This window comes from Linepithema humile, chromosome 2, assembly GCF_040581485.1.
Source record: "Linepithema humile isolate Giens D197 chromosome 2, Lhum_UNIL_v1.0, whole genome shotgun sequence".
Classification (NCBI taxonomy): Eukaryota; Metazoa; Arthropoda; class Insecta; order Hymenoptera; family Formicidae; genus Linepithema; species Linepithema humile.
In genome coordinates this window covers 15265702-15326649 of record NC_090129.1, presented here as the reverse complement: position 1 = coordinate 15326649, position 60948 = coordinate 15265702, and the positions used below count along the sequence as shown (strand labels likewise).

At 30.0% G+C, this 60948-nt stretch overlaps 5 protein-coding genes and 2 long non-coding RNA genes across 13 annotated transcripts; all 7 read right to left on the bottom strand.

Moving 5' to 3' along the window:
- Positions 1–956: 956 nt before the first annotated feature.
- On the bottom strand, positions 957–2499 carry LOC136998187 (uncharacterized). Its single transcript, XR_010888827.1, has 2 exons — positions 2168–2499; positions 957–1022 (listed from the first exon to the last, which is right to left on the bottom strand). It is a non-coding gene; the product is annotated as an uncharacterized lncRNA (long non-coding RNA).
- Positions 2500–3276: 777 nt separating this feature from the next.
- LOC136998188 (uncharacterized) lies at positions 3277–7998 on the bottom strand. The gene is made up of 2 exons (XR_010888828.1): positions 5226–7998; positions 3277–4988 (listed from the first exon to the last, which is right to left on the bottom strand). It is a non-coding gene; the product is annotated as an uncharacterized lncRNA (long non-coding RNA).
- Positions 7999–13836: 5838 nt separating this feature from the next.
- LOC136998186 (uncharacterized) lies at positions 13837–17467 on the bottom strand. 2 transcript variants are annotated; one of them, XM_067350627.1, is made up of 7 exons: positions 17341–17467; positions 16889–17217; positions 16152–16449; positions 15270–15326; positions 14660–14798; positions 14300–14462; positions 13837–14121 (listed from the first exon to the last, which is right to left on the bottom strand). In XM_067350627.1, exons 1-7 carry the CDS (start codon positions 17445–17447, stop codon positions 13886–13888), a joined length of 1329 nt encoding a protein of 442 aa, XP_067206728.1. In that variant the 5' UTR covers positions 17448–17467; the 3' UTR covers positions 13837–13885. The 2 variants fall into 2 exon arrangements, with proteins under 2 accessions (XP_067206728.1, XP_067206729.1); XM_067350628.1 differs by having other exon boundaries at positions 13837–14009.
- A 6-nt stretch (positions 17468–17473) lies between these two features.
- LOC136998185 (uncharacterized) lies at positions 17474–21680 on the bottom strand. 3 transcript variants are annotated; one of them, XR_010888825.1, is made up of 2 exons: positions 20424–21680; positions 17474–17645 (listed from the first exon to the last, which is right to left on the bottom strand). XR_010888825.1 is itself a non-coding variant. In XM_067350626.1 (2 exons), exon 2 carries the CDS (start codon positions 20119–20121, stop codon positions 18016–18018), a length of 2106 nt encoding a protein of 701 aa, XP_067206727.1. In that variant the 5' UTR covers positions 20122–20153; positions 20424–21204; the 3' UTR covers positions 17843–18015. The 3 variants fall into 3 exon arrangements, 1 of the variants encoding a protein (XP_067206727.1); XR_010888826.1 differs by having other exon boundaries at positions 17474–17592; XM_067350626.1 differs by lacking the exon at positions 17474–17645 and adding an exon at positions 17843–20153 and having other exon boundaries at positions 20424–21204.
- An 8426-nt stretch (positions 21681–30106) lies between these two features.
- On the bottom strand, positions 30107–35085 carry LOC136997659 (uncharacterized). 4 transcript variants are annotated; one of them, XM_067348682.1, is made up of 7 exons: positions 34837–35085; positions 34493–34749; positions 33682–34413; positions 32757–33443; positions 31830–32504; positions 31248–31621; positions 30107–31188 (listed from the first exon to the last, which is right to left on the bottom strand). In XM_067348682.1, exons 3-7 carry the CDS (start codon positions 34140–34142, stop codon positions 31091–31093), a joined length of 2295 nt encoding a protein of 764 aa, XP_067204783.1. In that variant the 5' UTR covers positions 34143–34413; positions 34493–34749; positions 34837–35085; the 3' UTR covers positions 30107–31090. The 4 variants fall into 4 exon arrangements, with proteins under 4 accessions (XP_067204783.1, XP_067204782.1, XP_067204781.1 ...); XM_067348681.1 differs by having other exon boundaries at positions 33682–34416; positions 34537–34749; XM_067348680.1 differs by having other exon boundaries at positions 34537–34749.
- Positions 35086–35613: 528 nt separating this feature from the next.
- On the bottom strand, positions 35614–38827 carry LOC136997660 (A disintegrin and metalloproteinase with thrombospondin motifs 19-like). Its single transcript, XM_067348684.1, has 5 exons — positions 38688–38827; positions 38381–38592; positions 37528–38255; positions 36947–37320; positions 35614–36888 (listed from the first exon to the last, which is right to left on the bottom strand). Exons 2-5 carry the CDS (start codon positions 38504–38506, stop codon positions 36278–36280), a joined length of 1839 nt encoding a protein of 612 aa, XP_067204785.1. The 5' UTR covers positions 38507–38592; positions 38688–38827; the 3' UTR covers positions 35614–36277.
- Positions 38828–52793: 13966 nt separating this feature from the next.
- LOC136997673 (uncharacterized) lies at positions 52794–55140 on the bottom strand. Its single transcript, XM_067348700.1, has one exon. The coding sequence runs from the start codon at positions 55135–55137 to the stop codon at positions 53182–53184; it is 1956 nt and encodes a 651-aa protein (XP_067204801.1). The 5' UTR covers positions 55138–55140; the 3' UTR covers positions 52794–53181.
- Between the last annotated feature and the right edge of the window lie 5808 nt (positions 55141–60948).

Sequence of the window (60948 nt, the reverse complement as noted above, 5' to 3'; positions counted from 1 at the left end):
CTGCTTATTTCTTCTTTATATTTCTTTTTTTTTGTTGTTCCACTTTTATTTTGTTCCTCACTCTCTCTCTCTCTTTCTTTCTCTCTCTTTCTCTCTCTCTCTCTCTCTCTCTCTCTTGTCGTTTTTTTATCCTTCAATAAAATTTAATGATTTTATGCTTTGACTTATGTATAATATTTTTTTTTACATTGCCTGGATAGCTTAATATTGAGCTAATAATTATAATTTGATACTCTATTTACTATTTTAATGCTGAAACCGTTTTAATATTAAGCTATCCAGCCAATGTAAAAGAAAAATATTATACATAAATCAAAGCACAAAATGGTTAATGCTGAAATTATTTGCTATCTTCTTGTTATTATTTATACGTACATTATTTAAAATGTTTAGAGAAATTAATTTTAACACATATCATCGAGCAATTGCGAATATCTTTCAAAGTCGATCTCTCAAATAAAGATTCTTATTTGTATGAAATTAAAGTACATTGATGATTTAATTTCATACAAACAACAATCTCCATTTTAGAGATCGACTTTGAGTGATATTTGCAATTGCTGGATGATATTTGTTAAAATTCATTTCTTTAAAATTTTTAAATAATGTAATTAAGTACTTGAAATTTTAATCGACTTTGAAAGATATTTACAATTGCTGGATAATATTCGTTAAACTTCATTTCTTTAAAATTTTTAAATAATGTAATTAAGTACTTAAAATTTTAAAAAATTATTTATAATAATTATTTAAAAATTTAATAATTATTTATAAAAATTATTTATAATAATTATTTAAAATTATTTATAATTTTAAATAATTATTTTTTACATTTTTTACATTTATTTATTTATTTATATACATACTTTTTCTAAACGTCTTTTCCTTTTTCTGCTTATTTCTTCTTTATATTTCTTTTTTTTTGTTGTTCCACTTTTATTTTGTTCCTCACTCTCTCTCTCTCTCTCTCTCTCTCTCTCTCTCTCTCTCTCTCTCTCTCTCTCTCTTGTCGTTTTTTTATCCTTCAATAAAATTTAAAAAATTAATATATATTAATATAGAAGCGCGAAATTTATTTGAAAATATCTTTTGCTTAAAGGTACACTTATATAGAAACATGTTTATGCAATAGAAATGTTTGGATTTTTTAAAAATTTATATGAACATTAAACAAATATTCATTCTGACATTAATTTCTTGCTACATAGTGTAAGAAAACAAATGTTACGTTAAAAAAATTGTTTATCTACATTTATTTCCTTTTACATATAACTTAAAAATTTTTAAATCGTCCTTTGAAAAATTTGCTATTAAGATATCATAATTCATTGAGTTAAAAAGGCTGGCTCTATCTGTTTTACATGCATTTATTTCACAAAAATATATTAAATAATAAATTCTATTATTTCACCATTTTTAATTTTTGTTATTACATAAATTGTAATAATACATGGGGAAATAATAAATATTATTGTTATTGAATAAATTTAGGAATCATGTAAATCCAGTTATGGTATGTAATTACCACAAGTTATATATGAAATGTCCAATTTATGTAATAACAAAAATTAGAAATGGTGAAATAACAGAATTTATTATTTAATATATTTTTGTGAAATAAATGCATGTAAAACAGATAGAGCCAGCCTTTTTAACTCAATGAATTATGATATCTTAACAGCAAATTTTTCAAAGGACGATTTAAAAATTTTAAAGTTATATGTAAAAGGAAATAAATGTAGATAAACAATTTTTTTAACGTAACATTTGTTTTCTTACACTATGTAGCAAGAAATTAATGTCAGAATGAATATTTGTTTAATGTTCGTATAAATTTTTAAAAAATCCAAACATTTCTATTGCATAAACATGTTTCTATAATAAATTTCGCGCTTCTATATTTCTGCAGGATAATTGTAAGATTTCTGACCCTATGGAGGCAAGTTACGCCGAAAAGTTATTGAATAAATTTAGGAATCATGTAAATCCAGTTATGGTATGTAACTCAATGAATTATGATATCTTAATAGCAAATTTTTCAAAGGACGACAAATATAAAATTTACTATACTAAGCCATACATGCGCGCTTTTTTTTCTGTTCTTTTGTATCCATTTAATTGTATCTGTTTAATATCACTTATAATATTATATAATATAATTACTTACCTTTTTCCCTTTTATCCCTTCCTTCTCCTTTTTTCACTTCTTCGCTCTTTTTTTCACTCTTTTTACAAAAATACTTTTTTGAAACACGGAATACGTCTATACTGTTTGACAGCTTGAGGAAATGTAAACAACTGTCATAGAAACATTAATAAACTAATCAATAAATTGCTAATCAATATTGCCTTGACAACTATCAAAATATATTTTTTTAAACTGTCAAAATAAGTGCAATAACAGTTACGCAGATACGTGAAATCAGTATAAAAAGAGAGCCAATCGGCATCGCGGAAAAGAGGCAACAATACTTTCGAGATATGCGAGAATCGATGTCATGCACTTTTAAATAATTATTTTATTATATTATAAAGAATTTAATAAAATGACGAAATGTGTGTGTGTGTGTGTGTGCAATACTCTTTCTGCAAGAAATGTCGATGTTGATGAAATTAATAAAAGAGTTGTTGAATTATTAGATACGTTTGAAGAACGAATTTATACAAGTATAGATAATACTGAAAATTGTGATAATGGCGATTTTAGTGAAATTTTATTACCAGAATATTTAAATACTTTATCTCTATCGATATATTCGAGTTAGAGAAATCATACTTTTTTAATAAATATAATTTCATTATTTTGTTTATTCACTATTATTTAGTAATATTTTTAAAATTTAAATATAAAATTATAAAAATTAATAAAATATAATTAAATAATTAATAATATTAGATTAAATAAACACTGAATTGGAGTTTATTTATATAAACTTGAAGAAAAAAAAACTTTATTAGAAAGAACAGAAATATATTAATATCAATATTAAATCAATTAATGAGAAAAAATAACTTCAATATTATTAAAAAATATAAAGTTAATTTAAATTTATTATTTGTTTATTAATAATTATCATTTATTTATTATTTATTTTTATTTAATAAAATAAATAAGTTTGACTTTTAAAATTATTTGTAACTGTAAATAGATATAATTTTATTATTTTATTAACTCATAATTTATTAATTTTGTAATATTTCCTAAACACAAATTTAAAATTATAAAAATTAATAACATAACATATTAAATTAATTAATAATATAAGATTGAATAAACACTGAATTAAGCCCGTATTAGACTATACATATATTAAAGATTGAAGATTAAAGATTAAAGATTAAAATTTGACCAATGGAAACAAAGGAAACTAAAAGTTCTTTATTCTGATAGGTAAATTTCAATTTTCAATCTCAATTTTTAATGCGTTGTCTGATACGGATTTTAGAGTCTATTTACACAAATTTGCCTAAACACATAAATAAATACATGCGATATTTGATTAATTCATTTTGTTATGCCTCCATATTTACTATTATAATTTAAAGAACTGCCATTTCAGCTCTACCATCTTACTATCACCTGCTACAAATAAAACTTCTACTAAATAAAAACACACAAGTAAATGAAAAATGCAATGTCCAAACTTATCAACACTTACCTTGAAAATCGTAAAAATTATAGAAAATTTATGAAAATTTTTGAAAATTAGTTTCAAAATTGGTTTCCTAGATCCAGTGACAAATATTTATATAAGTATTTTTTTAAAAGTATTTATAATTATTAATTATTATATACACATATATTATTATATTTATATTTATATTTAATAATAATATTAATAATAATATTATTATCATTGAGAGAACTAATAAGAATTATTAATAAATATAAAGTCAATTTAATTTATTATTAATTTATTAATAATCATTATTTATTTATTATTTCTTTTTTCTTAAATTTTTAAAATATGATTATGATATTATTTGATTTAAAAGTAATAAATATATTTATCTAACAAATATATGTAGACACACACATTTTATATATATGTATATGATTGAGCAAGAATTAAATTTTTATTGTACAAAAAACATAATTTTGTATTTTATATATTATTTTTTTTAAATTTTATTTATAAAAGTTTTTTTTATATAATCTCATATCATTATCTCAATAACTATTATATATAATAAATATTAATAATAAGAAAATGTGCAAGTATTTTTATTTTAATTTAATAAACATATTTTACATTAATAATTATAAAATGATAACAATATTATTAACACCAAAACAATTAATATATGAAAATAATGGAACAAAAGTAACTAATATATGATAATAATAATAAAATGATAATATATTTAATGAATAATTTTCTTATTTTGCAACTCTTATGTTTCTGTAATAAAATATTATATATTATTAATATTATTTATTAGAACAATTATTAATATTGTTTATAAAAACAATTATTAAAAATTTAAGAAAATATAAAAATCTTTAAATTATATTATAATTATAAAGCATTTATAATTATAAATCAATATTATGTTTAAAGTAAAAAAGTTTTATTTTTGTAATATATTTTTACAATTATATAAAGTAAAAAAATTATTGAAAAGAATTAAATATATAAGGATAAAAAATATAAAATATAATTAAATTAAAAAGTAATTTTGTTGCTAAAATATAAAAATATAATATAATTAATTTTTCCTGTAAATTATATTAAAAAAATATTTTGTATAAAAAATTCTAAAATATAATTTTTATATCTTATATTATTATCTTATATAATTTTTATATTATTTTTAATTATATGTTTATTCTTAATTTAAAATTATATAAGTTTATTATATGTATATACCTTCCAATTTTCTTTTTTGTGGTGTATTCACACCTTTTAATAAAAGTGGTATAGACATTCGTCCTTCCATTTTAATAATATCATCAATATTATTGACGAGTAAATATGGTGGATCAGCTACAAAATATTAATGTTATATATAAAAATGAATGTAAACGTACATATATATATATAATAAATAAAAATAAATAAATACTTTATAAAAATAACTAATTATTAAAAATATATTATTATTACTATTACTATTATTATTATTATTATTATTATTATTATTATTATTATTATTATTATTATTATGGATATTACAATATTTTTTATTAAAATTGATAATTTAAAAAATATACATATTATTACCGTTAATTTGCATAGTTCCTGTTATACAGATTTTATCGCCTTTGTGTAAATCTAGCTTGTCATAATAACTGTCATCAGAAAAATTTAGAACATGTACTTGCAGTTTGTAAGAACCGTCTGTAATAGATCCGCACCCAATAATTTTATTCAATTTGTTATTGAATACTTCAGAGAAATTTGTTTTTATATATCCATCTAAAACTACATATATAAATTTATTATTATTATTGTTAATGTTGTTGTTGTTGATTTTTTATTTATAATTATTTATTTATTTATATATATATTGTAGTATTATTATTAGATTAATAATAATAAAATATATATATTTTAATATATTAGATATAAATACTTTAGCATTTTTTTAAATTTATATATCTAATACAATTTGAATTTTATATATATTTATATATAATTTAAAAAATATAAAATTTATAAAATATTAAAAATTTGAAAATATTAAATTATAAAACAAATATGTGAAATATTTTATAATATTAAAGTATTTTAAAAGTATTTTAAAATTATAAAATATTAATAAATAAAAATATAACAACATAAAATAAAACGTTTTAAATTTTTCGGACTTTTAAAATACTATACACAACTTAAAACTTTGCTTATAACTTACCGGCACTACGTGGCAAAAATTTCATATAAAAAATTACTATGTACAGTAGTAACTATGGATCATGAAGAAATTATAAAACCATTATGGTCCGCAATTACTGCTGTACAAAGTAATTTTTAATATAAAATTTTCTCCGTGAATATATAACTTACTAATTTGTCCAGAGGTATTTAATATATCGTTTAATGTTGTTTGTTTTGGTTTAATGTTTGAGGTTTTTATCGGTTCAAAATATCCCAAATTTGAAACAATAGTATTGCTTTTTATCAATAGCTCATACTGCAAATTTCCATTATTAAATTGATTATTCTTTGGCTTTCTTGCCTGAGCACCATCTATATGTATTATCTATTATACATAAAAATTATTAATTATGTTATTATATATATTATACATGTTTTATATATATATATGTATAATAGATAATGCATATAGATGGTGCCCAGGCAAGAAAACCAAAGAATAATCAATTCAATAATAGAAATGTGTAGTATAAGCTATTGATAAAAAATAATACGATAGTTTCAAATGTGAAATATTTCGAACCAAAAAAAATTCAAACAATAAATCAAAAAAGTAAAATTGAGCAATATATTAAATACTTTTTGACAAATTAGTAAGTTATATATGCACGGAGAAAATTTTATATTATTTTTTAATTTTCTTATCTGAACACCATCTATATATATTATCTAATATACATAAAAATTATTATTTATTCATTATACAGGATGTTTCAGACCTACCGTCAAACCTTTTCAGGGTAGATTCCTGATGTTATTCTGAGATGAAAGTTTTTTTGGCAAAATGTCATAATTTTGGCGTTATAAAGAGTTAAAGTAAAAATAACGTAAGTAAGTATAGGTCTGGGACACCTTGTATATATTATATATAAAATATTATTAAAAGGTTATTATTATTAATATTATTACTACTACTATTACTACTATTACTATTATTAATACTGTTGTTATTACTATTATTATTTAAATTAATTATTTAATTATTTAAAAATTATTTTTTTGAATGCTTACATGATTCGACATAACATGATGCTCGACATCTTTAATATCGTCGTTCCAAGCTACGACTTGAATACGTCTGCCCTTATTATTATTTAAGTAAAATTTGTAAAATTTATATTGCTGGTTATTACCAACCAGTCGAGGAGATTCTATACCATCCACATATCCTATTATTTCACTATGAAGAATAATAAAATAAACGTAAAAAAATGTAAGACATATATTTAATTAAATTATTAAATTAAATTAAATATTAAAAATAAATAAACTTATAAAAAATAAAAATTGATTTCAATATTTTAATAATAAAAGAGAAAATTTATTTCGGTGGGTTTTACACAAAATCACAAAAATGTAATAAATTAACTGTAATGATTAAAAACGTATTTTTAACCATTTGTAAGCGCCTGTAAAGAAATAACAAAAGTAAAAAAAAAATTTTTTAATGTCGAATAGTATAAATGTATAATATATACTTACACTGTTGAATCATACATTTTTATGTTGTCCAAAACATCGTTTGGCGTTAATAAATCCTCAACATTTAAATTATCCTTTTTTAAATCTGCTTCTATTTGCTGCATTTTATCTATTTCAGTAAAATTAATAAAATAAATTAATAATAATGAATTTTATTTTCTTAGCTTTGCTTTTTATGTTTTGATATTTTTTTGTTCATTTTATAACATAATATAATTATATAACACACATACACACATACACATACAGGATGTCTCACCTAAGATTGATTATCTGAATAACATCCACCATTTTGAAAATAGAAAGAAATGCTTCAAATAAAAGTTGTTTGGTTTAAAGAGAAGAAAAAGGAATATTAGTTTAACTTTAAGTAGAGGCGCTTCAGAGATTTGAAGATCATCAGTAAGAAGGTAATTTTCTTAAATGAAACTACCCTAATTATTTTACATAAATTGATTAATTGCAATATTGGGTATAAAGTTATTTAGGATTGCCAAAAATCGAATACTTTATGAAATATTTTATATTTTAATTTTACATAATTTTATATGAACTGAAATATCTCGTTAAATATTAATTTTTTAATTAATCTTACACTTTTATACACTTTTATACACAAAAATATTACAAAGAATCTTTATTAAACTCTACTTAAAAAAAATACATGTATTATGTAATAACTTTATCAAAATTTTACAATTTTTATTTAAAACACTTCTTTTTATTATTAAAAATAAGAGTTATTCAGATATCTTGTTTTAGATGTTTAACATTGTTTTGTATATATAAGATACATATATCATCCAATATAGTTCATTATGCACTAATTATAATTTATTTATTTATTTATATACATACTTTTTCTAAACGTCTTTTCTTTTTTCTTCTTATTTTTTCTTTATCACTCTCTCTCTCTCTCTCTCTCTCTCTCTCTCTCTCTCTCTCTCTCTCTCTCTCTCTCTCTCTCTCTCTCGTCTTTTTTTTATCCTTCAATAAAATTTAAGAAATTAATATATATTTATAGTGTAAGTATAAGCTGTATTATAATGAATATTTAATTATATATATATATAAATATTCCGGTGAAGCATCCGAGAAAAAAAGTCAGTTTATATACAGGGTGTCCGACAATTGCTGAATCACCTCTCGGGTGTAGGTAGAGCGAGTTAAATCGAGTAGAAAAGTCCTCTACCGTTTTGCGATTTTCGCAATAATTAATGGGGAATTAATTAAAGAAGATCGGCCAATTTCCGCGAGTCTAAGCGCGCAGCAAGAAGAGACAGCCCACTGTTACGTAGTCGCTAGGACACAAAAATCTAGCGTTCAGCACCGCTCGTATGTTGCCATTGTCAATTGTAGAGCGCTCCTCCCAGCGCTTCATCGCGTGCCTAGTAACCAAATAACAGTGGACTGTACCGCCACGGGTCTCTTCTCGCTGCGCACTTAAACTCGCGCGAATTGGCCGATTTTCTTTAATTAATTTCTCATTAGTTATTGCGAAAATCGCAAAACAGTAGAGGACTTTTCTACTCGATTTAACCCGCTCTACCTACACCCGAGAGGTGATTCAGCAATTGTCGGACACCCTGTATATATATACATATATATATATATATATATATATAAATTAATTTAATTAAATTAATTTCTCAAAAATTTAATAATAATTTTAACAAATATCAGCGAGCAATTGCAAATATCTCTCAAAGTCGATCTCTCAAATGAAGATTGTTAATAATAATTTATGTATTATTACAAATGAAGATTGTTAATAATAATTTATGTATTATTACATAAATTGTAATAATACATGGGGAAATAATAAATATTATTGTTATTGAATAAATTTAGGAATCATGTAAATCCAGTTATGGTATGTAATTACCACAAGTACTATATGAAATGTCCAATTTATGTAATAACAAAAATTAAAAATGGTGAAATAACAGAATTTATTATTTAATATATTTTTGTGAAATAAATGCATGTAAAACAGATAGAGTCAGCCTTTTTAACTCAATGAATTATGATATCTTAATAGCAAATTTTTCAAAGGACGACAAATATAAAATTTACTATACTAAGCCATACATGTGCGCTTTTTTTTCTGTTCTTTTGTATCCATTTAATTGTATCTGTTTAATATCACTTATAATATTATATAATATAATTACTTACCTTTTTCCCTTTTATCCCTTCCTTCTCCTTTTTTCACTTCTTCGCTCTTTTTTTCACTCTTTTTACAAAAATACTTTTTTGAAACACGGAATACGTCTATACTGTTTGACAGCTTGAGGAAATGTAAACAACTGTCATAGAAACATTAATAAACTAATCAATAAATTGCTAATCAATATTGCCTTGACAACTATCAAAATATATTTTTTTAAACTGTCAAAATAAGTGCAATAACAGTTACGCAGATACGTGAAATCAGTATAAAAAGAGAGCCAATCGGCATCGCGGAAAAGAGGCAACAATACTTTCGAGATATGCGAGAATCGATGTCATGCACTTTTTCAGATAGGATCTCTTTTTTTTTTATAGTTTATCTCTCCATATTAGATCTGGAACAGACTTAAACTAATATAATGGTTATAAATTGAGTCCCTCTTATACAATAGATTGATTATAAATATATATCCATATAAAATTATAGTAAACTTATCACAAACATATAAAGTTAACAAAATAGAATAAAATGATTACAAATATAAGAAACCATTAAAATTATAATTAACCGATCACAAACACTGAATAAAATTACAGTGACAAAACACCTTAATTGCACAAAATCACAAAAGTAAAAAAGTAATAACAATTGTAAATTTTATGTCTTTTTAGGTAACTTCTTAATTTATTATATAATATAATTTTCAATTTCAATAGAGAACTCTAATGAATAACTTTGATGATTCTTTATAATTATCCAATTTACGTAATCTTTAAATTCTCTTATAAAATTCTCGGACAATACCTGATATCTTGAGATAAAGTCCCAATTAACTTTATCTGAAAATTCTCTTATTGTATCTTCTGACATACGTTGATATTTTGACGTAATCTCCCAATTTATAAAATCTTTATACTCTAATAGAAAATTTTTTGATAAATTTTGGTATTTTAGTATAACGTTTAAATTTAAATTTAATAAATGTTTCCTTATAAAATTTTCAGATAATATTTGATTAATTTGTATACATTGCCAACATATAAGATTCGAGAAATTTTGTTGAAATTTTTTTATTTAATTAATAAATAATATGTAACTAAAGTAAAAAATTTTATATTATAACTGAAAATATATAAGCGTACTAAAAAATGGATACCATTAGAATTTTTTCAAATCACATAATATATTTCAATATATTTAATTCTCTCGATCTTGAAGATCTTAATAACTTATATAAAACAGGATGTAGTGTTATAACAAAATCAATACTACATTATATAGAATATAAGATAGTTGTACTTAATTATATTGATGGTATTCACGAGGATATGTTGAAAATATTTGTCGAAAATGACAGAGGATTAATCTTACTCTTAAATATGATCTATCAGAAAATTTTCTAAATTTCTATGTCGACAAACAAAAAGATAAAATCAGACATGTACAATGGTTGTGCATATCTCAAAAACAAAAACTATATCATGAATTTATTTCAAACAATATATCTAATGTAATTTGGTAAGATATTTCAAAAAGGAATTTAGATATTAATTTCTTAAAAAAATTCAAGAACTACATAAAATGGGATGTATATTTTAACAATAATAAAATGCCAATACAACATATCATGGAATTTATGGACTTGGAAAACTTTCCATATAGAACTATATCCACAACTCAAACATTACCAGATCATTTTATAAAAAAAATTTTACAAAACTAGATTTAAGATCAATAATAGAAAATCAAAAACTATCAAAAAGTTTTGTTGAAGAAATAATTGATAAAATTCCTCAAGATTTGATTATTTATATAGTTAAGAGTCAAGTTTTAAACAACGATATTTCTTTTATAAGAAAAATACTAAACAAATTTGATTCTAATTGTTGGAAGTATATTTCTCTTCATTACAACAGATTACCAGAATCATTTATAAGCGCGTACAAAAACAAAGTTATTTGGAAATTTATCTCTTCCAACCAAGATCTGTCACTTGATTTTATAAAAAAGTTTGAAGACTATATTGATTTTGATTTTCCATTGAATGGTGATTTAAATAATGAAGTTTTTGCTTATTGCGTAAGTAAATTTAACTGTCAATACATTATACATGTTAGTTCTAACTTAAAACAAGAACATATAAAATATTTAATTGGAAAATGTGACGAGGAATCTTTAGATCAGTTGTGTACCGACTTTAAAATTCCAGACGATATAATAATAGAATACAAAGATAAAGTTGATTGGCATCTTATTTGTAAATTCCAAAGTTTATCTGAAGAAATAATAGATAAATTCTCGAATCTTATATGTTGGCAATGTATACAAATTAACCAAATATTATCTGAAAATTTTATAAGGAAACATTTATTAAATTTAAATTTAAACGTTATACTAAAATACCAAAATTTATCAAAAAATTTTCTATTAGAGTATAAAGATTTTATAAATTGGGAGATTACGTCAAAATATCAACGTATGTCAGAAGATACAATAAGAGAATTTTCAGATAAAGTTAATTGGGACTTTATCTCAAGATATCAGGTATTGTCCGAGAATTTTATAAGAGAATTTAAAGATTACGTAAATTGGATAATTATAAAGAATCATCAAAGTTATTCATTAGAGTTCTCTATTGAAATTGAAAATTATATTATATAATAAATTAAGAAGTTACCTAAAAAGACATAAAATTTACAATTGTTATTACTTTTTTACTTTTGTGATTTTGTGCAATTAAGGTGTTTTGTCACTGTAATTTTATTCAGTGTTTGTGATCGGTTAATTATAATTTTAATGGTTTCTTATATTTGTAATCATTTTATTCTATTTTGTTAACTTTATATGTTTGTGATAAGTTTACTATAATTTTATATGGATATATATTTATAATCAATCTATTGTATAAGAGGGACTCAATTTATAACCATTATATTAGTTTAAGTCTGTTCCAGATCTAATATGGAGAGATAAACTATAAAAAAAAAAGAGATCCTTTAAAATATACATATTTAAATCTAAGATAATATTATCATACTTAATAAGTATAATTTAAATCTTTAAGATAATATTATTATACTTAATAAGTATAATTTAAAGGTTTTATTTGTTTATAAGCTTCTTCCAAATATTGCTTCATTTCTTTATCTAATTCGTCTATAGTACTATTACAATAAACATTTATTGCAACAAATAAAATAGCTAACATTTTAATGCACAATTTATACATTTATAAATGAGAAAATTTTTTATTTTCAATTTTCTATACTTACTGAGTTTAACATGTGGACTTCCACAATATTCAATAGTCACAAACAGTATTTATTGCACATCAGTAGGTAGAAATCTGATACTTCTTGGAGGGAATATCATAGATGCATCTATAGGAGTAATGTTGTGCGAGGGACTAGTTTCCCCACAAGATTCTGGAATAGGCGGTGGATTTACAGGTATTGTAAAAATGAATAGAGGAGTTTTTATGGTAGACGCAAAAGAAGTATCTCCAAAAAAATTAACTAAACTTTCTGATATAAAAAATAACTTTTATGAAATTGGTGTACCAGGTGCATTAAGAGGATATCAAGCTATACATAGAAGATGGGGAAAGATGAACTTACGTAAAATAATAGAACCCTGATAGCCACCTGTCTGTGTTGTTGCTGCCACGTTGCCGAAAACAAAGGGCATTAGTTTTCAGCAAATTTAGAACAAGGTGTGTGAGTCATTTGCCTCTGGTATGATATCACATGAATTCAGCATGTGTTGCTGTCAAGTTGCTATGTGTTTGCTGCAATGGTTTATCGCTGTACATAAAGAGCAAAATGACAGCAAGTTGCCAACAACACATGCCGAGTCATAAATTACAGCAAAAATTCAACAGCGTGTCGAAAACGGTTAAATATATTTTTTGCACCCTTACTCTTTTCAAACATATAAAATAATAAGTAAATAAATCCTCCTTTTTGTTATCACCAGAAAGAAAAATTTCCTTATTTATTATTTGACATATATATTATATATATATATAATAGATATGTAAAATAATAAATAAGTAAATTCTTCTTTCTAGTGATAACAAAAAGAAGGATTTATTTACTTATTATTTTATATGTTTGAAAAGAGTAAGGGTTTCAAACGGATACACACACACACACAGCAAAAATATCGAAAATATAATCCGATCGGCAAATATAAACTTGTATTACTAAAATAATTATAAAAAATTTTTTAACTTTTAAGTGAAATTAATCGGGATAAGAAATGATAGGATAAATAAATTGTTGCAATTGAAAATTATGCATATATATTGAAAAATATTTTATTTCTGGTCATTACTATCTAATCATCATCATCATCCTTCTTCTTCTTCTTCTTCTCTATTGCTTATTTCTTCTTCCTCTTCTCTGTTTCTTGTGCCAAATATGGCATCTGCTTCCTCGCGCCGCCTTGTTCGGCGACCTTTCTCTCCTGGTTGTCTACGAACAGAATTTCGCAGTCGTTGTTTAGCGAATCTTATGGATTCTTTCACAGCATCATAAAATTTTTGTTGGTCAGGTACCGCAAAATAAGGGCTGTTTGCTACCGCTTCTAAATTTATGAACAGAATAATAACAAAAAAACGTTAAGAAGGAATATATTCCAGTGATTATAAATATTTCATAAATTGAAAACAAGTTGAATATTGTAATAAGTGATACAAGATTTGTTTTTCAATTTTTATTCTTTTAATGCCATTTTAATAACATTATAAATAAAAATATATTACCATATACTGCATATAATAACTGAGTATTATAAAGTTCGAGATTCCGGTCCTTTTCGCCCCATAAGGAATATTTATTTAATGCTTCGTCCGTTATTATTTGTTTCATGCAAAATTTTACACTTTCGTCCAAAGTTTGTCCTCCCAAGTATTTGAGATATGTCACCTAAAATACATTGTATAGGATAATGTAAATATGATAATGTATTTAATTTCTACACAATGACAAGGAAAAAAAATTATATATGAAACAAAATAGAATTCTGTGTTCTGGGAAACACTAGAATATCTATAAAGATTCTTTATATATTCATGTCATTACTATAATATGATTACTGTAATATATTATGCTTTAAGACCTACCACTTCGTTGTACTGTTCTTCGTCAATATTGTCGAAGTTCTGCACTTCTTTGACGGATTTTAATGGAATACAGTGTGGTTTCATTGGCATTTTATTGCTTTGCTTTTTTAACAGTTTATCAAGTTTTTGGGTGATGGTTCTGAAACAGAGTATAATAGCCTAGAGAGTATTAATAATAGTAACATCCTCATCTTAAAAATTAAAACGGTTAACATTTTTTCTAGCCATTTATAGTATTTTTATAACATTAATATCTATGTATTCGATCACAAATGCATAAATAAAAAGAAAAAGGGCATTTCTATACATGATTTAAATAAAGTTTGATCTATGAAGGCTTCCTAGTTTCATCTTTTAGTCATTATCGTGCAATAATGTTACGTTGCAAAATACTGTTTAATCGGCAAGTTTAGGACACAATAGTGTCGAAAAGAATACTCTGATTACAGTAACAATAAAAATTTATATTATATTATACAGGATGTATAAAAAGTATCGGATTAATTTTGACTATGACCGCATGTACCGTATATAAGACATTTTCATTATTCATACACATATACATATATACTTTAATATTATTATCAAAATACATATGCAGAAAGCTTACATGAAATCTTCTTTCGTCGGCATATTTTCTAGCTGCTTTCTCATGTTATTGAATTCCCTAAAACGTATAACATATTTATTTTTATTTCTTAGAAATAATATTATTTCTAAGAATTTATTTTTATCTACTATTTATCCAAAAATATCTATACATTCGCTGCATGTACATATATACAAAATGTGTAGTATTTATGTAACTTGTAGAATTATTTACGACTAAATTTGTGATTTTTTTTGGTTTTGGAACAAATACATGTCGAATTCTTCAATGTACTACAAGTATAAAACTAATCCCGTCATCACATTACTCAAAATGACTCAGATATCGATCATGTAACTTGAATTTTCCAGCTAATAGAAAACTGAAAGTGTCAAATAGTCAATATTATATTAACTTAAAGATATCTATATCTCTTAAGTTATGTGCGCAGACCACACAGAAAAACTATAAATGGCACATAACTGTTAAAACACGTAATAATTGAATTTTCCAGCTAATAGAAAACTGAAAGTGTCAAATAGTCAATATTATATTAACTTAAAGATATCTATATCTCTTAAGTTATGTGCGCAGACCACACAGAAAAACTATTAATAGCTCATAAATGTTAAAACACGTAATAATTGAAACTTTAACCTTTTTTTCGTTTCTACCCTAATTGTTTTATGAACACTAATAACATTTTTAAATGTTTATTTCGTTTACCAGATCAGCTAATTTCAGTTAATTCGATCAAAAAATTATTGTATACAAAGAATAAAAGTCGTAACTAATGTACTAAAGGATATAACTATTAAACTGCGTTTATATATTTAAATCTATAGTCTTATATTTCAAAAGAAATTCAACATTTTATAAATAAATAGAAAAATTATCACTTGCCCTATTATAGCATTCCAATAATGCTGATGATCATGTTGTGTTGCATGCTCATGTTGTGTTGTTTCATGATAATTATCTCTTGAAGGATACGGATAGTCATATCCGTCATATCTATCATGCCGTTGATAGCGATAATTTCCCATAATAGTTTCAGAGTATCCTCCAGTGCATCCGCTTGTTTGCGGCATTTGTTGCAGACTTTGCAAATGTAACAGTGGATTTAGTGCTCCGGAATCATTAGGACGCACGCTTTGATCTTCGGTAAAAGTGGATGCTCTATTAGTGCTTTCGAGTTGCCCTGTAATAAGAATGAACTCATTATTAAAGATTTTTATAATTATAATATAAAACTATTTCAGAGACGTTACATTTGTTGACTGCAAAGATTTCACCTAAAAAATATTTCTTTTTTCTCAAACGTAAACAGTAAAATCAAAATTTTAAAATTAATTTTAAGACATCTCAACATTCCATTACATTAACATCCACGTAAATTACTTCTGTTTTCAAGGAATTGATTTCAATTGCATTTCAAATTTCAAGTGCATTATTTTTCAGTCAAATAATTAGTTTATAAACACATTTCTTTTACAAAGCTTTTCATATGGAAGGTCAAGACTTATGAAAAATAATGTACAGAAGATTCTGTTTCATTTGATCTCCTAAACAAATTAAGATATTTTTATAAATCATTACAGACATATTACATCTCACATGTCGAATATTAAGTGACATACCACCAACACGTGTAATGGAAGTTGAAGTTCCTGACATCAGTTGCGTGTAACTGCGGTCAACCGCAACTTTTTCATTCGTAACTGCTACGTCGTCTCTAATCGGTAAGGACCAAGATGACATGTTGCTTCTTTCTGACTCCTGACTTGGAAGAATCGTTGTAGAAGCGTCGTTTGGTGCATTGCGAATTTCATCGACATCTTTATCGAGATTAATTGGTTTCTCTGTTTCTGGTTTTTTTTTCTTTTTTAACGACGGTGCTTCGTCCTGACTTGAAGTTGTCACATACCTCTTTGGTTTTGTAATATTCCTCGTAGGACGTTGAATGTTTCTGCAATTCAATATTTTATTCTATTACTAGAAATTTTTTTAAATTACTATTTTTTCCAATATCTGCAATAAATTTTCGTAATATCAATAAAAGATAGTTCATAATATCAACTACAGTACTTACTGACTTAAACGAAATTGTTTCAACTTCTGAACCTTATAGTTAGCAACTCCAGCCTTAGAAAAGAATGCTTGTTTACGACGTATATGAGTTTTGCGTTGGTTATTCATCTTTCAATAAGTCTCACTACCTTTAAATGTATATAAAAAAAAAAAGAATTTAAAAAAGTTAAACTCTATGCACAAAATTCCATTTAAATGCCGCAGTAAATACTTTTATCACCTTTTTAATGGCGATTTCTACTGTTCTTATCAGCTATCAAACATTTTGTTGCGTACAAATATTACAGATTTTTAAATGGATTATCTCTGCATTGATAAGAGAAATCAATATCATCATATTTTGACAATGTAATTTATACGCTTGACCAATGCATTAATAGACGTATCTTGTTTAATTTTATTTACACAAAATTAGTAATATAATTTATACACTAATAAAATATAATACAGTAAGGAACTTGTAAGAGTGGAATATGTACAGTGTTACGAATAATATTACTATGTTAGAATACTATACAAGTTTTATATATAATTTGAGTTATTTCGAGGAAACATTCATTCATTACTTTTATTTAATAATATTGGATTGTGTATATACTCATGTTTTTGCTCTTTTATTTTTCATTATCTCCTTTAGTGTTTCTTTGTTACTGTAGGTTCCTATAAAAGTAAGTTCCTATAAAAGAACTGATATAACATATTCACCAGGAACCGGCTTATCGGTTTCGGAATCACTGCTGGAATCAGAACTCTCGTCATCAATAGTTTTCCAATATAACATCATGTAACATTTTGCCCGCACATCAGTAATAGGTATTACATAAAAATCGCTTGATAACGCAGAGCATTTATAAATATCTAATGATGATGATGAAATACCCACATCATAAAAATCTTCCATAATTTCGAATTTCTTTACCACAAAATGGTACGTTTCATTCATTTCTAATATGTTTTCGATGACACATACTGAAGAATCCTTTAAAATACAACATTTGTTGCCAAGTGAAGTAACATTAAAATACATACTTCCGGTTTGTATCTTTGTGTACTGTTGACAATGTGTAGGAGAAAATCCTAATGGAAGAGGACCTTCGCCATGCCGGTCGAACATTTGTATAACTGTTGCATTACTGTGTGCGGAATGTTCTTTCCGCTCATGATTATTTATTTCCGCCTGTCTGAGGGCAAATTGCTGTAAAGCCTGATGAGGTTTTCTATACGAGCGTTTGAATAATTGCATATTATTTTCATACTTAAAAGCGGAAAAACTGTCAAGCGGACCAAAGCGTTTGACATCTGCCACCAGGTGTAGCAAAGCATGCACATTGTATGACATAAAAGAAAGTTTATAGAAAACTTGACATTTTTCAACAAATTTTTTAAGTGCTACTTCTGCACACTGTAACAGAGACATATTCGAAAATGTGTTACTGCAAAGCGTACGAATTGCTGTATGTAGAAATAATAAATGAATATATGTTTGTTTTTCCATAATGCCAAGCATTACTGTAGGCCCAGTATATAAAATGAACTGTCGTCCCTCTGTGGCTTTATAATCCGAATAGTCGCTCAATGACCTAGGTTTTCTGGCGAAGTCCCGTGGACAATAATGGGAAAGAAGTTCAAGTCGTTTTGATACTACATCTAGGTTTCGGCCTGATAATTTTGTCTTTTTACCATATTTGCCCGTAATCCACGCCGTTAACAATTTCTTCACGACTCCTATACACACTAAGTGCATATAGTCTACGGGAACTTGTGTTACCATTCCCATAGGTAATCGGGATAAAGGGCTTTTTCCTTTATGATGATCGCGGTCTGTCATCCGAATGTACTCTTCATCGGTTCTTAAACGATGATTCGTACCTAAGAAGATCATTCGTTGCTCATATCGTATGCCGACAACTTTACATTTTCCGCATGCATGACTCGATGTGTGCCCATAATGATTTAATAACCAAGAACGTGCTGGAGCATCTGCGATGAATGCTCTCAGTGTAGTGGGAATTTGTTGATGACTAAATGTTATACCGCCCTTTTCAAAAACTTGCAATACATCAGTTACAAATTCATCCATAAATAAGTTAATGTCACCTGGTTTTTTATTCCCCATATAAATACCCACTATTTCCGGTTTGCTGTTACTTATATTGCTTATTGAAATTTGGATCGGCCAAATTTGCATTGTCCCACATTTGTTTAATTTCGCGCCGTCGGTACTCCAGTCTATTTCAAGAACGGAAGGAATCTGATTCGGTGGAGTTTTCTTCAGAATATTATTAATGCCTTTTTCAAAACCAATATGAAGGTATTGTCCTGGGTACATTGAACAAACTGCAATTCTGTCACGCGGCGTATTAAGTAATGATCTTGTATCTTTTGGTAGAAACGTATGGCATTTATGTGATCGTAATGTATTTAAGATTATATTCCCCTGTGTATGGGTCAGATTACATTTTATAAACGCTGATGCTAAAGATTCTTGAAATGTCTGATTTACAGTGTCCAAAGATATGTCATTATTGATTGTACTACTATAATCATTATCTACGATTGACATGTCATTGACTTCAAGATTTTGTTCACTTTCAACATGCATTAAATCATCATAAATATTTTCATTCGTATTTAACTCGATAGCAGAAGACACTGTTTCATTATTAGCAAGATTATCTGTTTCATTATTAGTAAGATTATCTGTCATGTCTACTGACAACATTAATTGTTCGGAATTACGCTGCTGTTCGTCGTAACATCTTGTTTGATAAAATCGCCTCATTTGCAACAGAACTCTTGATTGCCTCTTTGGCCCTAATTGAAAAATAGGCTTACGGCGTCTTTGAAATAAACTCATATTTAAAGATATGTTAATGTCCGACTAATATATATAAATTCTACAATATTATATCTGATTAGTGTATGTATTTTAATAATAGAGAATTATAATATTACAATAATATTGATAAGAATATTTACACAGGAGCGTATAATGGAAAATTTCGATAAAATATTGTACAATATGATATCAATTTTACATAACCTTACTTGCAGGAATTTATATTCAATTAAAAATCCAAATACCTGTACGGCCGTACTTATTGATAACGCAACGTATAGTTGACGTAGATATATATTCAAAGATGTATATTCAAAACTATCACTTTTGAATGTTAATAAAATATTGGTAAAAGCAATCTCGTGCTAATGCGTGCCAATGCGTGCCACGTGCCACACCTTTGACCGTTATATATAATCGTGGACTATGGATTGCTAGTTGGTGTACTAATAATAAAGATCTGTAGCGCCTTCATCTCCTAGTGGCAGAAATGTGAAACATACAAGTAAGACAGCAATACATATAATAGTAGAAGACGAGGAAAGGAATAAGTTATACGTCGTTGTGCCATACTTGCTCCACATTATGCGTTCACTCTAGAATATACATTTACAAAATTAACAAAATAATAATAATAATAATGGTTGCAAGACGCAATTAACATATTTAAACAGTTTTTAACAATTTAATATATTTAAATAGTTTTTAACAAATATACGACAAAAGCACAGACATCATTATCTTTTTCTATCACCGTCATGTTGCTCTTATGTTGTCGAAAATGAATGACAAAGCAAAATGTTTTTCATGAATAGAAGTCATTTTGTTGGCAACAAAATGAGCAACAGTTGCTCTCCGTTTGCTCTGAATCTGCTGACACGAAATGTTTCAAATCTGCCCTCGTGTTGTTGAATACATATGACTATGCATTACGTTTTTAGCAAATATACAGCAACTAGTCGAAAATTCATGCTCAGCATTAAGTTGCATGATTTTGCAAAACATGCTTGGCTATCAGGGAATATTTAGAAGTACTGTGTGTGTTGTAAAAACGGAGTTCCTGCAGATAGAAATTTATTGAGAATAATAAATCACTACCAAAATTTTAAACATTTAATAGGAACAAATGGTAAAATGAGAAATATAGAATTATGTAATACATTATCTAAAATTAAGAACAAAGGAATAAATCATTTTTATAATACAATATCAGAAGATATTATTAAAGATTTACATAACTATAACAATAAAATAGAAAAAAATAACTTTGTAAGATACAGAGCTAAAATAACAAAACCTTCATACAAAAGATTGAACAGTTCTATAGACTTTTACAGTACTAGTTATCCAGGAGTCGGAAAGGTTCTATTAGAAGATGTAAAAAAAATATTTAATAGTAAATATGATATAATCGAAATCCAGAGAGAATTTTATAAATCTGTTCCAAAGTACAGATACTACGAATATAGTAAAAATATACCAAAATGGAAAGTTTCAGAAAAAGAAAAAAAACATGGAACTACAAATATTTGTATTCAAGACGATAAATATAACTGCTTGTGTTTCACGAGTACAATAAATAGATATTTTGGATCTAATTTTATATCTAATTCAACTGATGTTATTTTAAATAATCAACTAAAAGATTTTCCAGATTATTATAATAAATCAATATCTAGAATTTCGCCCCCATCATATTCATCAGTAATAATAATGTTAAAGAACAAGAAACCTATATTAATGATGGGAGGAACTGGTGGATATAGAATTCCAAGTGGAGTATTAAACGTTATGTATAATATCTTTAGAAATAATATGACATTTAAAGACGCAATTGATAATCCTAGATTGTTTTCGAATAAATATAAAAAAATACAAGCCGAAAAATGCTATCTTACTAATAGATTATGTGATAAATATTATGAAAGAGTCAATGGAATGAAAAATAATAACGTGGTAATTTATGATTATAGCTCATACAATACTGTTACTGGAATTTATAAGAGAGAACCAGTATTTGATTTGAGAAGAGGAGGTTATGGGTTAAGATTTAGTAGGTTCGAGTATATATAATTAACAAATTTTGTTTTCATCTTCCAGCAATATTTTCTAGTCATTATATTTTCAATATTTTTTAAATTTTCATTTTAAATAAATGAAACTGTTATACTTTTTATATTTAGTAGAATTATTAGTTTGTAGCTGTAAAAAATATGATAGTTCTATATATGATAAGATTGGGAACAATGCAATAGTTAGTAACTTTAGAGTATGCGCAGAGAACGCAAAAGAAATAATTGAAAAGGGAGGTAACGTGATTGATGCAGCTATTTCGACTATGTTATGTGAAGGTGTTGGAAAACCTCAAGATATGGGACTCGGAGGAGGATTCTTTGGAATAATAAAATTTTTAAAAACAGATAAAACTTTTATAATAAATTCCAGAGAAGTCGCGCCTATAAAATTAAATACATCTTCTTTTGATTTTAAAACTTCTAATAAAATATTTGGTAAAGTAGTTGGAGTTCCTTCCGCCTTAAAGGGATATTACCATTTGCATAATAATTATGGAAAGCTAAGTGGGAAAATATAGTGAATCCAATAGCAAAACTTGCAGATAACGGATTTGAATGTGTAATAGAAGATATACTAGAGAAATATCAATACACATGTATATATATATATATATATTGAAGACAAATATAGAGATGTTTTTATAAATAATAAAACTGGAATGTGTGTGTGTGTGTGGTATACCAAAATAACGATATATGGATAAGAAAAGATTTATCAAAAACTCTAAAAGATATTTCAAAGTATGGAGGAGAACTATTTTACAGAAATAAAACATACACAACGATGCTATTAAATGAAGTTAATTCGCAAAACGGAATATTAACAAACAACGACTTTCTTAAAGTCAAACCATTAATTACAAAACCCTTGGTTCAGTATTATACTTTCAACGGAAAAAGATACAAGTTAGAAACAACAAATCTTCCAGGGGGAGGTATATCTGTTATTTTTGTTTTATCCTAGAATCATATATGGAAAAGAATAATAACTCCGATAAACAAAGATTGAACTATGTAATAATAGAAGCATTGAAGTATTCATTTTCAATTAGGACAAATTTCGGAGATCCGGGATTCAATAATATGAATGGATTAATCGGATTGATAAAAAATAAAAAATTTCAAGAAATAACGTTAAATAAAATATTATTGAATAATAAAACATCTAACGACGATAAACATTACTATCAGAGATTTTCATTATTACCAGACTCTGGAACAGCAAATATTGTAATTAAAACAAATGATGCTATTATTTCCCTAACGAGTACAATAAATTTAAGATTTGGATCGTGGATCATTTCAAAATCTGGTATAATATTTAACAACCAAATGAGCGATTTTTCACTTCCAAATAGGATAGACGCCGGTCATCTCCCTCCTGCTAAATATAATTTTCCAGAGCCAGGAAAATATCCTATCTCGTCTATTGCAACTAGTATTTTAAGTGAGTTAGACAAAAAGACTAATAAATATAATGCCAAATACGTATTAGGAGCAGCTGGAGGTCCTAAAATAATATCATCAATAGTTCAAGTGTTAAATAATATTATAAACAAAGATATGAATATAGTTGATGCTATCAAAGCTCCGAGATTTCATCATTAACTCGAGCCAAATTTATTATTCTCCGAAAGAGAATTTAATAAAAATAATCGTGAATTATACAGAAGATATAACTACCACGAATCAATACCATATATGAGGGGAAATTATAGTGCAGTTACAGGAATAAGTATTGATAATGGTAAAATTTCTGCAACATTTGATCACAGAAGACCAGGAGGAGCATGTGTGTTCTAAAATAATTAATATTGTACATTTTTCTAGTCGTTAATCTTTAAATATTTGTATAAACATTAATAATATTAATTTATTCCAATCTTAAAACTATTTATAATTATAATATAATAAATGAAATTATTAATTTTATTAGTTATAATTTTTTCTTGTAAATCAGAACTTACTGTATTCAAAGAATCAGAACATACTGATTTAAGTCATATATATAATTACTTCAACGAAATAGATAAAATCATAACTCTTAATAATAGCTTCGATAAAAACACATTCAGATCGTATGACGATATATACAACATAACAGGATATATACTACCAGGAGGAAAGTCAAACTTTTCTGATTACAAATCCAAGTATTGGGAATATACAAATTTAGTAATGGAAACAAATAAACCAAAAATATGTATATGCCTCGGAATGGAACATGTCGTAAAATATTTTACAAACGTTACTTTTTCAAGATGTTATATATACAGAACGATGTTAGATAACGAATATCACAATCATAAATGGTGTATAAGAAAGTCATTATTACATAAAAATTTATATAAATTTAATGATAAAAACATATATATAAAATATAAAAGATACAATAACATGACATTCTTAAACGAAATTAAAAGCTATAAACATAATATGTACGGATTCGCATACCATCCAGAAAAAAAATTCTATCGTTAAAATCAAAACATTTAAGTTCTAAAGATAAAAATACTAAAATTAAGATTAAAAATTTTATAAAAGGAATGTAACTTACTATTTTATTCCACTAGATCCAAATCCTTTTGATCCTCTTTTTGTATTATTGATATCTAATTCATTTTTTGTAATCTCTAATAATTCAACATTTTCTATCTTCTCACATATAATTTAAGCAATTTTATCTCCTTTATTTATTACAAACGGAGCATCTCCATAGTTATACATTATTACAAATATCTCTCCCCTATAATCACTGTCTACAACGCCTCCTCCTACATCTAACAATTTTAAAGCCAGTCCAGATCTGGAAGCAATTCTTCCATAACATCCGTTTGGTATTATAACTTTCAAATTAGTCGGTATAGGATCATTTTTATTTGGAATTGGATAGATAATATGATCTGAGGACGCTCTTAAGTCATATCCAGCAGAACACATCGATGCCTTAACTGGAGCATAGGCATTATCTGAAGTCTTGTAAAACAGAAGATGTCTACAATTTGCCTTATCCATTTTACATACAGCAATAAAATTTCAAATTATAATCAAATATTAAATATATAATAAACAAAATAAAAAATTATATTTAAGATGAACAAGATTCACATAATTCCTTAGGTTTGATATATTTTGTCTCTATTCTTAAGTAATATAATCCTGTCTTTAACTTACATTTCCATGCTTTGAATATCAACCTATTTATTTTGTTATATATATCTTCCTCATTACTATTTATATAAATATTCATAGATTGGCTTTGATCTATAAACGGAGCCCTGTCTATATAATAATCAATTAATACATCACTGTCCAATTCATATATTGTCTTATATATTCTTCTTATATTTTCAGGTATTGATAAAATATTTCTTATAGATCCGTTATTATTTAATATTTTATTCTTCATGTTATCATCCCACAATCCAATTTTTTTAATATCATCATACATTCTTCTATTAACAATTTTAAAATTCCCATTTAGCACTTTTTTATAGTATATATTACATATCCAAGGTTCAACACAATCGTAATTCCCTAATATCTGAGATGTTGTTGCTGTTGGCATTTGAGCAATTAACAAACTATTATATAGTCCAAATTTTCTAATCTTTAATCTAAGAGAATCGAAATCATTAATAAACTTATAATCGTTTAGATCATAGAAATCGAAATGAAGTAATCCTTTTGAAACAAGAGATGTACTATAATTTTTATATGTTTTATTATATTTTCTAGCCAAATTACAACTTTTATTTAATGCATAATAATATATAGATTCGAATATATTCTTGTTTAACAATTAGTTTAACAATTAATAGCCTCTTCGTCTTCGTATGAATATTTCATTTCATGAAATAAGTCAGCTAAACCTTGAACTCCTATACCTATAGGTCTATTTTCTAGATTTGATAATGATGCACTATCGGACGGATAATGATTTACATCTATAATTTTATTAAGATTTTCTCTCTCTCTACTATCAACTCAACAGTTTCTTTAAGTAAGTTAAAATCAAATTTATTATTTCTTAACATCTTTACCAAATTTATAGATGCTAAATTACAAACTGATATACTTTTGGATGATGAATATTGTATTATTTCAGCACAAAGATTACTACATCTAATTGTACCAAGATTATTTTGATTAGATTGTATGTTACACGTATCTTTAAATAAAATATAAGGACCTCCAGTTTCTATCTGAGTATCTATAATTTTATCCCACAAATCTCTAGGATCTATCTGATCTGTATACATACCTTTGTTTTCATAATATTCATACAGTTCCTCGAACTCTTTTCCGTGTGTATTGTGTAAGTTCTTACATACGCTAGGATCAAACAGCGACCACTTACCTCCTGATTTAACTCTTCTCATAAATATATCAGGAATCCATAATCCATAAAATAAATCTTTTGCTGAAAATTCCTCGTTTTGTAAAAATCTTTTAGCGCCTACAAATTTTAATATATCAGGATGCCATGGTTCTAAATATACAGCAGCAGATCCTGGTCTTTTACCAGATTGGTTTACATAATTGACCGTTGAATTAATATTTTTTAAAACTCCTACTATACCATTAGATATATCAACCTTTCTTATCTTAGAACCTTCGTTTCTTATACCGGTTATACCAAGTCCTACACCACCGGCTCCTTGAGATATCTTTGCAATGTCCTTCAAAGAATCATAAATACTATCTATACTATCATCCATCTGTAATAAATAACAACTAGATAACTGTTGGTTTTTAAGTCCAGAATTAAATAATGTAGGAGATCCGTGTATATAAAATCCATTCAATAGTGACTTATACGTCTTCTTTATACTTTCAATATCTGAGTCATACTTACTATTTATAGAAATAGATACTCTCATCCATATATAACAAGGATTTTCTATCTTATTGTTGTACTTCAACAAATAAGATGTCAATGTTTTAAGTCCTATATAATTAGAAACATATTTATCATGCAAAACTATTTCGTTAATATCGTCCTTATATCTATTATATGTATCAATAAAATCATTATTAAATATATCAACAAAAAAGTTAACATATTCATCAAATGTTTTAAAACCAGATTTATTAATATTAAACAAAACAACTCTAGATGCTAAAACTGCATAATCGTAATTATTAAGTACTTTTTCGTATAAATAACCAGATACATTATCAACTAATTCTTCTGTTGTTATATTATTAGTTATATTTAACTTATCTATAAAAGAAGTTAGGTTATCATTAGTTATATCTAAATCATTAGATATTTTTCTTAAAGAATTAAATAATTTTATCTTACAATATTCTTCAACAGACTTATTTCTCTTAATTAAGTTCATTTTTATACATAAATCTATAAAATTTCAAAAACTTTACTATTTTACATATACAGACTCCCTTATTATAGTGTAATAATCATCCAAATAGGAAATAACATCATTTATAGTCTTAAATTTTATGTAACTCCCGTCTTGTTTTGTAAATATATAATACTTTAAGCCTTTCTTGCTTCTTCTATATAACATTATTAATAAACTTGTATCATTTAAATTAAAACAATCAATTATGTCGCTATTAAATATGTAAACATTTCCAAACGATACATCCTTTATCTCGTTTTTAGAAACTTCAAACAAGTACTTATTTTTAAAATCAGTTACATACATAATACCTGAATATTTTTCACTCTTGAATTTAAGTAATTTTTTAATGACGATATTATCTTCTTTAAATATATCATCTTTAACTACATAATCTATATCGTCTAAATGTTTCAACTCTTTAATATTTGTAGAATTGTACAATAGTAATATAGTATTTTCCATATCTAGTAGATATGGAATATCACTAAGTTTTTCATCAAGTATTTGTACAATTCCATTATTCAATTTTAATATAATCTTAATTATATTCTTACCATTGTTTAAACTTAAAAGTAAGTTATTTTGTATCATTATATAATTACATATATCCAACTTAAACTTTATTTCATAAAATATTTCATCAAAACAATTATATATATATAATCTTTTAGGATATATAACACTTTCAAAAATTAAATTCTTAAATATATCTACATTCTCGTCTATAGATGTTATTTTCAAATAATTATCTGATAAAGTATTTGTAACTTGGTTTAAAAATATATGATTATAATTTATAAAACTTCCTGACAAATAATAATAAACGTTATCCATTTAAATGACTATTATATTATTTGTTTTAATTTTAATATGTTTTACTTTGGGATTGTTAGTATTTTATTTCAAATTTAGATCTCTAAACACAAACGACGAGTTTATTAAACAAATAGATAAAATCATAAATTCAGACAACATACATACATCGAGTGATATCGAGTTATAATTTTCCATTGTATATTGAGAATTCTTTTAAATATATGTTAATGATATTAAAATAAAACAACATAATCTTTAATATTAAATTATTAAATTTAATAATCAACTTTTTTGATAGTAAACTTGACATATTATTGTAATGTGCGAAAAACTAAAAATGCAAGAAATAGTTGAATTTTACAATATACCTTACTTAAGAAAATATATAGAAAAATACATTATATCTACAATAATAGACTGGAAATATATATCTAAATATATAAAACTACAAGAACAATTTATCAAAGGATTTCAAGATCAGTTAGATTGGGATCTTATATCTATATATGAAAATCTTACAGAAAATATGATTAGAAAATTTTATAATAAAGTAAATTGGACATATATAGTAAAACATCAGACATTATCAGAAAATTTTATCAGAGAATTCGAAAATATATTTAATCATAAAGTATATTGGACGTTTATATCTAAACGCCAAAAATTATCGGAAGATTTTATCAGAGAATTTAACGACAGAGTCGATTGGGAACTAACATCTAAATACCAAAATTTATCAGAAAATTTTATCAGAGAATTTAATGATACTGTAGATTGGAAATGTATATCAGAATACCAAGAGTTATCGGAGGATTTCATCAGAGAGTTCGAGAACAGAGTCGATTGGAACCTCGTATCTATGCATCAAAAACTATCGAAGAATTTCATTAGAGAATTTAACGACAGAGTCGATTGGGAACGTACATCTAGACATCAAAAACTATCGGAGAATTTTATTAGAGAATTTTGTGACAAAGTTGACTGGAAATCAATATCTAGATATCAAAAACTATCAGAAGATTTTGTTGTAAATTTTAAGAACAAGATTAATCTTGATTATATATCTGTATACCAAAAACTATCTGAGGATTTCATCAGAGAATTCGAGGACGAAGTTGATTGGGAATTAATATCAGAATACCAAAAACTATCTGAGGATTTCATCCGAGAGTTCGAGGACAGAGTGGATTGGGATTATACAGGGTGTCTGGCAATAATCGCCCCATCGGTCATATACAGGTAGAGGAGGTCAAATCGAGTAGAAAGTAATTAACGAAAAAAGATCGGCGAATCCGCGCGAGTAAAGCGCGCGCGGTGAGAAGGACATCCCACTGCTATGTGATCACTAGGCGCGCGATGAAGCGTTGGGAGGAGCGCTCTACAAATGACAATGGCAACATACGAGCGGCGCGTAACGCTAGATCCTTGTGTCCTAGTGATCGCGTAGCAGTGGGACGTCCTTCTCACCGCGCGCGCTTTACTCGCGCGGATTCGCCGATCTTTTTTCGTTAATTACTCAGTACTTATTATGAAAATTAAAAAATGGTAAAGGACTTTTCTACTCGATTTGACCTCCTCTACCTGTATATGACCGGTGGGGCGATTATTGCCAGACACCCTGTATATATTTTAATAGTTCGTTATAAAATTCATAAGGTTTGAACATTAAGTAATCGATGTTTTTATGAAAGAACAACCAACTTATAATTCGATAACGCTACTTCTAATGCGCTTGGTTGCATTAGCCGTAGCTGTAACGGCGCACTTGATGAGGAATAAAACACAGGTACTAATGACGAATATAGATACAGATGCTAAATTAATTCGGAACACTTATTTAAAATTATATTTTTTTTTCATAAATATGTCAATTTATAACTATTAATTTGTTTTCCTTCTGCAATCATAACAATGTAATTGATAGAATTTATTTTTTATGTTGATAATGTTACGTATTTTTTATAAATTTGATTTTTGTAACAAAAAATAGATTTCTTACGTAAAATAAAAAGTAACATCGCTTGTTCAACGGGCTCTAGAATTGATGCTTAACAAATTGTAAATGATTTCAAATTGATTTATGCGTATTTGCAATTTTATTTTTTCTTAAATCCTACTCTACACATATCAAGAAGCTCTCGACAATTATTCTTGGATTGAGTAGTTTTCCGGTAGACAGTAATGCTGGAGGCAGTAATAATTCTGGCCATCTTCGTAGTGACACCGTGTCCCATCTGGAAAGTATGGGTCGATATCTAAGTCGAGCATTTCCAGGCGTGCCACATATTCATATTGCTTTTTTGCAGCAGATACAATTCGTCGGCAATATACGATACAGGCTATCCACGGTTTCGTCTTATCATGAATGACCTTCCATCCCGGCCCATTTTCTGGATCATAGTTGAAATATTTTCCGCCTCCCTTTTTCACCTTTAAATTGTATTCGGTGCATTTTATGGTAGCATATTCGGTAATTCTTTTGCGTTTTTCAGTGCAAAGTCTTGAGTCATTGCAAAGAACCACGTCGTAATATGGCCCATTACAACTAGCCGTTTTGTAAGTACCATGTGTGCAAAAACGTCGTTTGATTACCACGCCTTTGGATTGCGTCAAGCAACTGCTTTTACAGGAGTCTTCTTTCCATTCACTCTAATTATTGTCTTCACAATACGGAAAAATGTATGGTGGTTCGATAACGGCCCCGCATTCTCCGCCGCGACATTCTTTCTCAAGTGCACAACGTGTTCCTAAAAAAAATTTAGTTCAAAACTTTAGATTGAACTCCTTAATTACAAAAAAGACATACCATCCAACGCAGGTCCGGCAAAGAAATACTCATTTTTGCGAGGCGTTTCGCATTGTAAGACTTGACATATATCATGCAACGTGACTACGTTTGCATCTTTGTCGCGTAAAAATAATTCACATTGCTCTTTGGCGGTCCATTCTCTTCCTGGCAAATCGTGATAACGCGAATGGCCCAGTGCATATGGATTTTCGGTCTCTTCTCGTCTTGTATGATCGAGAAGACACGGTTTTCTTTTCCTGAGATTTTTTGTAATGTTACGACTACACTCGGACCATGTTACTTGTCCCCGCAAATATTGAAAATCTGTCATTATGTATCTGCTTTTCGCACACGTCGAATTGATGAAGTCATTATCGTGTTTCATTCCTAATCTTTTGAACAATTAAATTATTACTTTCGAAAATATGCCTTATCTGCAATATTTTTAAATACTTTGTAATTACTAAGAAGTTTTACACCTTAAAAAACTATATCTCTTTAAAACTCTGAGTAGTTTTATCTTACAATTGAACAAATATGAAAATTCTTCTAATAAATATTATATACTTAATTTGTATAAAAAAGTATACATAAACTTACAGATGGCCGATTTCATGAGCAGCAACACGAGACGTCGCAAAACCCGAGACTGCGTTAGGACCGGTAGAACTGATTTCTACTAAAGCGCACGATAAAATCTCGGTACACGAGTAATTGACGAAAGAACTTCCTACAACACTATAATGCTTTCGTTCCTTTTCTGACTCATATAGATTTATTCCGGTCAGGTAAAGGCCAATGTCCCACTGAAGCGAATCAATCCCGTCTTTAGGATACAAAAAATTCAAGTAATCGCAGAATGAATTGATCATCTTTGTATGGTTACCGTCGAAAGTAGACAAATTTGATAGCTGTTTATCCATTATTACCAACTTTACCAATGAAATATCAACAAGAACACCAAAACTTGAATGATGCAACAAAGCTTGAATTTGGTTCACGTATGCTAGTATCATATCGCGTAACTTATCCTCATCATTGTCCAGAATAGGCATGTACATATGATATGCTGCTTCGTCGAAAAAAACGGCAAGTTCTATGATCAATTTCTTTTGCGTATTATCAATGTTTTCCTTTTTAAAGTTCATCCTTTTTGCTTGATCCCTAAGACATGTTTTTCTTTCCCATAGTGTTTCCATTTCATTACGATTATACTCGGGCCATGTTATATTCCTTTCCAAATTGCTAGAACTTTGCTCTGGTATTAATCCTAAACTGTAAAACAGATAAATTATTAATTTTAAGTATATGCCTTACTTTGCATTGTTTAATTAAAATATTCTTAAATATCTTTTAGTTTATTAATAGTTTATATAACAAACAATTAAAGAATGAAATTTTTTTAAAATGATTGTTTACTTGTTGATTTTATTGTACAATTCTACAATTAATTAAATTAAAATAAATTCCATTATATAATGTTATTTATTTTCAATTTATACGTAAAACTAGTTCTTAAAAACTTACAGCTCTCCGATCATCTTAATAGCAGTAAGAGGGTATTCGACTTCAGATTTGTCACGGAATTCTGCTATCGCGCATGAGAGAAGCGGCTTACATACGCTATCGAAGTAAGTATATCCCGTAATCTGAAAATTCTTCTCATCTCTGTCATACGTTTTAAATTTTACCATAACATTTTCATAAAGTTTTATTCCGGTTAAGTAAAGGGCAATATCCCAGTGATGCGGATTATTATCGTTCGAAAAATTTAGAGAATCCGCGTATGTGCAGAACGAAAAGAGCAATTCGCCAGTATTGCCGTCAGAAATTGGCAAATTTGACGGCTGTTCTCTCAGCATAATTAAACGTATTAACGTAATATTCATAAAAACATCCAAACTCGGACGATTAAAGGCAGCCTGGATGCGATTCACGTACGCTAATATAATATTGTGTAACTTATCCTCATCATTGTCCAAAATAGACATGGACTTATTATATGCTGCTTCGTCGATAAAAACGGCAAGTTCTATGGTTAAGTTCTGTCCCGCATTGTCATTATTGATGTTTTCCGGTTTGGAAATCATTGTTTTTGCTTGATCTCTAAGACACGTTTTTGTTTCCCAGAGTTTTTCAATTTTGTTACTATTCTTAGACCATGTTACGTACTTTTGCGAATCGCTAGAACTTTGCTCTTGTGTTAATCCTAAACTGTTGATCAGATAAATTATTAATTTTAAATATATGTTTCACTTTACATTATTTGATTGAAATATTCGTATTTATCTTATGATTTAGTAATAGTTAACATGGTAAACAATTAAAGAATAAATTTTTTTAATAATGACTGTTTACTTGTTGATTTTATTGTGCAATTGTACAATTAAATAAATTTTATTATAAAATGTAATTTATTCTCTATACGTAAAACTAATATACAAAAACTTACAGATTTCCGATCTTATAAATAGCTTCAAGAGATGATGTGATTTCAGATGAATCACGGAATTCTACTATTGCGCAAGATAAAAGCGGATTGCATGCGCCATCTTGGTAGGTTCTTCCCTTAATATCATAATTCTTTTCGGTTCTGTAATACGGTTGCAATACGTGAATATATTCATAAAGATTTATTCCGGTTAAGTAAAGGCCAATGTCCCAGTGACGCGGATCATTATCGTCCGAAGGATTAAGAAAATTCACGTATGTGCAAAAAGAATTGAGCAATTCTTTAGCGTCGCCATCAGAAATTGGCAAATTTAACTGCTGTTCTTTCAGATATTTTAAACTTATTAACGTAATATTGAAAAAGGCATCCAAACTCGGACGACTGAAAGCATTTTGGATACGATTTACATAGTCTAATATTATATTGTGTAACTTATCCTTATCATTGTTCAAAATTGACATGGACGTATTATATGCTGCTTCGTCATAGAAAACGGCAAGTTCCAGTTAAATTTTGTTGCGCATTGCGCACGTGACGTCGCTTTAGTTTAAACATGTCCCAGTGGTAAAGACTTGAATCAGCAAAATATTCCATTGATTTTTTAATAACATAAGGTTTGCCAAGTAAAAGATTAGATTGTCCTCTAAAATCGTAGATTAAACACATAGGCATGAAATCGTTCCGCAAAGGCTGTATCAATAACGTGTTGTTCTCCACAAAAACAAATTCTTCCTGCTTTTAAAAAGATATATTTATTCTTTATGTGTCATTGTATATAAAACGAAAAATAATAAAAGTCACAAGTAATTACATAAAAATTTAAAAACTGTTTGTTTTTCATGTGATATTACTGACCAATCCATGTTCATGACAAAAGTTAATAACCGCAGAGCTGATATGATCTTCATGATAATAAAAGCAATGACTTGATACGTTTAATTTAAACAATTTCTCTGTCACGCCTTTCGCATTATATTTCCATTCTTTGAACGCAGGCGATACAATTCGATCACTTCTACGCAGATTCAGTTGAATCAATCGTCCGAAAACTTTCAGTGTTATTGGTATCTGTAATTTGAATGACAATTAAAAAAGAAATTTGATAATTCTCGAATAACGAGCAACAAATAGAATTATACTGTAAAACGCACGTACCTTTATTGCGCCTGTGGGATTCGATGCCGGCAGTAATATTGTTTCAATATCATGCGTAATTTGCGCGTACGTTTTATTTAGTAAAATTATTATCATATATTTCAGTAAAAAAAACATTTTATTTTCTTAAGTTCTCGTTCCATTTCAAACTATTAAACTATTAATCGAATAATTTATATACTCGCACTAGCACTGTCGCGTTCGTTATGCCTGATATGATCACGAATGAAACCCGAACTGGCGTATGAGGAATATCTTTCGTGTAGTGTGACACCTATTGTATATTCGCTCTTTGCATGTATATGTATAAATATTTATGTTTTTAAATCCAAACGTTTAAATGTAGTATTTACGATGACGGTATAAAATGTAGGTTTATAAAATGTAATTTATCACTAATATGTATAATATGTAACATTGATCGGAAACGTAAAAGTTTAATTTTTAATAATTTGATTTCAAAATGTTGATAATTATTGTTGGTATATAAAATTGTCGTTTATGCGTATTCGTAATATCTTGTAAGTTACGTTAAAATTCAGGATCAATAGAAATCAAAGAAAAGAAACAATTAAATAAATATATACATATTGCAACAGACATTGTTAAGAATTAATATTTTTATACAATTATTCTGTCGAATAAAATTTGTTGGTAAAAAATATTAAAAGTTAAAAATATATATTGAGTAGTAATATTCAGTTAATAAATATATCGAAATCAATTATTTGTAACATCATTCTAACATAATGTAAATTTAACAATGTGACACGCTCATAAGTGCAATAAGGGATTCTTTATTGGCAATGAATAATTTGAGAAATATCCAATCATGTGATACGTTGTACAATACAATTATAAATATATATACAAGTATAACTATAGAGAAAGCAACACTTTGTTTAAGTAATATACATATATATTTAAGTAGTATATTCTAAATTTCACGAGATTTAAAGTTTACGTAGTCGATCTTCTTATGGAAGAAGAATCTACTAATTAATTCGATAGCAACATGTAATGCATTGGCTGTAGCTGTAACGGCGCGTCCGACGAAGAAGGAAAGCAGGTACCAATGACGAAAATCGATTCAGATGCTTAATTAATTCTGAGCATTGATTTATCATTATATTTTTTTCAAATCCCTGTCAACTAACAAATATTTATTTTTTTCTTTATGCAATTACTAACTATTAAGTTATTTGGATTTTGGATGGAATTTTTCATGTCGATAATTCGACGTATTTCTTCTCGTATAAATTTACTATATGCTAACAAAAAATGGATTTATTGCTTAAAATAGAAAGTAACGACAATAATTTAATGGATCCTAGATTTTATACTGAACAAATACTAAACATTTCTAAATTGAATTACTTTTGTTTTGCAATTTTATTTTTTCTTAGATCCTTGCCCACACATGTCGAGAAGCTTTCGGTAATTATTCTTCGATTGAATTGTTTTCCGGCAGACAATAATGCTGGCGGCAATAATAATTTTGCCCATCTTTCTCGTGACACCACGTTCTATCTGGAAAGTATGGTTCGATTTTTAAGTCGAGCATTTCCTGGCGTGGTGCATAGGAAAAAAACAGACTGTAATTAGCAGATATTTCTTCTTCACGTAGGCAGTGTATGGTACAGGCTCTCCACGGTTCCTCGACGACATGGGAGGCCTGCTTTCCTGGCTCATTTAACGGTTCGTACTTGAAATATTCTTTGCCCTGTCTTTTTATTTTTAGGCTAAGTTCAGTACATTTTAGAGCAGTATATTCGGCAATCGTAAAGCGTTCTTCAGTGCAAAAGCTGGAGTCATTACACAGAACCACGTTGTAATATGGCCCATCACAACTAGCCGTTTTGTAAATACCATGTTTGCAAAAACGTCGTTTGATTACCACGCCTTTGGATTTCGTCAAGCAATTGCTTTTACAAGAGTCTTCTTTCCATTCACTCCAATTATCGTCTTCACAATACGAAAAAATGTATGGTGGTGTGATAACGGCCATGCATTCTCCGCCGCGACATTCCTTTCCGAGTGCACAATTAGTTCCTGAAAAAAATTTAGTTCAAAATTTTAATTAAAGTTTCTAATTACAAAAAAGACATACCATCCAACGCAGGTCCCGCGAAGAAATTCCTATTTCTGTCAGGCGTTTCGCATTGTAAGACTTGACATACATCATGCAACGTGACTACGTTTGCATCTTTGTCGCGTAAAAATAATTCACATTGTGCTTTGGCAGTCCATTCCCTTCCAGGTAAATCGTGATAACGTGAACGGTCCAGTACATATGGATCATCGGTCTCTTCTCGTCTCGTGTGATTAAAAAGACACGGTTTTTCTTTCCACAGATTTTTCGTAATGTTACGACTACATGCGGACCATGTTACTTGTCCCCGTAGATATTGCCAATCTGACATTATGTATTTGCCATTCGGACACGTCGAATCGATAGAGCCATTATCGTGTTCCATTCCTAATCTTTTGAACAATTAAATTATTACGTTTGAAAATATGCCTTATCTGCAATATTTTTAATACTTTGTTGTTACTCAAAAGTTTTACACTTTAAAAAACTAAATCTCTTAAAAACTTTGAGCAGTTTTATCTTTCAATTGCACAAATATAAAAATTCTTCTAATAAATATCATATACCTAATTGTATAAAAAAAGTATACATACACTTACAGATGACCGATCTCATGAGCAGCAATACGAGACGTCGCAAAACCCGAGACTGCGTAAGGACCGGTAGAACCGATTTCTACTAAGGCGCACGATGAATTCTGTGTACACGAGGAATTAAAGAAAGAACTTCCTACAACACCATAATGCTTTTGTTCCTTTTCTGACTCATATAGATTTATTCCGGTCAGGTAAAGGCCAATGTCCCACTGAAGCGAATCAATCCCGTATTCAGAATACAAAAAATTCACGTAATCGCAAAATGAATTGATCATCTTTTTATGGTCACCGTCGAAAGCAGACAAATTTGACAGCTGTTTATCCATTATTACCAACTTTACCAATGAAATATCAACAGGAGCACCGAAACTTGAATGATGCAACAAGGCTTGAATTTGGTTCACGTATGCTAATATCATATTGCGTAACTTATCCTCATCATTGTCCAGAATAGGCATGTACATATGATATGCTGCTTCGTCGAAAAAAACGGCCAGTTCTATAGTTAAATTTTGTCGAGCATCGCGTACGTGACGTCGCTTCAGTTTAAACATGTCCCGGTGGTAAAGTTTTGAATCAGCAAAATATTGCAGTGATCTTTTGATAACATAAGGTTTGCCAAATGAAAGATTTGATTGTCCTCTAAAATCGTCGATTAAGCACATAGGCGTAAACTCGTTCCGCAAGGGCCGAATCTCTATTGTGTTGTTTTCCATAAAAACAAGTCCTTCCTAATTTTAAGAAGATATATTTTTTTTACATGTTATATTTGTATTTAAAACAAGAAGTAATGCAGTATACAAGTAAAAACATAAAAATTTTAAAACAGTTTGTTTTTTTTTGTAATATTACTGACCAATCCATGTTCATGACAAAAGTCGATGGCCGCAGAGCTGATATGATCTTCATGATAATAATAGCAATGACTTGATACGTTTAATTCCAACAATTTTTCTGTAACGTTTTTAACATTATATTCCATCCTTCGAACGCAGGCGGTACAACTCTATCACTTCCATGCAGATTCAGTTGAATCAATCGTCCAAAAACTTTTAGTGTTATAGATATCTGTAAAATAGATAACAATTAAGAAAAAAATTTTAAAATTCTTAAATAACGACGATCGAGTAATAAATGGAATAATAACTGCAAAACGTACGTACCTCCTTTACTCCTGTCGGACTTAATGTTGGCAGTAATATTGTTTCCATATCTCGCGTGAGATGTGCGTAAGTTTTATTTAATAAGATTATTATCACAAATTTCGATATAAAGAACATGTTATTTTATAAGTTTTTCAGTTTCAAGCAATTAATTAAATAATTTACACACACGCATTTGCACTGTCGAGTTCGTTATATCTGATATGATCGCGTATGAAACACGAACTGGCGTATGAGGAATATCCTTTGTGTCATGTGACATTTATAACACATTCTCTCTTTGCTACATGTATATGTATAAATATTTATGTTTTAAAATCCATATTTATGTTTTAAAAGTTTAGATGTAGTATTTACGATAACGGTACAAGATCTAGGTTTATAAAATGTAATTTATCACTAATATGTATAATATGTAACATTGATCGGAAACGTAAAAGTTTAATTTTCAATAATTTAATTTCAAAATGTGGATAATTATTGTTGGTATATAAAATTGCCGTTTATGCATATTCGTAATGTCTTGTAAGTTACGTTAAAATTTGGGATTAATGGAAATTAAACGAAGAAAAGAAACAATTAAATAAAATTATATATATTGCGATAGAGATTATTAAAAATGAATATTTTTATACATTTATTCTGTCTAATAAAATTTGTTGGTAAAAAATATTAAGAGTTAAAAAATATTTATTGAGTAGTAATATTGAGTTTCCAAATATATCGAAATCAATCACTTGTAACATCATTCTAACGTAATGCAAATCAGGCGATGTGACACACTCATAAGTGCAATAAAAGCAATAATTTTTATTTGCAATAAATGATTTGAGAAATATCCAATCATGTGATACGTAATTCAATACAATATCTATAAATATAGAGAAACCATTTTATTTTGTATAAGTAATATATATATATATATTTTAATAGTTTGTTATAAAATTCATGAGGTTTGAACATTAAGTAATCGATATTCTTATGACAGAGGAACTTACTTATTACTTCGATAGCACAATTTCTAATGCGCTTGGTTGCATTAACCGTAGCTGTAACGGCGCACTTGATGAGGAATAAAACACAGGTACTAATGACAAATATAGATACAGATGCTGAATTAATTCGGAACACTTATTTAAAATTATATTCTTTTTTATAAATATGTCAATTTATAACTATTAATTTGTTTTCCTTCTGCCATCATAATAATGTAATTGATAGAATTTATTTTTTATGTCGATAATGATACGTATTTTTTTATAAATTTGTGTTTTATAATAAAAAATAAATTTATTACGTAAAATAAAACGTAACATCGCTTGTTCAACGGCCTCTAGGATTGACGCTTAACAAATTGTAAATGATTTTAAATTGATTTATGCGTGTTTGCAATTTCATTTTTTCTTAAATCTTATGCCACACATATCAAGAAGCTCTCGACAATTATTCTTAGATTGAGTAGCTTTCCGGCGGGCAATAATGCTGACGACAGTAATAATTCTGGTCATCCTTGTATCTTTCTCATTACAGTTAACCTCCGAAATTACTCCCTCTATCTTGATGAGATACAATTATTTCTTACAACTACCCTTTGTTGTTTTCTACAGAATGCCGAGTGTATTCGTGTGATACCAAAAACTATATAGTCTTTGTTCTTATGTAAGTCGGGACGCATCGGGAATGTACATCGATTACATCGTGTATTTTGAAAGGTTTATTTCGATCGAAATTCATTGCGCGAGCAGCAGTGTTCACGTAAAACGATATTTTGTATTTTGTAACATTTATTTATTTTACGTGAGTATTTATCTTTAATTTTTACTCGTATATTTATTTATTTGTACTACAATATGGAATTGAAAAGCGCTCAAAAAGCTTTAAAACACAGAATTTTTATCAAGTAAAATTAATTTTTATATTAGATCACGCTGACAAATCTACAAACAAAATTTAAAAAATACGACACGAAATACGATAGAAGGCGAAAAATAAAATAGTAAATTATTTAACGAAATTAAAATTCTGAATGCAAAAAGAATATCTTGTAATGCGCAAAATATTATATATCATATTAGGAATTTCTTTCACTCACGGCAAGGGAAGGTTTGGGTGGGTTGTTTACATACGCTCTGTAGCCTATGTGCTCTATGTCCTCTCTCCCTCACTTCCACGCTTTCTCTCTCTCGCACGCGTATCGGCACGCACATTCCTTTCCCCTACTCCTAAATCACACTTGAATCCTTCGACACGACCAGTGATGCCAATTCGAGCTCGCTGGTACCATGGGTACCGTAGAAGAGGGGATACCCACACAAGCGAAATCGCTGACGTCACATGTCCGTGTTGCTCGGCGAGCACACGGTGCGTATCCCTTCCACTACGGTACCCATGGTACCAGCGAGCTCGAATTGGCATCACTGGACACGACCTTATACGAATGAATCCTTGCCTATGAATTGTTACTATTCGCACGGCGGGACTTGAGCGAGGCCGTTCGCGTATCGGCGCGTTATTCCCCCCCCCCCCTCAACTACCCCCAATTCTTATTACTTTTCACAGTCTTTCACCTTCTTCCCCCTTTCTACCATTACCTGTTGCGTACATGGCAGCGTGTCGAACGCGTATTCCGTGCAATGAGCGATATTCGAGTTTAAATTTCATTCTAATATGACAAAATACGCGTCGGGAGTGTCGGCTAAAATATCGTATGATTATTGTAACATTGTTCCGTTGTAATTTCGCAGTAATATAAAACGCGGAGTGCCGTTTAAAGTGACGTGCGCTTTTCATATTCGCGTCGCGATCGCGTGTAAATACTTTATAGACCACTGAGAGGAGGAGGAGTTATAGACTTTTACCGAGAGTTATAGCGAATCTATAGATGAACGCATTTTTACTGTATGACAAATATTGGGACACGATTTTTTTTGACTTTAGGCTTGGCTCGGGGGAGGGAAAGGTCGGTTTCAATCATAAAATCTCCACTACGGCAGGGCAATCTTCGGTTCTACGTGCAGCGCGCTAGTTGTACAGATAGCCGGACTGTCGAAGGTAGTCGAGGACGGCTACCGGAGTTAGTCAAACGCTACCGATTGCTTTTCAGATGTCTTGTATCTAGTCGGTTGATTGGATGACTAATCACCTCATCTTCTTCGAGCTTATCTTTGCCTTCTGTTTTGAGAGAATCGTGCCCCAATTGGTAAATGTGGTCGTCTGAAACGCGGACGGAATTCGCGCGTAACGTCACAGCTTGGACAATTCGATTCGATTCGCCTGTGATGTCGGGAGTGCCGTTTTAAGTATCGCGTGATTTTCGTATTCAGGTACGCATGCGAGCAATGCATGCGCCGCGAACGCGTGAGATTCAATGTGAGTGCTTCGAAGGACCACTGAGAGGAGGAGGAGGCTCAAGAGAAGCATCGGGCGCCGGCGGAGCAACTTTACGGTGAGCAATAATTCATTTATTTGTTATTCGCAAAATATTACATATAAAATATTATATAATGTAGCGGATATAAAATATTTAAAATACTTAAAATATTTAGTAAAATATTTATAATAGTAAATTAATATTTACCATTTTTAGAAATTTTTTACATATTATTATTTTAACTAATTAAACTTTTCTCTTTATTCAAAAAATATATTTTTGAAAATTTTAATTCTTTGTTTAGACGTGTGCATAAATAAACGAATATAAAGTTTAATGTGCGCAGTAATTATTCTATAAATATTTATTATTTCAAACACTAATCTGCATTTATTTTTTTATTTTACAGATCAACTTTGTGCGCGTAATCGGTGCTACAAAATATATTCGTTCCGTCGTATAGTATAACAAAATGCGCGTCGGGAGTGCCGTTAATGCCGAGAGTTATAGCGAATCTATAGATGAACGCATTTTTGCTGTATGACAAATATTGGGACACGATTTTTTTTGACTTTAGGCTTGGCTCGGGGGAGGGAAAGGTCGGTTTCAATCATAAAATCTCCACTACGGCAGGGCAATCTTCGGTTCTACGTGCAGCGCGCTAGTTGTACAGATAGCCGGACTGTCGAAGGTAGTCGAGGACGGCTACCGGAGTTAGTCAAACGCTATCGATTGCTTTTCAGATGTCTTGTATCTAGTCGGTTGATTGGATGACTAATCACCTCATCTTCTTCGAGCTTATCTTTGCCTTCTGTTTTGAGAGAATCGTGCCCCAATTGGTAAATGTGGTCGTCTGAAACGCGGACGGAATTCGCGCGTAACGTCACAGCTTGGACAATTCGGTTCGATTCGCCTGTGATGTCGGGAGTGCCGTTTTCAGTATCGCGCGATTTTCGTATTCAGGTACGCATGCGAGCAATGCATGCGCCGCGAACGCGTGAGATTCAATGTGAGTGCTTCGATGGACCACTGAGAGGAGGAGGAGGCTCAGGAGGAGCATCGGGCGCCGGCGGAGCAACTTTACGGTAAGCAATAATTCATTTATTTGTTGAAAATATTGTACATTAAAATATTTGAAAGACAAAATATTTACATTAGTTAATTTTTATCATTATTAGAATTTATTCGCATATTTTTTTACTTTTTATTTAAATAATTAAACTTTTTTAATAATTCTTTTATTACATATTTGCTTAGAAAACGAATTAAAAGTTCAATGTACTCAATATTTTTTATGATTTTACAAATATTTTATATTGTGAACGCTGCTATAATTTTGATTTATTTTGTGTTTTACAGATCAACTATGCAGATCAACAGAACGACAACTCTGCTGCTGCGCATCGATCGGTGAGTTAATTTAATTTGTCTTCTATTATTAAGATAATGGATCGAATAATAGTGTGAAGATATATAGACGCGAGACACTTTGCAGGTCGTATAATTTTTATTGTCTTATAGTAATTATATCAAAATTTTATTCTCTCGTATTTTTTAAAAGTATTTGGAGTTGTGCGTGCATTTGTTTTTAAAAGAACGAAGTACTTATTTTTTTAGTTAATTTATATTAAATTTAATTATGTGTTACCAATATTATTATATATATCTAGAAAAGATACATGTTATATTAGATTATAATTATAAAAATTATTAAAAAATATGTAACCTGCAAAATGCGTTGTACATTAAAAAGAAACAAAGTGTTTCTAATTTTGATTTTGATTAAGCCCGAAGTTGAAACAACTTTCATCAGCCTAATAACCCTTTGAATCCATATATATTAAATATTAATCATATAATATTAAAAATATAATCATACACCAGAATACTTTGAATAAAATTATGAAAAGTACACTATTTCTTCGATTCATTATCTTAAAATGGATAAGCTAGGACTTAGATGCGTTAATGAATATTTAATCCTGGAATATTTCCTAAATGTATTTCATGATTGACAGATCAGAACATAATATATTGAATTATTCAGAGAGTTTGTAGAATTTTTTTATGACAGAATTGAAAACAATTTTTATATGTTTATATATCTTTATTTAATAATGTATGCACAAGTTGTTTAAGATGGCCGAAAGTTGTCGAATATAATGGTGCATATATTACAGACAAAGATGACTCTAAACATATAAAAATTGTTTTCAATTTTTTTATAAAAATTATATCAAATTTTCTAAATAACCCAATATATTTTTATTCTGAATAATGTACTTATGTTTGTTTATATATTTATTTATATTTTTTTTATATGAGAAAAAATAGAAAAAAAAATATTTAAAAAAAAGATTATACATAAATTAAAGAAAATTATACATAATTTAAAGAAAAAAACTTGTTAAACATGGAAAAAAAGTATTTGATGCCGCAGTAAATTTTATATAAGCTATCGTAGCAAAATTTCTTACAGTTAATTATTATTTGAACAGCAAAGAGATTTGTTATAGATAATAATTTTATTTACCGAAATTAGTTTTGTTAAATCTGCAAATTATATTGCTAATATATGTATAATAAAAAATTTATTTTTATCTTATTGTCAAAATTTGTATTAGTGACGACAATTTCATTGCAACAGTAAAATAAATTTATTAAAAATAACTTATTTTGTTGTAACAGCAAATTTTAACTTGTTTCTTATTTTAAAATTTGTCGATTTTTTCGAACGAAACAGATTTGTTGCATATCGAATAATCTGTAAAAGTAGTTACAATAGCGAAATTTTATTGCTAACATATTTAACATGCAATAGCAACGATTATTTTATTGCAATAGCAAAATTCTTTTTTTCTGTGTAAATGTGTACTTTTTTTCTTCCTTCCTTACGGTAAGTGGTTTATCTTTTTATATATTTCCAGGGTTAAATATATAAATTGGCGTTGAAAAGCAAAAATGAGAAAATTTTTAAATACATACATATGTACGTATCACAAATATAAATTAAAAATGAAAAAAAGAATTCTTTTACACAAACGTAAATATACTGATAAATTATGGTATATTTGAAACAATTTATCAATTAAAAAAAAGGAGCACATTTTTTATTAAGAATTTTGAAATATATTTATTCTTGTATTCTTGCTATACGCCAATTTCTTCGTAATCTTTCCTAGCCTACCCATGCATCCGTGGTCCTATGGCTTAACAAAACTAGAACTATCAAAGCGGTTAAAATAACCGGTTTATTTTTTTAGAACAATTACTTAAATTTATAATGCTGTATTTCCTGAAATTTTTTCTGTGACTTGTTGCATTGTGTTAAATGATCAAATTGATTAATTTACTTTTTCTCTTTATCACTTTTTATTAAAAAAAGAAAAAAGAAATAGAAATTGGTATATGTTAATCGTCGTTCTAGTGTTGTTGATCCCATAGTTGAGCATGGACTTTCGAAATTCGTGGTCCCATCGATGATGGTCGAGCACAGATCTCGAAACAACGTTGATACGATCGATCATTGAACAATGGTCGACTATCAACATAAATTTCGAACGCAACTAGCGGAAACTGAGCTGAGCTCTGCGCTAGCGTCCTGCGAAAAACTCCCTCTCGAATTTTAGATGCAAATAGCGGTAACTGAGCTGAGCTCTGCGCTAAGCATCTTGCGAAAAATTCCTAAATGATTCTGCGATAAACTCCCAAACGATTCCGCGAAGAATTCAATCTTATTAAACTTTGTCGGTTTATAGTTTCTTACGAACTCCTAGATATAGAATTTTTTTATAGATAAGTTTTTGTGTTAGGTAGAATTTCTATTAGGTAGGATTTTCCATTAGAATTTTCAGATAGTTTGGATTTAAAAAATTTTTATCACTTCTTTTTTTTAATTTTTTGCTGTCGATATAGTTTGGAACTTCTGCTTTGGCAGTTAGTTTGCAGTTTATTGATAACAAAGATAATGACATAACTTTGGGTGGGCAAACAGCAAGATTTTTTCCGCGAGAGCGGATGTTCCTTGCATATAAGAATTTAAAAACTTTTTATTATTTCTATATTTTTTTTTATTTTTTGCTGTCGATAAACTTTGGAACTTCTGCTTTGGCAGTTAGATTGCAGTTTATTGACAAAGATAATAACTGTGGGTAGGTAAAGATTCTCAGCAAGATTCTCTTTTGTGAGAGTGGAAGAAGTTTCTTGCATATAAGGAACATCATCTTAAAAGATTTTTTTCAAATTTTATTTGTTAAATTGTTGTTAAAAGAAAATGTAATAAGATAAATGTCTCAATGGCTAGACTTATTTCAATCTCCAACTATAAAAAAAATAATTTTTTAAATAGTTATAAATATAATGGCCAGAACTGGTACATATAAATATCTTATATTTCTTTGCTAATATTTAATTTTAATAATTGTCGTTCATTAATTACAATTTTAGTTTTATTTGTTAGATAAACTTCAATCTTTATTAACAATTTGCCATCTGTTTTTACATAAATTTGCATAACAAAGAAAGGATTGAGGAACATTAAACTGGAAAAAATCTAAAACACGTTGGTAAAAATTTTTCAAAATTTTTTTACTAAAGAAACATATTTTAGTAACGAACACACACGGACAAATCAGTGGTCGAACTAAACCATACAAGATTAGGTACTTTTCTATTTCTTCTTTGCCTCTAGAAGGTTACAATGCTTTGGTTTTGAATATATTATAGGATATTTATGTGAAGATATAATTAGTGTTTCTTTTTTTCGGCTTGTTAAGCACTGAATTATTTTATGTCAAGCGGCTCGAAGTTTCCGTTGTTCGCTTATGGTTATTGTCGGCCGCACAATCGCGCAATCGATCGAAAGCGTGCGCCTGTTTGCATTTCATTTTTAATTGTTATATAATAATTCGCTATTAGTGTCCAATCCATCTGCCAGGATGCGTCTCGATTGCGATTGCGCGATTCTCGAACGGCCTATATTTGTTGCTTCGTCGCAGACGGTAACATATGTATTGCTATGCTTATGCGCGTTTCCATATTCCACACGTTCTCCATTTTTATAAATATATATTAAAGAATTTTTATTAACCAGTAAATTTTTAAATTAGCCCCATTTGTTTTTTAAGGGCTTTATTGCGTAATAACTTTCGCTGTTCTTTTAAAATATATACAGGGTGTCTGGCAATAATCGCCCCACCGGTCATATACAGGTAGAGGAGGTCAAATCGAGTAGAAAAGTCCTTTACCATTTTTTGATTTTTGTAATAAGTACTAAGTAATTAACGAAAAAAGATTGGTGAATCCGTGCAAGTAAAGCGCGCGCAGCGAGAAGGACATCCCACTGCTATGCGATCACTAGGCGCGCGATGAAGCGTTGGGAGGAGCGCTCTACAAATGACAATGGCAACATACGAGCGGCGCGTAACGCTAGATCCTTGTGTCCTAGTGATCGCGTAGCAGTGGGACGTCCTTCTCACCGCGCGCGCTTTACTCGCGCGGATTCGCCGATCTTTTTTCGTTAATTACTCAGTACTTATTATGAAAATTAAAAAATGGTAAAGGACTTTTCTACTCGACTTGACCTCCTCTACCTGTATATGACCGGTGGGGCGATTATTGCCAGACACCCTGTATATCTGAATACCAAGAATTATCAGAGGATTTTATCAGAGAATTTAAGGATAAAATTAATTGGATATGTATATTTAAATCCAGGAGAATGAATACGTCTACAGATTTTTCCGCAAATCTAAAAACATTTATATCTTATATTAACAATAAATTTTCTAAAGAATTCCTTAATGAATTTAATGATAAAATATTTCAATTTCCTTAATAATATGGTTATCTTTTTAGAAAAAATACATTACAATAATAAATAAATGTTAAATTTGAATATTTATGCGCAAATGTAACAATATCATAACAACAAACAATATTAAAATGGAACAGGTAATGAGCAATCATATCATATATTCTAACATATATGATAAGTTAAAATACACAGATTTATTAAGTCTTTATAGTATAGATTATTTCAGATTAAGCGTTACAGACTATATAAGATTAAAACGAAACAGTTTCAATTGGAACCGTATTACGCAAACGGGAATGTTACAGGATGAATTTATTATAGAATTCATCGATGAACTTAATATACAACTAGTTATTATTTATAACAAAATGAATGATAAAACTCTAAAATTAATTTTAGACGAAAATAATATATGTTTAGCAGTAAAATATCAAGACGTTAGCAATATCATAAACGAAATTTCTCATTATTTTACAGATCACATATGGACTGTTGTGTCTCAATTCCAATGGTTAAATGACGATACTATAAGAAAATACGAAAATAAATTAGATTGGTATAGTCTATGCAAATGTCAGAGTTTATCTGAAAACATAATAAGAGAATTTGTACATAAGATTGAATGGAAGTATATATCGGAATCTCAGACATTGTCAGAAGATTTCATGGAAGAATTTAAAAACGAAATATGTTGGAAAGATATATCTAAATTCCAAAAACTATCAGAAAATTTTATAAAAAAATTTAAAAGTAATATAGATTGGAAGAATATTTCTAAATATCAAAAATTATCAGAAGATTTCATACGCAAATTTAAAGGATGTGTATTGTGGTAATGTATATCTAAATATCAGATAATGTCAGAGAACTTTATGAGGGAATTTAAAAAATATATCAGTTGGGATTTAGTATCTAGATACCAAACGTTGTCAAACGACTTTATTTTTGAATTTAGAAATGAACTAAATTGGGATAATCTATGTTGTTACGTCCTGATAGATGTAGAATTTTTTTTGTTGGGCTCGGCGATCGACGTAAACGGACCTGACCGCACGAGCCGAGCGGCACGTTTAGGACTTGCGACGGGTCAGCGACTGGAAGAGTCGTTTTTACTCCGTCAACAAGTCAACCGCTCGTGGTTCCCTTTTTGGGTCAAGGAATTGAATCCCTATTACCCGGGGCGAAACCTTTGTGCGCAATTTGAGAGGGAAGGTGTGAGGGGGTGACAAACGAGGAGGGTGTGGTTAAATAAAAAAAAAGAACAAAGTTTAATTTACTAAAGACAACATTTTAATTCAATTAAATTTATAATTACGATACAAAACTCAACTCTTATTCACACGTGTGTTATATTTCTATTAGTGTATTTTTCACAAGTGTGTGTGTGTGTGTGTGTGTGTGTGTGTGTGTGTGTGTGTGTGTGTGTGTGAGTGTTTTATTTTTCCGGAGGGAGGACAGAAGAAATAATAAAATAAAGAGAAATGAACTGACTTACTCGTTGCAGAGTAGTTTCGGATCGCGTTGAATATATTCGGTGGTTCTGAGCAGGCGCCCCGTTGAGGGAAGGTGTTGTATAGGCGTCGGACCCTTTTGTAAACGAGTGGGCACCCTACTGCGGGATGGTGTCGTCAAGGTAATGGACCCTCTACTTGAGATGCACCACGAGATGGTCGCGACAAAGTATCAACTGATTTTACTCTTTGATTCGCGCCCCCGAACTACTCGAAAAACTGTTTCGAGAAACTGAGCTAAACGGAATAACTGCGCAAACTGCTTGAAAAACTGTGTGTGATTGTGTCCGGAGCCACCAGAACACGGGTTTTTATACTTTTTCTTTGGGGTAGATCCCTTTGGAAAATCTTAGGTTTTTGGAGCGGGGATCGAATAGGAATTAGTCTTGCGAGAAAATTTTTAATGTGGGGGAGGATGGCGTCATTTTTAGCTAATAGGATTGGGTTTAGATGACTAGGTTACTTGAAATGAGATAGGAAGAAAGAGGCCTAACGAATAAGGAATAGCGTCGTTTCGGGTCCATATATGATGGGGGTAGGTTTTTGAGGTGGCGTAACCCGGTTGGTGTTAATTAGTATAGGTGGGGTGCATCTCAGTGTCTTAAGATCTGGGTGGGCGTAGTCTTTAGACCATACGATGGAATGATGGGTGGTCTATAGAAGTGCTTGCCCCGATTCTCGGCTTTCGGATTGGGTGGTTAAGAATCGGTATATAAGTTCGCAAAGCCTTGGGTCACTGATCTAATAAATTTGACAGTTTACGACTGTCGCGTGCCCTTGGTGTCGCGTGGAGAGTGCGACTAATGCATCTCGGTTTCCCAGACCTACTAAACACGTGCGCCGTATCAGGTGTCGCGCCTTCTCGGCATGCGACTGCGGTCATTCCCCGATCGTTACTCGGTAAAACCCTATCTACTAGCTAGAGTTCCCGTAGGTAGAATCCAAGAGTATGACTAGTTGGTGCCAGTTTTTTCTTTTTATCTCTTACTCTAACCGTCTGGAGTCGGTTAAGGACTCCAGCTACCGCGAAGTTTTGACTTTTACGTCATTTTTCTGGCGACGATAGGCACGCTGAGCGGCCAAGGTATTTTGAAATATCCATGCTATTTTTCTCCGTGAGAAGATTCGAGCTCCTGGTGTCTCATGAGAAAAACAGCTCTGGCGTTATAATATTTCTTAAGAGTTTTGTTGGTTCCGCGTTTACTAGGTCTGGTATTTAATGAAAAGAAAAGAATCGTGTAGTCTGATCGGGACGTAACTTTCCCCACCTTAGACAAATGTTGGGGGTATGCAACATTTGCAATTAAATTAAAGATAGATTCTTTTCCTTTCTCGGTTAACATTCCCATTTGAGATGCCGAATCGTTCTTACACTGCTTGTTTGTTAAAGAGAAGGAAGGGAAAGGCGACCTCCAAAACCCCTTCCTTATTCCTTTCGTTCTTTTTGCTGTCGCTTACATACTGCATATATTTTTTCTTTTGACTCTATTTCTAATAATAAAAATCTACTATAAAGGATTTGATGAAGCCTTCTTCCGTGGAATCCTTTCAAATGTTCGATAGAACATGGTAAAATGAGTAAAGAAAAGAAAAGATGGAGTTTTATTTACGTGATAATCGTGTCCCAGAATGTCACGTGCAAAGGTCCGTAGGTCAGTCCAACCACATGTACCCTTTTATTGTTTTTCTGGGTAGCCACTTATCTTCTCCATCCCTTGGTCCAGCTCGGCTTTCATCTTTATACAGGAACCTTTTTGTACAGTCTTCTCATCTTCAATGTTATTAATAAAGTTTCCGCAACCTTCACATAGGTTGATCTCATGGATCAGGTAGGGTAATGTGATAGGTGCGTATTCAAGTTTGTCCTTAGTCACCTTAGTCACGGATTGTGACAACACTGGTGACGGGAATTGTGGTAGTCTACCACAATTAATGTATTTTCCCACTCAGGGCGGTCGTACATTAAGTTCCGTGAGCAGCGGGCAGGCTCCAGGGTGATCTTTCAGTGTGGCGTCAAGTGGATTAGTGGCACATTACTCTTCGATATACTATATGTATAGATCTTTTTTCTTCTTTCTCTCTCCTTTTTTGTATTTGTAAAAGTTGGTACTTTGACATTCTATACTGTGACTGATCATCGAGTAATTCTCCCTATAGCAAATTGTTAATGAAAAGGATTCCACTTTATCTAAGATTTACTTATGAGAGAATTATGGATATGTGAAAATCCTTTAAGTATACGACATTATTTATTTATGTATGTATTAAGTAAAATATATACTAGAAGTTAATCCTACGTCTAAGTTAATTATTTTGCTTATTTACTTAGATATATATATATATGCTTTAGAAGTGTATGTATCTATATATATGTATATATGTATATAAGATTATATATGTTTGATTATTTATTGAAGTAGATAGTAAAAAAGAATTTTTTTTTTTTTTTTCTTCCCTTTTTCTTTGTACTATATATATATGTTTGATATATAGAGATATATGTATATATAGATTTTTCTTAACATTATTTTAAACGTGTATATATATACGTATTCATATATATATGTATGTATATATATATATATAGGTGTGTGTGTATAATATTATGGTTATTATTTATACTATTGAATATATATATGTATATATATTTATGTATTTTCTCTCTTATAAGAGATAATTAGAGATAACTTTTTATAAAAGATAGTTATATAAAATTTTTTTTTCTTTTTTTTTTCTTTTTTTTTAAAAAAAACTTTTCTTTTGCCTAATAACAAACACAATATATATATGTATATATTTTTGTTATTCTTATCAGTTATTATCTGTGATTATAGAATTAATTATGTATATATCCTTATGCGTGATAATAAGGGTGTGGTGTTTAACTCAACGCGGATGGTACGGTGTGTGTGGCTATATTCGCTATTTTTTGCGCGACTCCTAATTCTATTAATAAGTCTCTGAGGTTGTGGTAGACGTTGTTAGTTTCGTTCTTAATATCTAATTTGATGAGTGCACCTTCGTCACGAATTGGTTTGATTATCTGCATAATTCCGGTTTGCTGTTCGGCGATGCTTCTGGTAACATTTATGGCTCTGCGGGACCATGTGGGTCCTGTGGTGGCAGGGGCTGTGTAGGCTAAGCTACATGGCACGGCTTGCCAGAAATGTTCTCTAAACCTCTCCTCGAGATGGTAGAGTTCAGCGATTGCATGGCGGACATACACGCCCCAATCTCGGAGTCCTACCTGCGCTGTCCCATCTCCGTTCATTTTTGTAACGATGCCGCGTTGCCATCCTCCATTCGTTTCGAGGGCAACAATGTCGCCTAGTTTTGTATTCGAATGGAAAAATCGGCGTTTGTTCATCCGCTGGTTGAAGTCTTCCATCATTTTTTGGAAAGATTCTTTACTATTTTCCAGGTGAATCCAAATCAGCGTGGGCGAAAACACCCTGATTATTTTAACAGCAAACGGCGAGCGGCTCAGTGTTTGAGTATCGAGGTGTTCGATCTCCATGTTTCTATAAACAAAAAGGTGGTGTTGGGGTTAGGTGCGAATTTCGGGTCGCAACCGCGAGACCCCATAAGAAGGAGCAAAACAGATTAAAATGAGATAAAACAATAAAATGCGTAAATAAGAAAAATAAGAATTGTCAGAGTTGGCGCTTATGTAAGGTTGGTAGGGAAGCTGTTGTTTATGTTTTTTTTTTTTTTTCTTTTCCTTCTTTCCGTTCCCCTCTTTTTTTTTCCTCCTTTTTTTTTTCCTTTTTTTTTTCAAGGGAAAAAGAAATCAAGCGGTCAGTCCTTTAGTGCGAATGTATAAGTAGATGCATCCTTTGCAGGTAATAGGGGGTAGGTTCCCCTCTGTGAAGAGTCTTCTATCGGGTTTCGTTCTGCGGACGGTTGCATAGTTTCTCTATTTCCATCGCGTGGTTTTTTCAGTTTTAAGTGTAATAGGAGCTGAGTTAACGAGTCCCAAATGGCTCCAAGCAGGTATATGGACCATCCGTATACTGTGTGTAGAGCATAGCCATGCACAATGGTATCCAATATTAATTTTACTGCTCTTACTGCCAAGTAAATTCCTAAAAATCCAGCGCTTATATTGCCGAAAATTAGGAATCGATCCCAAAATTTCTGCCATGCTGACATAGCTATTTTTTCAACTGATGCTTCATCTAGGAAGTTTGCAAAAGATCCTCCATCGTGCATAATCGTAGAGTGGCCCATCATTCCTCTGGCCAAGGTGTTTAACATTGCTGGTCTCTCAGCAGGAAACATAATATGATCCCTGAGATCGCTTAAATCTCCTTCAGTATATATGCCGCTGGTAGCAAGTGATCCGGGGCTAATATATTTCCAGCTAGGTGTTGTCATCGGTTTCATGGTCATCGGCGGTACTGTATGTATTGGTTTAGGAGTGAGTCTATACCATGCATCTCCCAGAAGATACATAGGTGGTGCGAACAAATTGCACGTAATCTGCGTTCCTTGTCGTAATAGTATATGGGTTTGCGGTGTTAAAAATTGTGTTCTGTTTTCTCGCGTCACAGGCAATTGATCATAGCATTCTTCGGTGTGTGCTACTCTTACTTCGACAGGCACACATTTTACTATGTGTATTACTTCGCCAGCCAGTAAGGCCATGTATCCTGGTCCCTTCATAAAGTGATAAGCGAAAACATCCGGTGATTGAGTGGCTATGGCTAATGAATTGTGTAATATTTTCTGTTCGAGCTGACATTGTTGCAGTAAAATATTCTTATATAGTTCACTAAATTGAGTCCGCACATGTTTCTCTACATATACAAATTTAGAATTCATATAGGTGAAAATGTCCAAATTAGCTATGCGTGATTCTTTTTTAAAAATTGCTACGCCTGGTGAAGTTTCGAAAATTACTAATTTTGGATGTTCCGTGTGGAAAAGAGTGTATCCACAAGTAGAATAGGAGTCTCTGCTTGCCAATGCAAAAACTGTGTCTTCTGTAGTCATGGAATAAACAATTTGCTGTTGTTTGTTGACGATGTCTATTATTCTGTGTGCATATCCTTCATATAATACTCCATAAGTGCCGAACCTGCAGGTATCCGTGGGCATGGATGCCCAGTAGGTATCCCCACCCTCGATGTCGGTGCAATGTGTTGCGCTCAACGCACAGGTCACTCCAGACCTCAGTTGGACTCGGTTCGTGTTTATCTTCACGTCAGCTATATAATCCTGTAGTGTAATTTTTATGGTTGCGAGTACCACGGCTTTTTCCCATGTGCCGAATGGATCGCTATATGTTGTTCCGGAACAGGTGCCATCATTGTTCACGTGTCCGGCCAGTGTTACCGGTCGTGTTGCAGTTTGATTGGATTTCAATCCTGTTATTCGAGTGTTCCCGATTTCGTAAGTACCATACATGTGCATTCGTTGGCAGGCGTCTCTTGATACTTCTTCTATATACGCGTGCTTTCCGTTGTACACGTCCATGGAGTGAGAGAACATTCCGCATCTCCTGATTAATCTGTCTATTTCTATTTTGCATTGTATAACTCTCGCAGAGGTAAATTCGTTAATTTGTAGCAATTGTATATAAATCTTCTGAGCTGCTACTTCTGGCTGTGGTATATCACATTCCTCTATCCCCAGTAATGATAGAGTCGTAATGTTCGTCGATGCAGATCCGCAGTCATATCCTATTATGCCTTTAGTGCCGCGTAACCAAAAATTTAGCACGGCGATTATTAAAAATCCTCGGAGATCCATCTGAAATTTAGCACGTCTAAGGTATATTAATATAGCGCACCTTTAATTGTCAAGCTTGTTGTTATTACTTATTTCCTTATTTGCTAATCAATTTATCATTTATTTATTTATAAAATTTTTTTTTTGTGTAAAATATATTTATATATATTTTTTTTTTATAGTTACTTATTTTAATTAATAATAATAAAATTACTTAATTATTAGGAGTTGGTTTGATGTGTGAGATTCGTAGGCGATTAGGGTGTACAACGCGACTGTTCTTTTTTATTTTAATTCTTACGTTATTTCTATTCAATATTTCTAAGACCTCATGGGGTCCTGTGTATTGATCTCCAAATTTGCCAGGTTTAGGGCCTTTTAATAAAAAGACTTGATCACCAAGTTTGAATGTTTGTGGGTTTATCTTTTTATCATAGTGTCTTTTCGATTTAATTTTTGCTTCGACAACGTTTTCTCGGGCATTTTTCTGAATTGCGTGGAGTTGACTAACTAAATTTACAAGATATTCGTTGTAAGTTGCTAATTTATCGCCAGATGCTAAAGGTTCATTTGACGGAATTCGTGCTATTTTACCGAAGATTAATTCGTAAGGCGTGTGTTTAGTTGCTTCATGTACACTAGTGTTATAATTATACATCGCGAGACTTATCCATCTATCCCACTGTTTTTGTTCTCTTGCATATTGCTTTAAATATTCTCCTAATGCGTGATGTGATCTTTCTAATGAGCCGTTTGATTGAGGATGGAATGCGGTTGTACGGAATTTACGAATTTTAAATATTTTAGCTACCTTTTTCATTAAGTCACTGATAAAATTTCTACCCTGGTCTGTTAAAATTGCTTTCGGAGAACCGAATACACAAATAAATCGATCGACGAAAGCTTCGGCTACCGTTTCGGCAGTTTGGTCGGATAACGGTATTCCCATGCTAAATTTAGTGAGTTGGTCTTGTAGAGTTAAGATATATTCATTGCCACGTTCGGTTTTAGGCAAAGGTCCTACGATATCCATGGCGACCTTATCGAAAGATGATCCGGGTGTATCGGTAATTATCATAGGTTGTTTGGTTTTTACGCGAACTAGTTTCTTTAATTGGCAATGTAAACATTGTTGGATAAAACGCTGTACATCTATTTTTAAATTTTCCCAGTAATAATTATGTTTGATTCTATTATACGTTTTAGTTACTCCGCGATGTCCCCCAGTGGGTAAACAGTGCGTTTCTCCTATTATTATTGGTCGTAGATCTCTAGGTGGATATTTAACTAATCCATTGCAAATAATTAATTTAATTGGTGCGTCAAGGAATATTAATTGTAGCTGATTTTTGACATTGTTCCACGGTACATTGTTAATAAAATCCGTTTTAGCAATACTAAGTGTTTCAATTTTTAAATTTTCAACAGTTTCTTTTAAGTTATTTAAAGCGGTTATGATTCGAGATAAAGTTAATGTTGGGCCTTCTCGTTGTTCTTCGCTTATCGGCAATATTATATGATAATAATTTTTTACTTTAATGGTTTTAGGTTGATTTAACATAAGATTATTTAAATTTGGAAGTTTGTTTCGTTCGAATAACTTTTGCGAACCGGAATCTAAAGGTTTACCGTTTGTATCAACAAAATATGCTATGTTGTCTTTACGTAAGAATAATAGATCGCGAGATTCAATTATATTATTTTTTATTATTTGCTGATTATTAATAGTGGGTTTACTATAATTTTTGATATTGATCTCTTGGTTATTGTCTATATTTTCTTGTTCCTCGTCTTCATCACTGTTTTCTTTATCAGGCGGATCATTTCTATCGTCTAACAATATAATGTTATCGTCTATTTGCTCTTTTATTAAATCATCTTGATCGGTAATTCGACGTCGTGCTGTCCGACTTCTTGTTAGTATTTTGTCATGTGTAGGTGGACTGTGAATTAATGCTCTCTCTATTATTTGTTGATTTGGTTCATCTAATTCTTCTTGGGTAAATGGTATCGAGTCTGTATTATTTTTAATTGCATTTTCGTTTTCTTCGGTGTCGGAAAAATGTAATTCGTAATTTTCTTCCTCGCTATCAGAAAGATGCGATTTGTAATTATCATTTTCTTCAGTGTCAGAGAGGCGTAGTTCGTAATTATCATCTTCCTCTGAAGAATCGGAGAGATACAATTTATAATTATCTTCTTCTTCGTCAAATTCTCTTTGCGTTTTTAAGGTTGTTTTAGCATTTTTAGAGATTTTTCGTTTCTGTCTGCCCTTTCTAACTGGTTTACAATCGACTTCTTCAAGGTTTATAGGATTTCGTGATAATGCATCTGCGTTTACATTCATTTTACCTGCTTTATATTCCACTTCATAATCGTATTCCGCTAATTTTAGTCTCCATCGTAATATTCTCATGTTCGCATCTTGAGCATTCTTAAACCACATTAAAGGCTTGTGATCGGTTACCAGTGTGAATTTTCGTCCGTATAAGTATGGTCGAAAATGTTTAACGCAATAAACTATTGCTAATGCTTCCTTTTCATATGTATCGTATTTCAGTTCGTTATCTGTTAAAGTACGAGATGCATAGGCCACTGGACGATCCTTATTTATTTCTCCTTGCGATAATATTCCTCCTACTGCTATCCCAGAAGCATCCGTTGTTAAAATAAATGGTTTTGAAAAATCAGGATATTGCAATACGGGCTCTTTACATAATAATTGTTTCAATATTTCGAAAGATTCTTCTTGAGTAATCGTCCATTCAAATCGTGTATCGTTTTTTAACAAATTAGTTAATGGTTTTGCCAGTTTTGAAAAATTCGGTATAAATCGTCTATAATATCCAGCGAGTCCTAAAAATTGTTTAATGTTTTTTGGTGTTTTGGGCCTAGGAAATAATTTTACTGCTTCTAACTTCTTAGGATCAGGTTTAACTCCATTTTTACTAATTATATGCCCTAGATAAGTTACTTCTGTTTTTAAGAATTCACATTTGTCCGGTTGTAATTTTAAATTGGCCTTTCGAAGCCTTTCAATTAATAAATTGTATTTCCTTTCGTGTTCTTCCAATGAGGCGGCGTAAATAACGATGTCGTCCATATAAACAAATAATTCCTGGCCTTGTAGTCCTGATAATACTAGATCCATTAAACGTTGAAAAGTAGCAGGTGCATTTTTTAATCCAAAAGGCATTCTATCGAATTCATAATGTCCAAAAGGAGTGGTGAAAGCAGTTTTATGGCCATCTGCAGGATCCATTTTTATTTGATGAAATCCGGAAGCTAAATCACATACGGAGAAGTATTGCGCTCCTCCTAATTGATCAAGAATATCGACAATATTCGGTAATGGATAAGCATCTCCGATTGTTTTATCGTTTAAAGCTCGAAAATCTAAAACCATTCTCCAGCGTTTATTTCCTTTCGAGTCTTCCTTTTTGGGTACTATCCATATGGGTGTATTATACGGTGATTGCGAAGGTTTAACTATACCTCCTGTCAGCAGTTCTTCTACTTGTTTATTTATCTCTTCCTTATGAGATTGCGGAAATCTATATTGCCTCGTGTTTATCGGTCGATCATCCGTTGTTGAAATTTGATGTTGTAATATTTGAGTGGCAGTTAAATTTTCTCCAGGTATGTGAAATCGGTCTTGACTCTGTGTAATAAGCCTTATTATGCCTTCTTTTTCTCGTGCGTTTAAGTGTTCCAAACGTAGTAGGTCGACGATTTCTGTAAGACGATCCTTTCCAGATTTTTCTGCTACTACTAGACACTTGCTACGGACTGGAGTGTTAACAGCGTCTTGACTTAGATTTTCACGCGGAGTTAACTTCTCCATGCAATCTTTTACTAATTTTTTCACATTTTCATGTTTATGTTTAGATTTCCTCTTTCGCATAAATTTATCTATCATTTCCTGAGTCTTAATTTTTGATAACGCCAAAATTTTCGAAGATGGTTTATTTTTACTCTTAATACTGTCATTAATCGTCATTTTTTTATTAAAATGTTGGATTTTATCCAGTAGCTCTTCAATTGTTACATATGTATCCTGATTTTCTTTTCCATTAATTTTCGAGAGTGATTCAACCTTTGGAAATTTTATATTTTTTAGGGAGGATAGAAAACTTCTCCCTTTTATATTTTTAAAAGAAGATTGTGTCGAATTGCGTAGCGAGGTTTGGTAACTTCCCTCCTCGCAACCGACGGGGTCTGGAGAGGTTTGGTAACTTCCCCCTCCGGGAATGATTTGATGATTCGGAAAAGTACAGAAACTTTTCCCTTCAAAGGATGTAGAGTCACTCATTTCTTTTAACGAGGTTTGACGGCTTTCCTCCCCGTTTTTAGAATTGTTCAATAATTTTGGAGGGACTTGACAACTTCCCTCTCTACTTTCAGGATCATTCTTATTTTCAACGTTATTTTTAATTTTATCTTTATCTTCAATTTTATCTTTATTTTTAATTTCCCTTTTAATTTTATTATTTGACACGTCATCATTTTTGTTTACTTTGATCTTAGTTTTATTTTTACTACCATCTTCGAATTTTTCATTATTATTAATAATGTTAACGTTATTAATGTCTCTATCGTCGAGTTCATCGTTGTTAAATTCATTTTGCATCTTAAGAGTTTCGTCGCTTTCAGGTTGTATCGTCGTCTCTTGCGTTTTCCTTAAACTATCCTGGTTAAGATCAATTTTATGGTCGTCGAGCAGTTCACTCAGGGGCCTGAGTCGAAGGGTAGGCACTCGAATTTCAACTTCTTCGTCCAAAGTGCTTATGACATTCAAATAAGCTTTTCCCGACACGTTTTCCACGATAGTATCTCCCAAATATATTCCGTGCGCTAATTTGATTTTTGGTAAATAACCTACTTTTATTTCTGGATTTTTTATTCTCACGTAAAACAAGGATTCTGATCTGGGTGATGCTACGATAGTTTCTGGAGAAGAAAATGTCACGCAGTTTCCAAAAACGTTTAGTCGTTCGTGTGCGTAATCGATAGTTGAAGCTGTTTGTTTAAAGAAATCGTTTCCTAATATTCCTGATTGCGTAATCGGAAAGTCATCGGCTACTATGTGGAATTTTACTGACTCGCCGAAAAGAGTAAGAGCGATTTCTCCGAGTGTATAAACGGGGTAATTATTTATACCATTTAACTGTAAAACGTTATTATAATTAATATTTAAATTTTGAGGCACAAAATTTTCCTTAATTATGTTAGGACCGGAACCTGTGTCTAGCATAAAAGTTATGGGCAAAATCATTTCGTTAATTTTTATTTGGACAGTAGGTACGCGACTCTGTTTGTTAAGATTTACAGTTACGGGCCGAATTTCCGAAGGGTCACTTTTTACGCATTTTTCTGTGAGGTCGACGGGCGTAAGGTCTGGTCGGACCCCTGCGGTACGCCCGATTTCGAGGGGCCGTTCCCATTTCCCGTGTTTCCTTCTCTTTTACGATTATTACTTGCAATGCGCAATTGACAATTTTCAATTAGGTGCCCGTTTTCTTTACAATAACGGCAAAACGTTCCGTCAGCAGAATTTGCTGGTTGATTAGGATTTGAACGGCAGTTTTTAGCTGTATGGCCCAAGTTATTACAAATTTGACAGATAATTCTGTTTTGATTATTAAGATTTGTTTGCTCGTTTTGTTTTTTCCAACAATTATTGGCAGAATGGCCCGGTCGGTCGCACCACTGGCAAATTATGGAGATCTTATTGTTAAAATTACTTATTTGGTTATTAGAATTATTTAGGCGGCAATTTTTTGCATTATGACCCGGTTTAAAACATAATTGACATTTTATGGTATTTTCCTG

What these genes read in the sequence shown, in the direction of transcription:
- LOC136998186 (XM_067350627.1), bottom strand. Translation starts at nt 17,447, where the DNA reads ATGAATAACCAACGCAAAACTCATATACGTCGTAAACAAGCATTCTTT. An exon ending in TATTGGAATGCTATAATAGG is followed by an intron (nt 15,327 to 16,151) that starts GCAAGTGATAAT and finishes TATACGTTTTAG; the next exon opens with GGAATTCAATAACATGAGAA. An exon ending in CCGACGAAAGAAGATTTCAT is followed by an intron (nt 14,799 to 15,269) that starts GTAAGCTTTCTG and finishes ACTCTGTTTCAG; the next exon opens with AACCATCACCCAAAAACTTG.
- LOC136998185 (XM_067350626.1), bottom strand. Translation starts at nt 20,121, where the DNA reads ATGAGGCGATTTTATCAAACAAGATGTTACGACGAACAGCAGCGTAAT.
- LOC136997659 (XM_067348682.1), bottom strand. Translation starts at nt 34,142, where the DNA reads ATGTCAATTTTGAACAATGATAAGGATAAGTTACACAATATAATATTA. An exon ending in ATTTATAAGATCGGAAATCT is followed by an intron (nt 33,444 to 33,681) that starts GTAAGTTTTTGT and finishes TCTGATCAACAG; the next exon opens with TTTAGGATTAACACAAGAGC. An exon ending in TGCCGGACCTGCGTTGGATG is followed by an intron (nt 31,189 to 31,247) that starts GTATGTCTTTTT and finishes AATTTTTTTTAG; the next exon opens with GAACACGTTGTGCACTTGAG.
- LOC136997660 (XM_067348684.1), bottom strand. Translation starts at nt 38,506, where the DNA reads ATGGAATATAATGTTAAAAACGTTACAGAAAAATTGTTGGAATTAAAC. An exon ending in TTTGTCATGAACATGGATTG is followed by an intron (nt 38,256 to 38,380) that starts GTCAGTAATATT and finishes TCTTAAAATTAG; the next exon opens with GAAGGACTTGTTTTTATGGA. An exon ending in GCTCATGAGATCGGTCATCT is followed by an intron (nt 37,321 to 37,527) that starts GTAAGTGTATGT and finishes ATTGTTCAAAAG; the next exon opens with ATTAGGAATGGAACACGATA.
- LOC136997673 (XM_067348700.1), bottom strand. Translation starts at nt 55,137, where the DNA reads ATGGATCTCCGAGGATTTTTAATAATCGCCGTGCTAAATTTTTGGTTA.